General features: G+C 38.3%; 1 protein-coding gene across 1 annotated transcript; it reads right to left on the reverse strand.

Moving 5' to 3' along the window:
• Positions 1-28,001: 28,001 nt before the first annotated feature.
• KCNV1 (potassium voltage-gated channel modifier subfamily V member 1) lies at positions 28,002-35,175 on the reverse strand. The gene is made up of 3 exons (XM_084750986.1): positions 33,986-35,175; positions 32,655-33,184; positions 28,002-29,480 (listed from the first exon to the last, which is right to left on the reverse strand). Exons 1-3 carry the CDS (start codon positions 34,453-34,455, stop codon positions 28,969-28,971), a joined length of 1,512 nt encoding a protein of 503 aa, XP_084607112.1. The 5' UTR covers positions 34,456-35,175; the 3' UTR covers positions 28,002-28,968.
• Between the last annotated feature and the right edge of the window lie 36,914 nt (positions 35,176-72,089).

Here is a 72,089-nt window from a genome sequence, read left to right on the forward strand (position 1 = left end):
AGATTATATAAAGAAGTAGATTGAAAAACTGAGAAAGCAAAGTGATATATAAGTGCACTAATTTTGAAAAAATATCCAATTTTATAAAAACATGTATGTTTAATGGGCAATGAAAATAATAAAACATCTCTTATTTTTAATTTTTTTCTACAGATTATGAGCAGATTTATTCTGTAGAATCTCAAAAACCAAAATTTCAGGTTTCCTCCAGGTTATAAGGCAGTCTTAAGAATAAAAAATTTCTCATCTAGAGTCCCAATAGGATGTCCTCCCCTCTGTCCCACTTTCCTGGTAAGTAAAGACTTTCATGGGACATGCCCCTTGTGCTAGTATCCAGATATAAGTGAGTATATACCATTTGACTCTTTCTGCTTCTGGGTTAACTCACTTATTATCATCATTTCTAATTCAATCCATTTGTCCATGGACAGGACATTCTTCACAGTTGAGTGGAGAGCGGAGTCTGACTTTCATACGAACTCTGGTGCCCCATATTTGACCACGTCCCCTGGATGGGGAGGCCTGGTGGCACTCAGAGGAAGGACAGCAGGCTACCAAGAAGAGACTCGATACCCTATGGACATTTACAGGGGCAAGAGGTCCCCCTCAGTCACAGCCATAGGGGAGGGGAGTAAGGGGAAAATGGGAGGGAGGGAAGAATGGGAGGAAAAAAGGGGTGGGATAACAATTGAAATGTAATACGAATAAATTAATAAAATATATTTTAAAAATTTGGGGCTGGAGAGATAGCTCAGCGGTTAAGAGCACTGACTGCTCTTCCAGAGGTCCTGAGTTCAATCCCCAGCAATCCCATGGTGGCTCACGACCATTTATAATGTGATCTGATACATACTGTATACATAATAAATAAATATTTTTTTTAAATTTAAGCATTTCTCTTATATACCATTTTTTTTAAAAAGACAAACACTTAGGCTACACAGAAAATGTAAAAGAGACCTCCGTCTGCATCAGTCCCATAAGGGAGCTCTGAAAACAAGGCAACATAAAGGGAACAGGTTGGGTATGGAGGGAATATCCATCACTGAGGACTTCAGCTTTACTGAGCCATGGGACTGCTAACTCATGCTTACCAGGAAGCTCACTTTCCCCCAGCAGCTCCTTCTGCATGGTGTCTGCCAATCCCTGTACTTAGACTTTAACTTCATGACCTTACAAGGCTATGTGTTTGTTGCCACATAACTTAGCATAACAACAAACTTAAATGATCTTTTAGCCTTTGAAAAAAAAATGTCACGTTGTAAAAACTCATTTATTATCCTTGTGACATTTCACATGATTAACACTTTGTGTCGTAATACATTATTGTAAAAATAGCTATACGTAATAATACAGGTTATGACCCCCCCCAATTGTCTTCTTTAAATACTAAATAATTATTTTGGATTTGAGAGCATCGGAACAAAAAATAATCACTTAAAATATAATATTCATGTGTAATTATTTCATGTATAAGTCTTTGGATATGATTTTTGTTTTTTTGGAATACATATTTTTTCTATTGTATTTCTCTACTGACCCACCACATCTAGATACCTATCACTCAAATGATAATAATCAATTATCAAAATTTAATTATGTATTTTTGTACAGAGCTATGTGGCTAATATTACAAACTGTTAAAAACAACTGTACCTGCTCTCTGCTTTTAATTTGTTCTCAAGAAATAAATCACCACATCAGATAATGAGAATAGTTTCATGACTGGGCCGACAGACAAATACCAAACCGACCTGTACTCTTTAACAAAGGGAAAGGAGAGAAATAGCAATGATTGATTTTTTTCTTCCATTTTCCTGTTTCTCTCTCAAGTCTATGGTAGGGTAGGAGCTTTCTGTCTGAAACACACCTGTGGTCTTAGAAAACTAAAGAACTCCAAGCAACACAGAGGAGAAGGAAGCATGAGATCAAGATTGGCTTGCCGTAGACTTCAGTAGGAAAAAAAAAAAAGGCAATGAATTATACGTGGTTCTGAAGATATATCTTTCACTTCAATCTACCAAGAGAAGAAATACAACAGAATTTGGGAAGGATCACTAGTAAAATGAGATGTTGTTTTTACAAGACAAGACTTGGGAAGGCCTTTAGGAATACCTCAAAATTGAATTAGTTACCAACTTTCAATAACCATATTTCAAGGAAAATTCCCTGAAGAAACGAGTCGTCTGTCTACTCTGGATAATGAGCTCAATAAAAAGTAGCTGAGGTGCTGAAAATCTCCCTGCTTCATTTCGCCATCCCTTTTTCCAATCACAGGCCCTAGTTGGCCCATGTCATCCAACCCCTTTATATTAGATGGGTTCTTGTAAACATTGAAGTGTAGTTTCTATGCTATAGATTTTGATTATATTACCAAACCATGCCACTGTGCATCGGCAATAGTAGTTGACCTCCTCCCTCACTATATGGTCATAGGCTATCAAGTCTCATCTTGGTAGCCTGCTTATCCTTTCTTTGAGTGCCACCAGGCCTCCCCACCAAGGGGAGGAGGTCAAATATGGGGCACCAGAGCCCAGAGTGGTCTGCTCAAACTATTGCACTAACCAAGGACAATACAAGTAGTAAACATCAAACCCCTACTCTGATCTACCCAATGGACAGGACATTCTCCTCCGTTATGTGGAGAGCGGGGACTGACTCTTGACAATTTCTCATTTTCATCACGACTTGACTCTTAATTTGCCATGACATAAAGTTACAAGTTAGGATAAGGTTACAAGAAAGGCAAAGTGATTATATTAATTCTAATATTAATTCTCAGACTACAAGATATTTTATAATATCCCTTCTCATAATTTTTGTTTTCCAATAGAATTTTGTTTCTCTCACCTATTATCTCTCCTAAACTTTAACATATTAAGCAAAAGAATGAGAGAGCTCTGTTAAAAATTCAAATCAAAAGCAGGTGACATAAAACTATTTTAATTGAGGCCATGTTCAGTACACAAAGTTATAGAGATATGATTATTTTCTTTTTTAAAAGATTTATTTATTTGGTATGTATACAATGCTCTGCTGGCATGTACGCCTGCAAGCCAGATCACACTGTAGCCAGTTGTGAGCCACCATGTGGTTGCTGGCAATTGAACTCAGGACCTCTGGAAGAGCAGCCAGTGCTCTTAACATCTGAGCCATCTCTCCAGCCTGATTATTTTCTTCTTTATCTGACCATAATGTCTTTAAAGGTGTGCCTAATATCCTGAGGTCACTTGCCTACCAGCAGCTGAGTTACAGTACAGATCTTCGCTACCAAGAGCAAGTTAGTCACAAAGGGAATTTGTGCCAAACCAGAGAATAATGTGAATATTCTTATGGCAACAATTCTTCGGCTACTTGTTCTATACTCTTTACAAGAATGAATGCTTTCATTCATCGTTTATATATACCATGACATGAATCAAATGTAATGCTAATCACTGGATGATATATTTTCTTTGAGGCTGGGGTAATGATTCGGTGGGTAAAAACTGCTATGCTACTTTAAGCCCTTGCGTTTTTATCCATAAGGCCACATAAGAATACTTTTGTGGCTATGTACATGCCATGCAACTATGGCACCATGAAAAACAGGGACAGGAGGATTTCTGGGCTTGCTGGTTTTCATCCTAGCTCCACTATCAGTGAGAGATCCTGCCTCAAGAGGAAATGAACGGAGAGCTCTGAAGTGGGGGACACGACTTCTTCCTCTGATATCCAAGCACATCTGTAGTGGGCAGGGCTGTATGCCCATATGCACATGTGCCTGCCCACTTACTTTTCTTCTCTTTGGAAGGCATTACCTTTTCAGAACATGCAATGAATATGGATAGTGGTTTAAAATAAAAGTTATGAGAATGAACCAACAAATGTGAAAGGGATAATTGAAATCTCACATTCCCTGCAGGGAAAAGTGTGTTTTCCAAGAAAAGGATTTCGTTTAATCTAAGCACTGTGGCAATCAAATCTCTTTATTCTTAGTTTGTGTAGCTATTCATGGCTCTAAAGTTTATAGAGATTGTTGCTGGAACTTGGTGCAATTATAGCTTTTTCAAGAACTCATAGGTGGACTGTGGCTTACGTGGAATAAAGAACACAGTAGTATCTGACCCCAAAGCTAAACAAATACACTCCTTTATAAGTTTCTTGTTTTAGTCTAGAAAACAAAGCAGCTTGACTTTATGAATCAGAGATTTAATGCTAAATAGTGTCCCAAATATTTAGCTAAAAATACTAAAGCTTTAAGTATTAGTTTCATGTACTAATTATTCAAAATAGAATCTGTAACAGAAATTGTTGGGGAAGTAAAAATGACTGTATGACAATGGAATAAACAAACAAACAAATGTAACATAATAAAAAGAAATAAAACATTTATTGAAGAACAAAATGTAAATTTATATATTATGTTTGTATGTCACTTTGAAAAATTATTTTATTTATATGGTTATGTGCAAAGTTACTGTTCACCTTAAGATGATCTTTTTCACTCAATAGTTTAGTGAATAAACATTTTAAAGATCTCACAGAGATATGAAAAGGTAAATTTCTTAATTATCTTTATTTTAAAATGTCCAATAAGCAGCATTATTTTGAATGGATTGTTAATATATAATAGTCAAATAAACATTTATTTGGGTGAATGAATACATAAATAAACATATGTATATGAATATATTAACACATGTATATACATTTTAAACCTCACACTAAAAATGGTATGTGAGCATAATATTGGAGAATCACAATGGTCAATGAAATGCTTCATGTATTTTGTAACTTACTTATTTTCTCTGTGTATTTGTATATGTGTGTTTTGTGTGTGTCTCTGTGTGTGTTTGTGTAAGTGTATGTTCATGTCTGTGTCTTTGTGTGTACAACGATGCATATTACCACAGTGTAGATGGAGGTCAGTAGACACTTATGAGAGCAGATGCTCTCTGTTGTGTTGCTTCCTGGCATTGAACTCAGGTCACAGGGCTCGGAGGCAAGTGCTTGTACGCACTGAGCCATCTGTGCAGAACCTCCTGTAATTCTCCAATATGTGTGCATGTTTTAAAAGTGCAGTCTGACTTTCACACGAACTCTGATGCGCCATATTTGACCATGTCCCCTGGATGGAGGAAGCCTGATGGCCCTCAGAGGAAGGATAGCATGCTACCAAGAAGAGACTTGATACCCTATGAGCACATACAGGGGAAGGAGGTCACCCTTAGTCACAGTCATAGGGGAGGAGAGTAAGGGAAAAATGGGAGGGAGGGAGGAATGGGAGGATACAAGGGATGGGATAACCACTGAGATGTAATATGAATAAATTAATAAAATATATTTGAAAAAGAATATTATGGGATCCACTGTGTATTGCAATCTAATCTGTGGCTTGCTTTTTATTATTCCTCCTTATAACAAACATAAGCCATTGCATTTTTACCTAAACAATAGGAAACACATCAATGTTGCAAAATTGTGGTTAGAATACAGATTCATTTTGACTCCCCCAACTGGATTTTTTTAGTGTATAGAGTTGCATTTCACTGAAATATTTTTTACTTTGAATAATAGCTGACAACTATCTTGCTCAGCAGAGGTCATCAGGTCGCTTCTACTGGAATAAAATTAAACATGAATTTGAAAAAGATTTAATATTTATATACCTTTGCTAATTCAAAGGAAGATAATTTTATATACTAAATTCGGAGGTAGATTGCATATAAATTAGCAGTAACAAAGGGCAAACAGAAATATTAAAGGCAGCCTACATCGTGTTCTTTGTGACTAACACAATATTATTTTAAGCCTTGGTTGCTGTGGTGATGGTCTCATATGTCCATCTTCATCCAGAAACCCAGCAGAATTTCTCCTAACTGTGAAAAATAAATTCCGAATTAAAAGTTCTATTACAAGAAATCATTTAATACTCATGCATAAAGAATACGTTCAGTTACAAGAAATTCTGTTATATTATCTCACTCAAGTAGTAGGAAGTATTACTAAAAGATATATTAAAAATATGTTTTCAATAGCAGTAAAATTACTCCTAATGACATACTCCCTGTTGAGCAGTGCATCTTTTAACCCTCATCAGAGAAGCTTCTTCTTGCAGTAGATAATAATTAACATAGAGATCTACTACTGGGCAACATGCAGAGTGAAAGACTTTGAAGCACTCAGTTCTAAAAGGGATGCCTTTATCAAACTCATCCCCTAAAGGAGGCTCAAAGATCTATGCAGAAGAGGTGGCAGAAAGATTGTAAGGTCCATAGTAAATGGATGACTTAAAGGAAATAGCATCTTCCGGACACAGCAGGGATAATACGTAAGAACTCACAGAAACTGTGATAGCGTATACAAGGCCAGCACAAGTTCAGTAAGACAAAATCCTAGCACTGAAAAGGGGAGGTGGATAGAAAGTCGCGCCTCTAACCAAGAAGCAACGTGTAATTGATCTTCGAGAAGCCAAGAGAAGCTGGACATCACAAAACTGACTCCATGGTGGTGGTGGTGTATGTGTATGTGTGTGTGTGTGTGTGTGTGTGTGTGCGCGCGCACGCACATGCTTTTTTTAGTTTGGGTTTTGTTTTTTGTTTTGTTTTTGATTGAGTCTCTTTAATAAATAGCTCTGACTGTCCTGAAACACTTTATACAGATAACAGTGGCAGCCAACTTAGAGGAGTCCAGTTGCCTCTGCCTCCCAGGTTCCGAGTTTAAAGGTATGTGCCACCATGACCAGCTCTTTTATGTTTTATTGACTTTCCACTTCCTTCCTTCTTTCCTTTTTCTTTCTTTGTATTTTTTGCTTTTTGTTGTTTTTATTTCTGAGAGAGAGAGAGAGAGAGAGAGAGAGAGAGAGAGAGAGAGAAGAGAAAGAGAGAGAGAGGGAGAGAGAGAATAAAGTTGGATGGGTAGGTAGTTGGGGAGAACTTGTATGAAGTTGGGTGGGCAGATATAATATGATCAAGAATATTGTATGAAAATATTAATAAATATTTTAATAATTCTACTCTAAACTTGTCATTTCCTCTAAAATATAGAATAAAATAAAATCAACATTCAGAGATCAGATTTGGGAGAAAGGGTTATTTTTTCCTGATTAACAATTTGCCTTGCATATGCTGAAATGAGCTAGCTTTACTCATTTAAAGAAGACTTGAAGCTTTCAAACCCAGGGACACAGTTGTAGCCAGCACCTTCTCTTGAACCTTTTCAGTAAAAGTTTGTAATATAATAAAAAAAATAATAAAAATTTTGGGAAGAAATTCAGTCAATAGATACAAAAAGAGAAAATAATTAAATGAACTGTGGATAAAATATTATCCTTCTCACTGTCTGAAAAGTGCAGCCATTTGGAGCAAGAGTGTTTTTTTTATTTTTTATTTTTTTATGTCTTTAGGCTTGATTTTCTGAGGCCTTGCTTCCTGTTATCTTCCACTTTTTGATATTTTAAAAAAATTATAATTTAAAAAATGTATTCCCTTTATATCCTGATTGCAGGTCTGCTCCTTGTCTCTTCCCATCCCCACCCTCCTTCCCTTTCCCCCTAGTCCGTAAAAGGGAAGGGCCCTCTTCCCTTGCTATCTGAGGCGAGCCTATCAAGTCTCATCAGGACTACACACATCCTTTTTCTCTATAGCTGGGCAAGGCTGCCCTGCCAGGGGAAAGTGATCAATGAACAGACAACGTAATGTGAAAAGTACTTATGAGAAATGAACCTTTACATACTTTAAAGTCCATGGATATTATCAATTAAATAACTTTTTTCTTTGCATTAAAACACTCTTTTATTTTCCATTTACTCTATTTGCCTTGGGATATAGATCACTTAATTGTGCCATCAAACTCAAAGTGAAGGATTAGCTTACCATTTTTTAAAATGTTTCTGTTTAATTGGAGTAATTAGTTTATTTTGAAAAAGGTAATTACTTTTGCTGTGTTTTCTTTTCCTTATCAATTATTTGGTTGCCTTTAACTTGTCAGAATGCAAATGTCTTTTGAAATTTCTGTTTTCTATTTCTTATCAATTATTTAGTTGTCTTTACCATGTCAGAATGTAAATGTGTTTTGAAATTTCTGTATCTGGAAATTTTAATTGTTTAAGATACACACACACACACACACACACACACACACACACACACAAACAAACATGCTCACATTCATAGTCCAGCACCTGGTTGTCTGGGAATATGTTCTAAATGTCCAGGATGAATGACTTACTTATAGAGATTTTGAACACAGCTTTTTTTTCATGTTGTTTCATTAGGTATATTGTTATAGTGGTAGTCAATTTAATGTTATATTAAACGGTATTCATGAAATAACAGCATCTGTACCTGACTTTTAAAATAATATATACAAAATAAAAAATCTTTTGAAAATTTGAATTTTCATATTCTACGTAAAATGAAGTTAGTTTACAACACTGGCAGCTGGACATCCCAACTGTGCATCCTGGATTCTGGGGAGGCAGAGAACTCAGAAACTGCTCTGCTCAAGCTGGAAACCTTAACACAAGGAGAAATAATGATACAATTTGGGTAAGAGACTAAAGACTTGGAAGCTCCCTGAAGAGTCAATGGGATGAGTCTGCCTTGAAGGCTGAAGAATCAGGACCCTAACATCCTCAGCAGTGAAATCAGTTTCAAATATTCTTATTGTAGGTAATATCAGAATGAAATACTCTCTATGCCCCTAAACATCTAAGGTTAATTGTAAGACTAAATTATTTGGTCTTCAACCCTCTTCAACTCCATCAGAGACTTGAGAAGGGAATGAAACTCAGTTAATTGAGTGAACAGGAAGTACAAGTTAGGAACTTCCAAAACGAGAAAAAGAATTGACAGAGACAGTTTGCTGCCTGAATAGTTACTCAGAACTCTCTATGATGTTGGAGCATCTTCTCCAGCCTTCTGGCTCAGCATATCAGGCATACATATTTGTGAGGTAGGAGCTATTGAGAATTTGCTTACCCTGTCTTACCAGAGTTTGGCCATCAACTCTGCCTGCAACCGAGCTTGCCCAGTTTTAGGCACAGTTCTGTCTGTGGCACTAAGGAGGATGTTTTGCCCAGTGGCTGGTTTTTTAGGTCTAGATAGATGTCTTAAGTGGACAGAGATGAGATATGATAGATATTGATTCTCATTCAGAATTTTAGAATCACCAAGATAGGAAAGATGTTTTCTACAAGGATGCCAAATACAATTAGCCAAAACACCATGAATGTAGCATTCATATAATCCCTGATTGTTTTGTGGTTCTTCATGCTGTATGTAATTTTTATTTACATGTAATAATATAAATGTATATGCCAAAAATACAATGAAACCTTTAGAAAAAATAAATACCATCTATATATATATATTGTGATTTATTATTATTATTATTTGAGTAGTTATATGAAACACAGCAAATTGCATATTGGTTGGAGGACCTAAGCAATCTCAGTTAGGATGTATTTTGTGTATGCAGTATTGAATGCAGCCTAAATGGATAAACAAGAATGTTCCCTGTGGGTGGTATCCTAAGTAAAAGGCTTCTTCAGTCTGGTAGATTGCACATCATAAGTAGAAGTGCTTATTTAAATAAAACCTGAAAACACAGTAATGATATAATACTCATGTGCTTCTTCAAACTGATTTTTGGCAAACTGACATGGAGAGAAGTGGCTCAGAGCTGACAGATTCTGAATGAAAATCTTTTTCTATCAGCAAGAGGGAAAGCAGTGAAGTCTCACTATTATGCAAAGGCAGGGAGATCACAAAGCCAAAATCTTACCCTGGCGTTAGATGAAAAAACTTGTTGGTATTAATCAGAGGTTGTGATGGAGCTGAGTGGACCACATAATAGGGGTTTGCTTCTGGAATCAAAGGCCATATGAGTTGATCTGCAATTATCCACAGGACTCTTCTTTTTTGAACATTTTTATTGAAGGTAAATTGCTTCTAACACAAGCAAAAATAGCTAGTGTTATTTGTGATTATGCTGAAATAATGATAGACTGATTCATCCTGAAGAATAATTATCCATCAAGAATCAAACAATTAAATGTAATGTGAATATTAAGTTGATTAAAATTTAAGTGACTGTTTAATTTTTAATAACCAAAATAAAAACTAAAGAAAAAATGATGATTCTATTCTTTCTCTGAACTCTTATCTTCCCTCTTTTCCATAGAAGTCCCGGTACTAAACTGTGCAGTCATATCTTGGTCACCTTAATGTCAAGTAATTTCTTCAGAGCAGTGATCTGAAATTTGGTGACTCATTAATGTCAAGTCTTTTTGTGGCTTAATTCATCATCTCCTTGGAACAGAACATTTAATGTACTTTATCAACGCTAATTGTTAGATTAATACATTTCTACTCATGCAAATTATTAAGTAGAACATCTTTTTTTGGGGGGGGCTTTTTATTTAGGGAAAGCTCAAGAAGATAGTACTAAAGGTCTCTAAATTCCGTTAACAATTGACTCTTACTGGTATGTTGTCTAAGAGGAGTTAATTATAACTAAATAAGATTAATTGGCATAATATTACTAACCTAAGGTTGTACCATTGACTCTTCAGGGAGCTTCCATGTCTTCAGCCTCTTACCCAAATTGTATCATTGGTTTTCCTTGTGCTGAGGTTTCCAGCTTAAGCAGAGCAGTTCCTGGGTTCTCTGCCTCCCCAGTACCCAGGATGCAAGCTGGGGATGTCCAGCTTCCAGTGTTGTAAACTAACTTCATTTTATGTTCACCTTCCACTTAGCGTCCACCATCCACTCTGGCTCTTCCGTGCTTTCTGCCTTCTCTCCTACAGGGATCCCTAAACCACACAGGGACAGATTTGATAGAGGCATCTCATTTGGAGCTGAGTGTTGTAAGGTCTCTCACTCTATGCATAAAGGTCTGGTTGTGAGTCTCTGTATTTTTCCCTACTGCTGCAGGAAGAAGCTTTTCTGATGACGGCTGAGCAAAGCAACGACCCATGAGTATTACGGAATGTCATTGGTCGTCATTTTATTGCCACGTTGTTGTTTTGGCTTGTTTTTACAACAGCAGTGTTTGATTTTAGCCTGTGTACCTGGGTCATCTAGTTTCATGTTCTTGGTCACCCAGGCACTTTTGGGTGTGTGATATGGATTCCATTTCATGGAGTGGGCCTTCAGGCAAGCCGTTTTATTTGTTGGCTACTCCCACAGACTTTATGCCACCTTTGCACTATCATATCTTACAGGCAGGGGCGTCACTGTTCATCCTAGGGTTTGCCGCTGGGTTGGTGTTTATGTTTCTCATTTGGTAACCTTCCTGTGCCAAAGATACTGGCACTTAGGGGTGAACAATCTATATAGGCACCAGCTTGACTCCTTCATGTTGGATGAGCTGTGTAGGTGTTGTCTTCAGCAATGAGGGCTCACCATAAGTTTGTAGCCTACAGTCTTGGCAAACAGTGTGGATTGCTTGGGGGGATTCCCATGGAACCACTTTGGCCAACAACTCGGTTAGATGTAGCTCAGTCCCAATACTGGAAGAATCACTTGTGACAAGAAATGGCCGATCGGGGCTCTTTCTATTCCATTATTTGGTGATTTTTATTTAGATTTCATTCACGTGTGTGTATGCATTTTAGGAAGCATCCACTGTATTAGATTTCCATATTTTCTTTCAAATGAGCCTTAGTTTAACTCTGTCTCCTTGTGGTCCATTTCTCATCCTTTTCCCCTCCTCTCCCTTTTCGATACTCCCGTTCCAGCAACCCCATCCTTCTGTAACTATAGGAGATCATGGAGCATTTAGTCATCCTATCTGGTTGGTCTTAGCTGGGATGTGACTTTCTCATAGTTTGTGTGTTGTAAAAGTTTTGGGTTGTACAGATCAAGCTTTTAAAAAAGATTTGTTTGTTCAGTGTAGACACTATCTATGTGGTTTTGTGATTATAGATGTGACCTTTTGCTTTGATCAGTGCTTGGCAAAGTCTTTGTCAGGCTTCTGCATTGTGAACTTTCTGCTTTTCCAATATCTATGCTAATGTCTTTCTGAGAAAGTCCTGGCATGGCAAACACTCAAGGAGTGGCAGGCTCTCCTCGCCATTCCCTTAAGATGGAGCATCTACATGCATTATTTATCTCTTTTTTTTTCTTGTATGGCAGAGTTGTCTCTTTTACATCTTTAATTAATTTGTTCAATAATTAATATCAGGATGGAATCATTAATATTTAAGTTATAGTTAGGGTTGAAATGCAATACTCTGATTCATTCTGTTGCTTGGAATGCATCACCTTTAGTCACTGGGATGATTTACATTAGTCAAATTCATTGATCCACTGATTCAGGTCCTCAATGTGTGTAATGTTTTTATTTTGGGGGGCTTATAATTTATTTTTGACCATTACTTTCTTCTTGTAGTTTCCTAGAACTACAAAATATTATGGACTTATCTTGTATATATTCTGATCAAGTTTTTAATTAACTATTTTTCAAAAGCCCTAGTTATTTTCTTTAGAAAAATAATATGAGAAACAAATATTGGTCGCTAGGTATACCCGGTTACTGAGTTGGTGTCTCTGTTATGTACTTTTACTTAACAGGACAGTGAAATAGATCAGGCCATACACTTCTTACAGTACATGTGAATAGCGTATATTATCATCTTCACAGCATTGTATTAAACATGACTTTATTTTGCATGTTCAGCTCTAATCACATAGTTCATTCTATATTCCTTGTCTTGCTTCCTTCTGTCAGTGAAGAACTTGGGTCAAACTAGACACTATCCACTTATTTAATAATTAAATTACAACATAGATGTATATTAAACATATCTTTGGAAGCCACCATTCACTATTGATTAGTCTCCCAGCAAACAGCTTTATCCATTAAAGTCCAACCATCATATCTGTTTCTTATTTTGTTTTCTCACATGCAGATTCTCTCGTAATTGTCTGGATTCCTACCAGGGATCATCAGATATTCTACATAACTATATATTTAATTATTTATACTTAGATTTTTTTGTGCAGTGTAACTTTATATTGAGGAAGAATAAATGTTTCATGCATTTACTATTATTGTATCATACAAAATAAGTTCACTGTCTGAAAAACCACTGTCATGAATCCCTTTGTCCCCTCCTCCTTTTTTTTTTTTTTTTTTTTTTTTTTTTAGACAGTGTTTCTTTGTGTAACATTCCTGGTTGTCCTGGAACTTTCTTTGTAGACCAGGTTGGCCTTGAACTCACAGAGATCTGTCTACCTTTACCTTCCAAGTACTGAGATTAAAGATCTGTGCTACCACACACACCAGCTACTCCTTCATATTGAAGTTAAGGCAACTACTGATGTCTTTGTTGCCACTACAGCTTCTCATTTTCCAGGATTTTAATTTAACTGCTGTCTGTCAATTAGCCATTTTGATCTCGATTTAAATTCACATTCTTCAACATAGTCTTCTGTTTATAGCTGCTCCTTTTTAAGGTCAAATGAGGTTCCATTTTATAGATAGACCACAGCTTATTTACACAGTAGCCTATTACCGAATATCCTGTACGTTTCTATTTTTTAGTGATTATGAAAACAGTGGATACAAGTGTTTGCATTCAGATTTTATGTATCATACACTTTAAATAAGTTTGGATAAACATTTAGGTATGTGGTTGTTGGATCATACGCTAAAGCTACATTGTTATCTTTTTTGCGAAGGTCACTGCCTCTTGGCAGAGAGGCCCTGTGAGAACACAAAGGACGGGATGCAGGCTATCCAGATGAGACCTGATAGGGTGTGGTTGGATGGTGGGAAAGGAGGACCCCACCTGTCAGAGGCCTAGGGGAGGGAAGTAGGACAGAAGAGGGAGGGAGGGAGGGAACGGGAAGATAAGATTAGATAAGATGAAGGGGATTACAATAGGGGTGTAATGTGAATAAATTATAATAAAAAACTGGAAAATAAAAAAAGACTCAGAAGAGCAGTCTACAATGTCTACTTGGAAGACAGTATGAGGGGAAGGGATTTGGAACTGATTAAAACTAGTGGGTATTATTTTTTCAACGTGCCCACCAATAAATAAATAAATAAATAAATAAATAAACCGTCACTTTGTTTTTGCATGTGGCTGCTTTCATTCCCACTAGCATGAACACAGGGGCTTATTAACTTCACATTTTTAGCATTTGCTATGTTATCCTTGAAGTGTGAGGCAGTATCTCATTAGTGCTTTAAATTTGGATTGCCGCATGATAAGTGATATTGAATATTTTTTCTATGCATAAATATGTTAATTGATTTTTATGTCAACTAGATGGACTCCTTTAGGTTACGTACATTGTCAGATGTTTAGTCAAATACTTAAGACTCGTTAGTAATTTTTATTCGGCAGCTTAAAAAAATGCATGTCTCATGTATGCTAAAATGATTTACATTGTCCTCAATTACTGGATTAAAGATCATGCGACCTTTGACAAATGAAATTGAACTTGGTTTTAAAATGATAATTAAGAGAAATAACTATTATAAATGTAAAAATAACAAGCTTATTTTTTTTACAAAACTTAATTGAATCTAACTTGAATATATGTTACTTTTTTATTTTATAAAATATTCTTTGGTTTATATTTTTTCCATCTCTAAAATTGGAAGAAAGGCAGAAAAAAATCTATTATTATACCATCCTTGCTAGTTCTGATATGGGTTGCACAATTGATGCCACAATTCTTTTTTTTTATGCTATATGTTAACGTGCTCATATAGTGCCGGTTAAGGAGCTTATCTTTGCTTCTAGAGATTCCATGTAAAAGTGTCATGCACAATTAAATGATTGCATCTTGCTGTGTTTTACAAGATGGTTCCAGAAAATGTGTCATCCCTATGCAAAAGAGGATTTTGCTAATTAGATTTTCATACATAGCTGTAGAAAATTCTCAGAGGATATATTTATAATACAGTACGATGGATGCTGGGTGGAAGAGAGAATGTTGTATGGGTCCTAAAAATTTTGGCTTAAAGAATTTGGTTTCTTTAAATTTGTGGACTTAAAAAAATGATATCAATTATTATTGTTGTTCAGAAGCAGTGCCTTGAAATCATATCACATGCAGCCAACTCTTTGAACTCATTTCCCTGCCTCAGCCTTCTGAGCGCTGGGATGACGACAATGAGCCTGGCTCGTGTGTACAGACATTTTTGCTTTTTACTTGTGTGTTGCTGGAGATTGAATTGAGGACATTGCTGATGCTAAGCAAGTGCTGTACTCCTGACACATGTATATGCTTAGTTCATTTTTATTGCAAGTACACGTGACATCAGTGTTCAGTGTTCAAAGTGGAGCAGTTAATATTTCCGTGTCTTCAAATGTTAAGAGAAGTTTTGACTAGTATATATTATACATATTTATGGGTGTAGAGTATATTTCTTTTTCTGTTATTTTTTTTTTTAAATTTGAGATTACAATATAATTACATAATCTCTCTCTTCCCTTTCCCTCCTATAAACCCTCCCACAAACCCCTCCTTGTTCTCTTTTGAATGCATATGCATGACTTCTTTTTCATTGTTGTTTATATATATGATATATTATATATTTAATTATATATTCCTATATATAACCTGATCAATCTGTATAATGTTACTCATATGTATGCTACTGTTCAGGCTTAACCATTTGGTAGTGGATAACAAATTGGTGTGGTTTTCCCAAGGGAAGACAGTTTGTCCAACTCTGAGCATCCTTTGGTTGATTATAGTTCTTTGTGTAGGGTTGAGGCCTACTGGTCACTCCTTGTTCTCTTCAGCATGTGCATTTTTGTCCTTGTTCAGCCCATATTTAGGCAGTCATGTTAGTGAGACGTTATAGATGTAGTTTCTGAAGTTAGGAGACAAACTCTTACCACAAGCTCTCTGATCCTCTAGCTCTTCCAATCTTTCTGCCCCCTCTTCCAAAAGAAAAGTTCCCAGAGCCTAACATGTAGGAGTTGTTTTTGTTTGATTGTTTTTGTTACCCCCTGGCTCTTTTCTTCCCATTCCCATTGTCCCTCTTCCTCCTTATTCCCCTCCCCTTGACATCTGATGGTGGTGGTGGGGCTCTTCCCCTACCTTCTGACCTCAGCCTGCATCCCCTTCCTCAGTGTGTTCACATGGCCTCAAGGCCAAGGGGCAGTGATCTAATCATGGGCACCACAGTTTGTGTCCGAGGCTGTTCCCACTCTCCTCCCCCTGCCAACATGGAGAATGAGCTGTCCTTTGGCTACATCCGAACAGGGGGGGTCTAGGCTTTCTGCTTGCAATGTCCTTTGTTGGTATATCAGCTTGTACAGCGCCCCCTGGGCCCAGATCCCTTAGGCTTGACGGTCTCCTTGTGGAGCTCTTGACCCCTCCATTTCCTTCCATCCCCCAACTCTTCCATGAAGCTCTCAGTGCTTCGCCCAGAGTCTGGCTGTGAGTCTCAGTATATGTCCCAATAACCTGGTAAAGTATATTTCAGTACATGAATCTACTCAATGCTGATCAAATCACGGTAGTTAACATTCCATTATCTTGCCCTTACTCTGTATATAGACACTTTCATTTCTTCCCTTTTTGTTATAAACAACCTAGATAATAAATTCATGGGAACAATAATTGTTTCAATATACTATAGAACCGTAGAATTTATACCTTCTGTGCTTTGGAACCTGTTACTCACCCTCCTACCGATCCAGTCTATCCTTTTCCTCATGGTCTACTGTCTACCTTTCTACACTCTCATCAACTTTCTGTAACATCTACATTTGAAGCAGTACATTTGGCTTTTTATCTTTCTCTGTGTGATTACTCAATTGAAAATGGATTACATACATAAACAGAGAAACTCAAATGGTTGAGAAATACTTAAATAAATATTGAACATCCTTAGTCATTTTGGAAATGCAGATCAAAACTACTTCACTATTTTGTCTTACGCTAATCAGAATGGCTAAGATCAATGAAAAAAAAAAAAACGTTTGTACTGGCCAGGATGTGGACTAAGGGGAACACTTATCTGTTGATTGAGGGAGTACAAACTTACACAGAGACTATGGTAGTCATTGTGACGTTTAATCAGAAAGACTGGAATAGATCTGTATCAAGGTTCAGCTATAGCACTCTTGGGCAGACACCCAAAGGGCACTTCGTCATACAACAGACATTTGCTCAACCATCCTTATTGCTGTTCTATTCATATAGGCAGATCTCTCTAAGTTCTAGGCCAGCCTAGTCTACAAAGAGAGTTCCAGGACAGTCAGGTCTATTACACAGAGAAACCCTGTCTCAAAAAAAAATCATAAAACAAAACACAAAGTCATGAAGTTTGCAGGTAAATGGATGGAGCTAGAAAATTCATCTTGTGTGAGGTAACTCAGACCAGGGAGGGCAGATATGATATGTACTTTCTTAGATGTGCATGTTAAGTCAATGATAACTAATCTACAATCCATGCAACCACAGAGGTTAGGTAAAGACTAAGAGAATTGGGGGAAGATTGAGCTTCCTAGGAAGGAGAAATAGACTAGATAGTTATGCATTGGTGAGTATTGGGTGGGTGGAATGGGAGGGTCAAACAGGGAGAAAGAAGGAAAAGGGGAACACTCAGAATAGGGGAAGGGACAGCTAAAACTAAGGGCCATTTGAGGAGCTGAGTGGAAACCTAATATGGCATAAACTTCCTAATATACATCTATATTTTTATATGTAGTATGTTTCTTATATATTAAATATTATGTATTCATATTTATATATGAAGATGATCTAAATAAAATTGTGAAAGAAAGGTAGATAAAGCCTCAACTGAACATTCTCTCACAACCAAATGAAGCTTCTAGTACTGGTAAGGTGTTACTTCTAATCAAGCTTTTCCTCAAAGGCATCCCACAGGAACTCACAAATAATTCAGAGTGTAGCCAGTGCTATTGGTAGCTCTCCCCAAAGAGTAAGGCTCTATTGCTGAAGACCACACCTGTATCTGCAGAATAAATTCAACATGGAGAAGTCAAGCTGGTACCTACCTAGAGCATTCACCACTCTGGAGTACTATTCATGGTTCTGGAAGGTACTCTGCAGGCTACCAAAGGAGAGAGTTAAAGGCAAACCCAGCTGAAAAGTCTTTGATCTAAAGACTGACCTGCTAGGAGCTATGCTCTTTCAATAGTGGCACAATGATCGTGAGAGGAACAAATCGATTTCCTTTTTGAGTTAAGCCTCACTCCATAAGATGGAGCCCATACATAGTGCTACTTGCATGGCTAAGAACCCAAGACCAGATAGCCCAGGTACTTATGTTTGTTGTTGTTGTTTTCTGTCTTACGTGTGTGTGTGTGTGTGTGTGTGTGTGTGTGTGTGTGTGTGTGTGTGTTGTGGGTATTATAATTTCTGGTTTAGAATTTTTCTGGGATTCCTGAGTATGCATGTGAGCATGTACATCTCTGCATTTATGCGTGTTTCTTGGTCTTTTTCTTTTGGGCTCTTTATCTTGTCTGGCTGTTTTATCATATTTTGATTAATTTGTTTCTTATTAATCTAATTTTATTATTTTCTTATTATTCCTTACATGCCTATTTGTTTTCTAAGGAGAGACAAAAAGGGTACGTGCAACAGGAGAGGAGAAGTGGGGAGGAATTGAAATGAGTAAGTGGAGAAGAGACCATAACCAGAATATAATGCATGAAAAACTACATTCAATAAAAGAAAATGAAAGAATTTTTAAACATTCTTTGATAGAACATTTATACAATTATTATAAAATTAGCTACTTCATAAATAAAAATTTAAAAAAGGATTTTTTTTTGAGACAGGGTTACTTTGTGTGACAACCCTGACTGTCCTGGAACTTGCTCTGTAGACCAGGATGGCCTCAAGCTCACAGAGATCTGCCTGCTTCTGTCTTCTGAGTGCTGAGATTAAAGGTCTGACCATTTCACATTGTGTACATGCTTACCTCGCCTCTAATCAAGATATACAATTACTGTGTATCAATTGTGATCTTAAGTAGTAAAAAAAATAAGTTACATTGTTATGCATTGGGAGTTTTTTGGAAAGAGTTTTTATTGGTTGTCATTTGAAGAACAAAATAAATAACAAATTATAAATAATAAATCTCATGTCAAGGAAGAAGCTGTGAGTTCAGTTTAAAGTGTAAGCAAGGTTTTTGCTTTTACATTTGTGTCCTTTCTTTTTGTTGGCTTGTGGTCAAGGTAGTACTATTGTCTGTAAAACTCTTCTTCATTTTTTTTTAACTTTAGAAGTAATGCCTGTTGAAATAAATTTCTACACAGTTTCCATAGCAACTATAACTGTCTTTTATTTTCACATGCACCATTTAGAATGAGTTGACAATGATAATTATAGACCACAAAGAAAACACTTGCTGTTCAGCAAAGACAGGAGTAACGATGGGGTTTCAGAAATATTGCCCTAGTTTAGTGAAACTAAAATTACTTTTCTGATTTGTTTTTCCTAGGCTGATAGCTGAAATTCAAGCTAAGCATCCTATTTGAATACGGAGCTGCTTAGTGATGGCCGTCAAAAAGCTTTGAATTTCAAAATCATATTTGTTAGCCATCAGTTTTCATTTATTATTTAGTTTTTTATTTATATACATTCCTTTACCAAACTGTCAAAACTTCTTTAATACAATTATGACTTCTTTTAATATAATATTTTTGTAATAGAATAATAAATATTGGATATTCTCATTATCTTCTTTTGCCTGTTAAATCTCTTAGATCTTAAGCCTTTTCAAAAAAGACAAATAAAATTTCACATAATTGGAAGGATCCAATGAACTGTGGAAGATGAGAAAGTAATTGCAAAGTTAATTATGGCCTCTATTATTTCAGATTTAGCTGCATTGTATTATTCAAAGTTAAATGTATTTATCTGACTTAATGACCTTATAAGAGTTGATAGGCAAAACCCAAAAGAAGTTTTGAGACATTAGGTTACTAAAAATGCCCATTAATATAGCATCGTGCCAAGTGTAGTGTTAACAGTTCAAAAAAGAAGAAAATACCATTTAGATATTTTGAAAATTCTTCTGCTGTATCATTTTTATTCATTCTCTTTCTTTAATAACAAATGGAAAGGGTAATACTGTGTGCCATAACTAAACACGGTGTGCTTCAGCACACAATAATGACTTTAAAAAAGCGTTTTCTTGCGGGGGGTGGGTGGTGTGGAAATAGGAACTGTCTGAGTCTACCAGAAGATGATGAGAACTTTCTTTATCATTCCTTTAGGATGGCAGGTATGGAGAGGGAAATAATGTTCTGTGACTGGGCGCTATAAAGAAAGGGGAAAGGGAGAGGTTGATGGAAAGTTGGTAAGGGGCCAATAGCATTGAGGGGTTTCAGTTCATTTCATCGTGTGTGTGTGTGTGTGTGTGTGTGTGTGTGTGTGTGTGTGTGTGCGCGCGTGCGTGTCCTGAACTTCTCAGAGAGGCTCATCGGCTTCATGAAGAAGCTGAGGTTGAACCTGCCTTCAGCACAGCTGGTGAGCCACATCAATCGACTGACTATGGTACAATGAAAAGGCACTGCTTGGACCGCCTTGCATGGGTGGAATATTATGATTGCTAGCCTAAGCGAGCTGTGAACTTTCTCCAGGCACAAAGCAGTCCGTTTCCAAAAGTCAGTGGCTTCCATTTCAAAGGCCTCTCCATTTACCTGACTGCAATATCTTAGAACTTCAGTCATAACAATCTTTTCCTCCTTTCTCTTATCTTCACCACAGTTGTCAGATCTTCTCTATGATCTGAAGACTGTCCTGAACTTTGTGCCGTCTTGTTGTCCACATGTCTACTTTCACAATAAATACCTTCAACAGAGCCAATATACTAACAATTATTTGTCTTGATCACTTTCTCAGAAGGTTTTAACGCAAAAGTTTTGGAGGAAATGTCAGCAATTTTACATTTGGCAATGCTAATTGTGAGGTATCTATTAAATATCTGCTGAACAGATACAGTCAGTGACCAGAAGAATTTAGTATCAGCATAGAAATTTAAGAGATGACTAAATATCAGTGCTTTTTTTGAGGCACAGAATCGGATGATTTTATCAAGTGAAAAAGTGTAAACAAAAAGGATTTGACTCTCATGGACCATCTCAGCAAGAAGAGATGGTGAGTTAAATGAAGGAAATGTTTCAAACAAGTGTCTACGATTAACACTGTAAGTGCTGTTGATGCACCAATATGAATCCTGAACACTGATGATTGAAGTTAGTAGTGATGGGACCATTGCTCATCATAAAGATACTGATTTTATAGGCGATGTATCCACAGGAGACTAATGAGTGGATTTTCAAGAAAGAGGAAAACACTATAAAAATGGAAAGGCTGGGTGAAGAAACTGGCTGACAAGGAGTTTTTCATGAAAGGGAATAGAATATTAGGTGCATTTTAGATTAATGAAATATCTAGAGAGGTTATTTTCATATATATTCATATATTTCAGATATAGGAATATATGCTGTTTTAAAAATGTGAACGTTAAAACACTTTTTTTATGGTGATAGGGATTTCCGTAGGGGGAAGGGAAAAGTGATGATCTAGTGGGGAACAGAGGGAAGAGTTCCTGAGGCAATCCCTAGACCTGGAGGGCCAAGTGAGACGGGCAGGCTGCCTCTTGTAATAGAAAGGGAGAAATAAGAAGAACAGATGGAAGTGGGTGAGTAAGTGTGGGTGCTGGTTCTTGTAGAATGTCTCTTTGATGATTCAACTCTGTGATTGAAAGAAGAATCTAAGGGAGATGTTAGTGGGTTCCATTTATTTTGAGAGTGAGTGGCCTCAGAAGCTGCAGTTTGGTTGCCCCCCTCCCCCCCCCAAACCTAAGAACCCAATTGACATGGCCGGCATGAATGTAGAGAGGAGAGGCAGCAGCATTGCTGCCCTCTATAATTATGACCTCCCCCAGGAAAAGAGAAAAACTAGGCTTTGGATTGGGTTTCGTTGGAATGGGGCAGCCCCGATTGAGTTCCCGAAGGCAGGTCAGTAGAGGCAACGGAGAGAATAAGGAGCTGATTATAGTATGTGCGAAGCTAGGGCAGGAAACTGTCAGTGTCCATCCTATTCTATTACTATTAAAGTATTCCATTAAAAATTGCAGATGAGGCTTATTGATAACGTTCTCCTCACAGCTTTGCTTACACATATCAGAGTGGCTTACAGAGAGGGTTGGAGGTGTTCTGTAAAGGGCTGTCATTAAGGGAGTCATTGAAACAGAGCATTTTTCAACCAATTCTTAACCTAAAATTGAAGGACTGATAAGATGAAAATTGAAGTCTGAGTTTTTTCAGAGGAACAGGATTTTCGTGTTAATAAAATGAACTTATCCGAAGATAATGTTTTCCTCAGATAGCTTGGGTTAGCATACATATTTGCTGTAAGAGCTAGTCAAATGATTGTAGTAAAAATAACACTTTTTCAGAACAAGATTTTGACCTTATTGAACTCCTTAGTGCACTCTACATTCTACATAGTACCATTATACCTTAAATCAATAAACAGACAATTTCTTGAATATTTATATGTTCATGCATGGGAGAAATGCCAAAACAGGGATATGATGTGATACATTTGTTTTTTATATTCAAACATTGTACTACATGCATTCATTTTTCTGTTACATTTTAGTGTGTGTGTGTGTGTGTGTGTGTGTGTGTGTGTCATGGCCATGGCACAGGAGTATAGATAGATGTAAGAACACAACCTTTGGGAGTCAGTTCTTTCTTTTTCTCACCACGGTTGCAGGGTGTCCAACGCGGGTCACTCACTGGTCTTGGCAGCAGATATCTTTATCTGCTGAGCCATGCTACTAGTTCTTGACATGTTGTTAATTTGTGTACTCTGGATATCTTAGAGCAAGACTTTAATTTATTTTACATACCTAAATAAATTCATTATTGCTTTACAGCTATAACTCATAAGTGTTTGAAGAATGCCCAATGTTTCCACAATGATTACTATAAACAGAGGTCTCACTTGGTTTATTTTATTTTTATTTATTATTTATTTTTTATTTTTTTCCTTTTTTTATTAATTTATTCTTGTTACATCTCAATGGTTATCCCATCCCTTGTATCTTCCCATTCTTCCCTCCCTCCCATCTTCCCCTTATTCCCCTCCCCTATGACTGTTCCTGAGGGGGATTACCTCCCCCTGTATATGCTCATAGGGTATCAAGTCTCTTCTTGGTAACCTGTTGTCCTTCCTCTGAGTGCCACCAGGTCTCTCCCTCCGGGGTTATTTTTAAAGTTAAATTGGGTTTGCTTATACGTATAGCCATTGAACAAATACATTGGTTTTCTATCAAAGGGGGATATGGAGGCTGAACAGGCCATTTCCTGTAACTGGGGAAGACTTCCAATGGAAGGATTGGGACACCAACCCAGCCACAAAACCATAGATGCACAATGTGTCCTGCTTACAAGATGGGCAAGGGTAAAAGATGGAGCAGAATTTGAGGGAAGAGCCAACCAATGACTGGCCCATCTTGAGAACCATGCAATGAGAGGGACCCACCCTGACACTATTAATAATATTTTGCTATACTTGCAGACAGGAGCCTAACATAAATGTTATCAGAGAGACTTCACCCAAACAACGGATGGAAACTGATGCAGAGACCTACAGCGAAACACTAAGTGGGTACTATAGAAGAGGAGAGGAAGGATTGAAGGAGCGAGAGAGCTCGAGGACACCACAAAAAAACCCAACAGAATCAACTATGGGCCCATAGGGGCTCATAGAGACTAAACTGCCAGCCAGAAAAGATGATTGGGAAGGTCCCAGGCCCACTGCACATATGTAACAGTTGTGCAGCCAGGTCTTCAGGTGGGAGCAGGAGCAGGGGCTCCCTCTGACTACACTGCCTACCTTTGGGATCCCTATCCATGAAGTGGGCTATCTTGTCTAGCCTCAACGGAAGAACATGCACAAGATTAGCCTAATCTTGCTACAACTCGATATGCCAAGGCTGGCTGATATCCATGGAAGGCCTCCCCTTTCCCGAAGAGAAGGGGAGGAGGGATGGCTGCTGGGGATAAGCGAGATGAAGGGAGGCACCATGAGGAAGGAAGGGATGCTGTGATTGGGATGTAAAATAAACCAATAACTTAATAAAAAAAAATCCCAGCAAGTTCACCTAAACAATTGCATTTTCAAGACTTGCAGGCATTTAAATATTTTTAGAAATGCCTGTATCTTGACAAAATTTATGTAGTTAAGCTATATTTACAGAAAATATTTTAGGATGCTCTGTTTTCATGGAAGTGCATGTATGTATACACATAAACATATACTTTTTATAATAAAATTTCAACTTGATTATCTTAAAGACAATTTATGTTTGTGCGGTAAAGGGTAAAAATTCTTTCACAACTGTTCTCGGAAATACAATTCCACATCTGTGAATGCTTCTCTCAACGCACAGTGAATGTATGGGGGAAAACCCTCCAATGTGACTTTATGGTACTATTTTTCAGGGTCAGGTAAATCAACATTTCCCTGACTTTGCCATCTAATGGCTATTGAGACTTAGGAGAGTTTTGGTCTATTGTCTCATTTTCATTATCTGTCTTCTCCACAAGTCATTGGATAGGATATTAAATAAATAGACAATGGTAAACAGCACTTGACTGTGAATACCAGGTGCTCTCTAGTGCCCAGTGCTCATAGAATTACAAGTAATTATTTGTTGAATTGATAATTTGGCATAAAGTAAGGGACTAGAGGACAGGAATGGATCTTTTAAGAAGGAGAAATAGAATAGATAGTTATGGATAGATTGTGTGGAGGTGGGAATGGGAAGATAAAATAAGAAGAGGGAAGGAGCTCCAATTTGAAGACTCTCATCAACAAGTGAAACCATGAATGAATTACGTCTAATCTAGTTGTTGGCCAAAGGGGTTCCATGGGAACCTTCAATAACCCACAAGGTTTTTGCTGTGTTCCACAGACAGCAACGCCCTATAGCTGAAGTTTACACCTACACACAATTTATAGAACACAGAGAAGTCAAGCTGGTACCTACTTTGACTTTACCAGTATGGACTAGTGTGTAAAGTCCAGGAATACAGGAAGGTACTGTGTGCACTACCAAAGGAGAAGTACAAATACTAACCCAGCTACAAAATCTTTAATCTACGATGATGACCTGCCTGCAAGATGTGCTAGTGTAATCTTGGCACAAAGCTTGTGAAAGTAACCAATTGTCTTAGTTAGGGTTTCTATTGCTGTGCAGACAAAACGTGACCATGGCAAGTATTATAAAGGAAAACATTTAACTGGGCTGGCTTACGATTCTGAGACTTAGTCCAATATCATCATAGAGGGAAGCATAGTGTCGTGTAGGCAGACACAGCGCTGGAGAGGTAGCTGAGGGTTCTCTTGATTTGTAAGCAGCAGAAAAAGACAGGGAGCCACTAGGCTTGGCTTGAGCTTTTGAGACCTCAAAGTGTACCTACTCCCAGTGACACACTTCCTATGACAAGGCCACACTCACTTCAACAAGGCCACACCTCCTAATAATGGAACTAAAAGTGTCACTTTTATTCAGATCACCATACCAAATATATCTGATTTTTCTTAAGGTCCACTCCATGTGATGGAACCCATCCCAACACTAATTCTGTGGCCAAGAACCAGAGACCCAGTAGCTCAGAGATTTAAGGGGAACACCAAATACTACTGTTCTGCTTAAGGAATATGGAAAAAGTATAATCCTAATGGCATTATACTATGTTCGTAGTCAGGTGCCTTGTTCAGTCATCAGAGAAGCTTCCTCTTGCTGTAGATTAGAACAAACACAGAGGCCAACAGCCAGACAATGTTGAGTGCAGGAGCCTTTGGAACGCTCAGTCCTAAATGGGATATTTTCATCAAATCCCTCCCTTTTAGGCTTAGAGAATCCTGTGGAAAAAGAGGCAGAAAGATTGTAAGAACCAGAGGAGATGGAAAACCAAGGCCTTCTAAGCACAGCATTACCAATGCACATATGAACTTACAGATACTGTGGCAGCAGACATAGAGCTTGTCTGGTTCCGAATCAGATGGGGTTCCAGAGCCAAGAGGAGAATTTAGCATAAATCCCATCTCTAACCCAGAAGCTATCTCCAATTTATAGTCACTCACAAATGAAAAATCAGTTATCCCCATTGTAGTCTCACTAGGGGTATGAACCCAACGCCCAACAGTAGATGGCCAAGGCAAAACAATCCAGTGACCTTTTCTGAGGGTCTCTGTCTCATAATGTCTTGTCAAGGTGGTTTTTTTTTTGTTTGTTTGTTTAATTTTTTTGTAACCTCATAAGTACTTTGTGCGTATATTATGGCTTCCATTTTTGTGGCTTTTTAAAAATAGGATTCCTGTGTGTGTGTGGATGTGTGCACATCTGCTTCTATATGTATTTCCTGTGCTTTTATCTATTTATTTATTTTTGGCTCTTTTCTTCTGTTTTTGTTTGCTTGTTTTTTTAAATATTGTTTTATTTTATTATTATTTGTTATACACCTGTTTGTTTTCTAAGGAGGAGACAGAATGGGTGTGGATTTGGGTGAGAGGGAAGGTGGGTAGGTATCTCAGAGGAGTTGAGAGAGGAGAAACCTTAATCAAAGTATGTTATATTAAAAATCTACCGTCAATAAAAGAAAAGTAGAAAAATATACTTTGAGAAGAATACAAAAATAGTAATTGCATACTAGGGATATTTGAGAGTGACTACAAATTATACTCCAGTAACAATTCTCACTGGACAAATGTCTAGAACAGCAAGAGTACATTTGTTTTCTGTGTCTGACCTCAGACTATGAGTAGGTTTGTGTTACGGTTAGTGGTCCCCAGACTTGCTCTACGGCCCAGGTCTTTTTGTAAGATAAATATTGGAGAATGAAGTGGTCCACAAGATTTATCCCAGCATCTGGGAAGCAGGGGCAGGCAGATCTGTATGGGTGTGAGGATTGCCTGGGTTACATTGTGAGTTCTAGGCTACCAGGGCTACATAGTAAGAACCTATATTTAAAACACTACATTTATTTTAACATTATTCATTTTTGTAATGTTCTTATAAAGTTTAAGAGAAGTGCAAAGAAGTCAGGTAAGTTAAAGGAACTTAGGATATAATTTAATGCTCAAGCCATGATAATCTGTTCAGAATTTAATCATGCACGCCAGAGAACAGGAAGTATTCCCTTGGTCCTGTGTTAAGTATTAAAAATTTTAATATCTAAATTAGAAAGGTTCTTAGAAACCATGACATCTTAGAAATAATTGGCACCTGTCTTGATTGCTTGGTAGTAGGAAACCTTAATACAGTTGGTGAAATGTTTAGCCACATATCAAACGGTACGTCACAAATTATCAAGTCACGTATTAAGATAAAGTATTATCTCTTTCTTTTCGGAGACAAGGCATTACCTTTCCCTGGGCTTGTTCTGTAGTCGATGCGTCCTTGATATTTTGCATAAGCTGACCTTGAATGTGCTATGCAGTCTAAGATGGCCTCGTGTTTACATTTCTTCTGGTTCAGCTTTCCACGTGCTGCGACTTGGGGCTTGCATTACCACCCCAGGATTTAGATCAACATGTTCTTCAATATTTATTACTATTTGTTTCAGCCAAGATATGTTCTAAGTGTGTTTTTCCTAATTCTGTTTCCCATGAAGTTTTCATATTGTAGTTATTCTGTATGTATGCAAATGCATTTTATGTATATTTGTTTTATAAATAGGAAGAGTAAGATTTCTATCCCCAAACCAATTTTATTGCCTTTAAGAACTTTATTGCATAAATCAAGAAGGCAGGCAATATGGGAATCTTTTGTTGTGCTTTTGGAAATATTACTTATTATAATATTTAGAACTAGGGTTGCTTCTTAGCTTTAAAACTTTTCACTTTAATTATGTGCCACAATGTCTAGGCATTGTATGATTATCATAAATACAACCCCCAAAAAATACCGCCTGCAAAGTCTGAACATTTGTTATTAACTTAAACAGTCAGAAAGCTGCCTAGAGAAAATTTTTTAACAAATAAAAAGATCTCCAAGTTCGACTAATGATGTCATTCAATATATTTTCACTTATGAAAAGACCATCTAATCTTTTTGATGAGTAAATTTAGGATCTTTACTATTTCACTTTTACATATTCATGACTTTAAAGGCAGAACTTAAATAATTCATCTATAATGAGATAGATGTTTTACAAATCATTTAATTTTCACAGAGAGCTATGGCACTTTCTTGGTCACACATCACACTCAGCTGGGATAATGAAGCTCTCTAGGCACTTGAAGCCTCACTTACTGAATTGGCTGTCTGAGGTTTCTTCCTGCAACTGGACAGATGAGGGGCAGAGCTATGTCCATTTACACCCAGTGATTTGCACCTGATGGAAAATGAGGCATCCTCTATGGCCACTAAGTTTGAACATTTGCTTGCAAAGCTTATCATTGTGATCAACAGCTTTAACACGCAGAAAAAGAAATAATTTATTAGAAGAAAATATTTAAATAGAAAAAAGATGTTCATTGTGTTTTTAAATGTTCACTAATTCCCGCTCTCCAACCTGGGCTTTGCAGTTCAAATTCCATAAACACACACACACACACACACACACACACACATACACACACACACACACACACACACACACACACACACACACACACACACTGTTGAAAACCTAAAAATAATGACACATGAATCTTTAAACTTTGGTATATGAAATTATATTAATTCGTATTCGAAAACTGAGTTATGTTTCTTTTCCTAATTGATTTTGTTTGTATTAACTGGCTATGTTGAAGAAGACATGTGTGTCAAAATAATCAGGAGTTGCTATATAGGAGATGTTAAATATTCTTGGTAATCGATACAGCAGAAAGAAGATGAGAAGTGTTAAGGAAACTCATCGTCAATATACAGATATCCACAGTAGCAAGGCTTCATCAATCCAGTCAAATGTACATAGGTTTTGTAAATAAGCTGAAGGTAAACTTAAAACCAGAAATCGTCTCCACCACTGCTTCTAGTACTTGCTCTCTCCCTGCCTTTTAAGCGAAGCATCTCCATGATGCTCCGGGCATAGACATCTCTCAAGTTAACACTAATATATGAGTCAGTGGCTATATTCTTGGTAAGCTTCTTGAGAGCTTCACGCTGTCTCACAGCCGCTTCCTTGAGTTTCAAGGTAAAGTAGCAAGCAGAGAAGCGGTCATTAATAATGGCAATAGGCAAGGCTAGGACAAGGATTCCTGATAGGATACACATGAAGGCCACAATTTTGCCTGTGGTGGTGTCTGGTCTAATGTCCCCATATCCTACTGTCGTCATGGATGTTGTGGCCCACCACCATGCACAAGGAACACTTGTGAAGGTTGTGTCGGGAATGCTTTGCTCCGCAAAGTATTCTATTGTTGAAAAGATAGAAATCCCCACAGACAGAAACAGGAGCAGTAGGCCAACTTCTTCGTAGCACTGGGTGATTGTCATCCCAAGCGAGCGCAGTCCTGCAAGAGAAGAGGTGCTGTTAGGCATAAGCATCCTTCTCCCACGGTGATTCTCTCCCTCCCCTCTCCCTCTTCGCAATCTTCCCACGTGCATGTTCCGCATAACTAATATGCTGAGCAGTGCTCTGGGGGGTAATATGAAGACTGAATTACGACCTCTTTTCCAAGAAAGCTTACAGCCTTGTTGATGGGACCAAGTTTAGAAAGATCAAGAGAACGCTAACATTCATTTACTTGTATAGTCATCAAGTTCATGCTATTTCTGTCCTTTTTTTTTTTAACGTGAAAAATGAGACTGAAAGACAGGCAGAGGCTGTCTTAGGTTAATGTGATGTCTTACGTGATGAAGGTCCTTCTCAGGGATGTTTGTGGAAGGCTCACTTGATCAAGCCTGGCTTTCAATGTATTGTTTCCGCACTTCTGTTTAACACCATTTTCATGTTGCTCTCATATATTGTGTCTTCCTTCCTTTTCTTATTTGCTTTTTTTTTTTTTTTTTTTTTTGAGACAGGGTTTCTTTGTGTAGTCCTGGCTGTCCTGGAACTCACTCTTTAGACCAGGCTCACCTTGAACTTGGAGAACTGCCTGCATCTGGGTCTTATCTTCTTACTCACACTAAAGCTTAATACAATCAGATGCTTCATTGCCTGAAAGCCATGGCAATGATGTCAGGAGTGAGTTAGGCATCAGTGGCAAAACTGACATGAAATGTGTACCCAGGACCTGTTCTTGCCAGGGGAAAATAAGGTTCTGGAATTCCCAGAATAACCATTGAAATTCTAATGCTTATCTCCCTTGGTCCAATAATATTTCTGATTTACTGAAAGAAGATAAAGTTGAGCAACGTATTCTTTCATTGCATTACAAAAGGTATAGAAATGGAGTGATGTGAAAAATTTAGCAACTCTGAGAAACACATAAGATCCCAGTATCACCTGTAGAAAGCCTACATGTTAAGGAGAGTAATAAAACCTAGTTTGAACTTGCCAGGGAGATACATTCTCCAGGATTTTAGAAATGTTTCCAAGAGTTTGGGTTTTGAAGTTACTCCAATATGACAGTACAAAGAAGTTGCCTTGAAAGCCCAAATTAATACTTTTTAAGAATGATTTTTATTGCTATTCACCCTCAGAGATGAATTCAAATGCATTATAATACTACCTTTAGTCTACTTGTTTTGAAATTTGCTCTTCAAAATTGAGTTAGTTTAGCCTTATTATCATCTTTTAAAAAATACAATGCATATTGATTTTGTAGTTTAAAGTCAAATGAATGTCTTCCAGAATAACTTTGTACTACTTCATTAGAAAATTGTCTTTGATGTGTCTATATGGAATGACAGCTCAGAAATAAATGGACGCTATGTGATAAGAAATATACGATTTAGATCAACTGATTCCATTTAAAGATAAAGTGCTCTCAGTATATATAAACTTAGACACTCCTCAAAAATAGTATGTGACAGATATTGTCATTGTGTGTTATTTTACAGATGAGGAGTTCAACACTTGCAGGGCTAGTGTATCCAGTAGAAAACCACAGAAGGCAGGATGTATACTGTTGGGGATCCTAAACATTATTATATAATATCTCTCAACAAAAGTTATAAGTATATGGAGATTTATGATATATGTGGCTATTTATGCATTTGACATACATTTTAAAAGAATTGAAACTTTGTTGACACATTGCACTTGCTTTAGAACTGGGGAAAAACTTGAAGAAGTCGACCCTGTGGAAATTCCTATTATTTCTCTTTTCCTTTCTTTTTGGAAAAAAAAATGTAGCTCCCAGCGTTTTATAAATTGAATCCTGTGAAGAGTTTATAAATACTCAAAGAAAGCATCCCATTATCTGTGTCAGGAAACAAAGCGTGTTACTTGTAAAAGTTCTTGGAAACCCCATTATCAGGTACTTGGCATATCACACTAAAGAGAAAAATACATGACTAGAATTTTGTAGGACAAATTTTAATTACAGAGATGTAGAAAAAGAAATTTCAGGTTAGTTTCTCCCTAAGTTGGGGTGAGTCTTGCAGTGCTCACTCAGGTATTTCTTTGTGGACATTCATAAAAGTAGTACTCTGTAAACACATTTGCATGTGTGCATATGTGTTTGTGTTGTATTATTATGCATGATGCACCAGTGTTTCTCAAAACATATATGGCTCCCAAATGACCTAGCTGAAAAATATTTACATACCTATTCAAGTGCATTGTCCAGAAACTAATCCATATATTAAAATCTGACCTTCTGACATCTGGGGTTGAGAATGTGTATTTTACCCAATTTGTGGGAATATTCACCCTTTCTACCTTTGATAAGCCTAGACTATTCAATAGTCACCAAATCAACTACTGAGCACCATTACTTTCAGAGTATAACAATTCTTTTTAAATGCTCTACTCAGTCTCCATTAGCATTGGCAATAGTTTTCAAGGGCAAATTTGTGTGTGTGTGTGTGTGTGTGTGTGTGTGTGTGTGTGTGTGTTGTGTATTAATTTTCTAGAGAATGTTCATTTGAGTTTTCAAATTCTTCAAAATTTAAGAAAATTCTCAAATACTAAATAAGATACTCAATTACAGCCATCTATTTCTTCCAGAGCAAAATTATTCTATTTATTCATAAAAAATTATTGGAAAACCATCAACACCTGACCCTCTCTCTTCTGCCATGACTAAGAAAGGCTCTTCTCTCTTGTCAAGAATAAAGTACATATATACATATGTATATATGTATATTTTTTATAGGCCACACATCTCAAATAGTTCTTGGAAATGGAAAATAAAGTAGCTTATGGCCCTATTATAGTTTATAATTTACATGCCATTTATGTATGTTTTACATGTGACCTTTGAGAAGAATGTGATATATATGTATATATGTATATATTATATATGGGAAGAATGTGTGTGTTGTGTATTAATGGTGTAAAATATATATGGCACTGAGTGCTAATAAGCTGAATTTAAAAGATCACCCAAATTGTTCAAGTCTAGTGGACAGAAAGTGCATGACAGAGAGCTCTATGCTGGTGATAACATCTTGAAGATTTTTCTTTCTAGTACTTTCTAAGAGCTGAGGATGGGTAAACCTGGAATGTGGTCCTTTCCTCATCTATCTAAAGCTTATAAACAAAGGGAAACCGAAAGGCACCAATAAAATACAAATACCTGTAGAATGCCTTCCCAGCTTTAGCATGCGCAGAGCCCTGAGGAGCCTTAAGACCTGGACCAGGCGCCCCACGTTTTCCAGCTCCTGTGTGGTGTGGCTGCCACTCAGGCTTTCCACCAGAAGAGTTATGTAGAAGGGTAAGATGGCAAGGAGGTCTATGATGTTTGGCACCTTCCTCAGGAAGCCACACCTGTCCTTCACGCAAAGGAAGCGCAGAATGAACTCCCCGGTGAACCAGCTGATGCACACATACTCCAAGATCTCCAGCAGCTGTAGGTTGAGCCAGCTTAACTCAGCTGACATCAAGGCCATGTTGACAATGGACACTGCCACAAAAATGATGGAGATCACTCCGAAGATCCGGGCTGCTGTGGAAGACCCAGGTTTCTCCAGGATGTCCCAGAGCTTTTGACGGACGGTGGGACAAGGTCCCTGTGAGAAGTCCTGTTCACTCTCATGTTGACTTTCCTGGTCGTCTGTGTCCTTCTTAAAGTCAAGTGTTTCACTCAGCTCCTTTCTTCTGAAGTATCTTTCAGGGAAGACAACTTTGTGATTAATTTTTTAAAAAAACACACAGAAGGACAAAATAATTAAAATTGACAGAGAGATCCCACTTATATATGGATAAAATATAGAACTATATATTCAGACTTTGCCCAGAGTGGTCCCTGCCAAATCTCCCACTTGTGGCTTAGTAGAAATTTATGCAGATAGGATTTATACATAAGCAAGCAACTTTGGATCAATGAATTTTTACGACTTATTTTCTGGTGACAAAAACATGTGTTTGCTACCTGAACTAGTTGTGCGTATAAAAGAAAAATATTCATGAAGAAATGGTAGTAATGACAGGGCAAGAGTAAGTCATTCTTCCTATAGTAATCACTCACGGAATCAACTCTTTTTCAGGACCTGATGAGGTCCTTCAAGCAAGTTTTTCACAGCTAAAGCCCTGATTTGACGAATGATACTAAACCAAAACCTCTCATTCATATGTATCTTTGGGGACATAGTTAATCTGATTCAGCTGTTTAACCAGATGTTTATTGTAAATCTGACCTGCCTAGACTTTCACAAGAAATCTTGAGTGTTAGTTTCTGGGAGAAACGAATCAAGAAGTTTTTGTTGTGGTTGTTTTAAAGTTCGATGCACAAGTTGACTTTAGGATTGATTTCTAGCCTCATGCAAACGCCTTACCTTCCAGCCAAGAGGTAGACACACCTATTTGCAGGGCTGGAGGAGGCAAGCTCACACAAAGCCTGAAGCCATTGCCCTGCCTTCTCACCACCCCCTTCTGCCTTCCCGCCCAACTGCCGCTCCCTGTGGGTACCTGTCCCTGCAGCAGGAGTCGATACTGAGTTCATCGATGCCCCAGTACTGGATCTCCTGAAGAAAAGAGAGAGCACATAGCTGCTCCATGACGTGCAGACGGCCAGTGCGGTAGTAGTGCAGAACATAGCGGAATGCCTGTGAGCTGCGATCGAAGAAGTACTCGTTGTCCACCGGGTTAGCATCATCACAAAGCTCCAGGGGGCTGGGGGCGGCAGCCAGGGCACCCAGGCGGCGATAAGAGGCCACCACCACAGCCAGCTTGCCCAGGCGCGTGTGCGGGAAGCAGGACAGAGCCTGCTGCGAAAGCACGAAGCGGCTGCCGCCCACGTTGACCGTGAAGCAGTCCCCCAGAGCCAAGGGTTCCCCTTCGCCCTCGCTGCAGAAGACGCTTGAGTCTAGCGAGGTCAGGGATCCGCTGTCCAGCGACGAGGAGTCCAGCAGTGGCCGGTTGCGAGGTGACAGATCCATTCCTACCGCCTTGGTCTGAGGGCACCAAGAAGTTGGGAAGGCGCTGGATCGAAGCTCGGGTCCCCGCGAGGGCGGTGGCACGGCCCCTGCTGGCGGCAGGGATCTCCCAGGCTCCCGAGGGAGAAGCCTCCCACTCTCGCACCCCTACTCTCTCCACCCCCTAGCTTGATGGCTGGTGTCGCTAGGGAGCTGCGAGTGCGCTGTAGAGCGCGGAGGCTGGGAGCACAGGAGTGGTCGCGCCAGGGAGGAGAGAACCAGTCGTGCAGTCATGCATCCTCCATGCAGGGGACAGCCCTGAGACACACACCCTGTCGCTCTGGTCCTTCCTAGATATAGACATAGTCTTCTCTCAACTTTGTAATTCAGAAACATCCCCCTCCGGCTCCCCCTCCCCCGCCACCCCTACAGGGTGTGTGGATTGAATATCTGGCGGTTCTGGGTGGTGGAGTTGGGCAAGGGAGGGAGTAGGAGAGGGTGGATCTGGAAGGCAGACAAAGAGAGAGCAGGACTCTGTTAGGTACAAGGAAGAGGGGTGGTGACCCTCGCTACTGCCCAGCTGCAGACTAAAAGTTCTGAAAAAGGCAAGATTTGAGTCCTAACTTGAGAATTTATAGCCTTGCCTCGTCTACTGTAAGGTATTCAGTCTGTGGTGTTCTCTGGGGCTGTGAACACCTGGGGGATCATGTCTGGGGTACCTGACTCAAGATTTCTTCCCTCTTCATCTCTGGTTCCCATCTGTCATTCATGCTAGCTCCCCCCCCCCCCCGCCCGCCGCCGTCGCCCCGCCCCAACACCCGCCTTAGGTTTCCAGCTCCTCGTTGAAAAACAATCCTTTTAGGTGAAGTTCCAGTGAATCAGTAAGAACTAGGGGACTGCAGCCCACCTGGTGCCCATGGGGACACTGCACACTTCCTAAGTTTCCTCAGAAGAGACATCCTGGGTGCGTTCTCCAGCACAAAAAGGAGCTCCCACTTTAGGAAAAAGAGGAAGGCACAAAGACAGGGAATAGAACAAGCGTGGGCTGAGGCAAGAGTTTAAGTAACAGCGACCCCACGGTTAAAGGAGAAGATAAATTCAGGAGATCAGGTGAGATTAGCGGAGTATACCTAAGGGCCTCTTAGAGCTGTGTCCCCAGCCAACCTGTTGGACACAGGGCTGGGGGGTGGGGTGGGGTGCGGGAGGAGCGACAGTGACTCACCTGCAACTTCAGGCACACCTGGGAGTTGCTCAGCTCATGAAGCTTCTGGTCTACACGTGAGGATTTTGACTTCACCAGTCAGGAAGGAAGACTGCTCACAGCACAGGTCTTAGCCAGCTTTTTCTTCCGTGCTCTGCCTCTATGCATCTTGACTCCTGTCCTCGGGATTCTGTGGAAAGTTACACCCCATCCCTAACCTTTGGTTAGAGCTCCTCTGGAACCAGCGCCCCGCAGTGGCCAGCTACTTAGAGGGTAGAAGGTTAGGAAAGGGAGGCTAGAGGCAGGGAGGAAAGGAGTGATTAGTGACAATAGTACAACCGTCCATCGGAAGATGCTTCAGGAATTGTTGCATTTGGTTTTTATTCCCCACCATCTGTGTCCACAAAAATGTTCCAGCATTTCTAAACTGGTAAAAATGCTGTGAAGCAGGGGTAGAACAGTTATAGTTTACTTACCAGACCTGGATAAGGATGTATCATTATGTCTAGCAACAGTTTATGCCCAGTATTTCCTAGCGTTTGCCAGGGAAAATGAAGCCGGTTCCCCTTTGTTATTGCTTAGTAAGTAGTTTTAGAATGTATCCAGTTTATTGTGGTGAGGAGGGCTTTTCCATTGGTTGACCACTTGGCTGTTAGGTCTGACTTTACCACCTGACTGTAGGACTTCCCATTGTTACTTTTTTTTTTTTTAACGGAGGAGGATCTGGGTGCCTCTGAAAGATATCCAGTGTTAATAAAGATGAGCAAACAGTTCTTGGCTGCTAACTTTATACCAAGAAGCTTTGTAGACTGTCTACGGTTGCAATGTCTTCTTAAGTCCTAACAACACCAGGAGATATCCACGTGCCCATTTAATGGAAAAAGTAGCAGAGGCAGATAAGTTGGGTGAATTAGGCTCATTCAACACGTATTCAAGTGTAGAACTAAATGTCTGAGGATACCCCCTGTGGGTTACATGTAGAGATGGTAATTCTTGTTGATTTTCAAATAAATCAAAGTAGGATGATCTTTGTCTTATGTGTCTAATGAAGGGCCAGGGTTAGCGATGTGCTGTACATTACGAAGAAAACAGGCTAGAATCTCTTCTTGTGGAGCTTTTTGATAGGCAGTGAAAACTGCCGAGATATCTCAATAAGTTATTTTAGCTCTGGAGTTTCTAGGTTATGGTTCTATTAGTAGTTATCCATTTGATTAAACTTCTACTTCCCTAAAGAACGCTTTCAAGCAGACAATACGCAGACTGAATTATCCCAGTAAGCAGTGCATCATTGTGTTTTTTGATACTACGTTGTTTTTAAACCCATAGAGTGCCCTATTGTACTGAGGATGAGATTTAATTATTGAAAGGGTTCTGTTAGGTTTTACGATTATTAATAAAGGCCCACACTAGCCTTACTGATCATAGCAGAGAGACAGGTAAAATTTTACAGAATGATTTTAGGTGAAGAAGGTTCTTGGGGCTTGTGGACCACACTGCCAGGTCTCTGGCCTTTGGTTGTGCTGGTGTCCTAAGGAAGTAATTATAGTAATAACCACCATCTCTGGGGGTGTGAGGATATGGCTCAGTGGGTGGGAGCACTTGCCGTGCAAGCATGCGGACCTGAGTTCACATTCCTAGAGCCCATATATAAACCTAGCTGTGGTGGTCGGCCTGTCATTCCGTTGCTGTATAGGGGACAAGAAAGAGCGATTCCTTGGGCTCATTTGACATCAGTGTAAGTCTGGGTTCGGGGAGACCCCGTCTCAAGGGAATAAGCTGGAGGGTGTCAGAGCAGAACACCCTTTTGGAAAGTCCTTTCCTAGTCTGTTTGTTTACACAGGCACATGCTAACCACACACATGCACATAGGTCACGTGCATGCCACACATACACACATACAAATTATGACTTTTTAAGCACAAAGCCCTTTGCTAAGCACGTGAATTCTCACAGTGCTCCGATAGGCTAGCATTGTCATCGTGACATACCTCAAATTGTTTCACTCTGTTGGTGACAGTTGTGAAAGTAAATGTTAAAAGTCATTCGAAACACATTGGAAATTCTATTATAAAATCGTTTTCTTTGGTTTTTGAACATAATATTATTCATCTTTAATTTATATTAATGTTATAGCCGAGGTCAATCTGGGTGACATACTATAACATTTCTGTGAAATTGCTCTTGATATTAGTGTTTCAAAATGATGATAACACACAGATATGATCTTAAATCATGGATGTTTTACTTAAGAAAATATAAATTCACTATTAAATTATATCCAAAGTATATTAACTTCACAGTTTTTATAATTGTACAAAGAGATATGATGAGAAAGTAATTTGAGTAATAAGCTTTTAAAAAGTCGGCTTCTGAACGTTCCACTCCTTTCATATTTTAACTCCATCAATCTAGGCTCATATGTTTACATGAAATCCTCTTAAGTTTTATTATTCATTAACAAGAGAGATAGCACTTCATGTAGTGCATGCATCACTTTGCCTTGTGTTTGCTTTCTCAGAGGTTGACATCTAGATAGATTAATTATGTGGCTATTTAAAAATGTTTCTGTGGACATATAAAATGATTTTGCTCCCCTTTTCCTCACAGTATTGGGATATGTTCAAAGAAAAGAAAAGATGACTTCTATGTATTCATCTTTCATGTGCCTTCTAGGTGCTTGGAATAAATCCTCCCAACTGTATGACAGCCCACTCTAATGCAGAATTTAGCTTAATGTGGGCTTGTTCTGGATTTCTTCCAAGGGGAGGCAATTATCTTTGGAAGTACCAACAGCTCGTTTTTATAGCCTAGTCTGCTACAGAGATAGCAGCATGCATTGACGATAGTGATGATGACAATAATATCACAATACTACCTTTATATGTTTAATTCATGTTCTGTTTTCTGGCAGATGTATAACCTTAACAAGTTGCCTCATTTTCCTCATCTGCTAAACAAGGGAAATGATTGTTCTTTATACTATTGTTTTAAAATTACATGAGATGTAAAACGTTTCTTGAAATGCCATTCTTCTATTTTTTTAAAATGATACTTAAAAAATACATTTTGAAGTCTTGCAATTATAATATGATTACATCATTTCCTCTTCCTTTTCTTGCCTGTAAACCCTCTGGTGTACCCACATATTTAACATTTTGAGATTTTTTTTTCTGATATCCATTCCCCCACACTTCACTAAATATTTACTACGTGATGGGCACCACACAAAGAATTTAACATTATTTTACATCATTTATATAAGCACAGAACCTTTCAAAACACATATTATTATTATATTACAGGTATGAAAAAAAGTGAACATCATTAAAACAATTTCCCATGCATTACATAGATTGAAGATATAGATTTGATTCTGTGTGTTCAGTTTAAAGCATGAATTATATGAAAAGGGATGCAATAAAAATAGCACTGTAACATACAGGAATCAGTGGAAATCTTCTCTTTACATATAATTTTAAATATAATTTTTTATTTTCTACTTTAAATAATTAAGACATTGGCCATGAGATATAGACAATGGCCAAGATAATGCCTGTTAATTTCCCAGTTTAATAATTGAATTTTTTTTCTCTAAAGAGGCTAGAAGAAATGTTTGACTGGTCATTTTATGATTTTCATTATGTCACCCTGATCTTCAAAAGTCATATCAAAATTTTTTCTGGATTATCCAGAACATGTTGAGTAGACACTCATTTTTTTTCATTGACTAACTCTGTAATTACCCTTGATTTCAACTTTTATAAACAAGATTTAGAAATAGTGGTACAGAAGCAGGGCAAGTGCTGTGCCCCTCATACTCATGAACCGTTAGCTGAACCCAGCGTGGAGCTTGAATGTCCCTATTAAAATCTCCTTCTTCAGCTTTATTGAAATTCTTTATGTTGAAAGACCAAGAGCCATTTAAATACAGCACTTCTCATCCATGGTATGCAGCATATTAATCTTTTTTCTTTTTATGTATGATTCTCTTATACAACACATCTTGACCTCAGCTTCCCCTCCTTCCACTCCTCCTGGTTCCCCCTCCACATACCTTCCCTCTCTCCCAGGTCCACTGCACCTGTTTCCCTTCAGAAAAAAGCAGGCCCCCCCCCAGGGATATCACCCCACCACAGCATAAAAAATGCTGCAAGACTAGGAACAGACTCTCATATTAATCCTGGAATATTAACAGTAAAATGTCATGTGCATTATCCCTTGTTCTATGTAGCGTTTTATACCATTATCAAGAAACTTATCAAAGTTAAATTTCACCCAGGAATTATAAGAAAAGTCTTTGCACCCTCTTACGTTATAAAGCTTTTCTTATACTACATTTCTTTGGTTTCCCTGCAATCTACTCAAAGTTGAACAGTTTAATCAATTGAAAATTATTTTATAAAATCCATAATCTGAGGCTATGGTTGTTAGTAACATAGGGGTGTATATTTGTGTGTATCATATATTTTTATGCTTCACACATAATATGCTGTATATAGCACTATAAACACATGTGAAAGAAACATGAGACCTCAATAATGCAGTGATGTTTACAGTGAGTACTGGATCGATCACATTATCATTATTATATGTAAGAGAATAGTGCAAAATCAAAAGCCTTGTGGGAACCAAAAGCAGAGCTACAAGGAGACGCATAAGGAGAAACGAAATTCCTTTTTAACAAAATTGGTATCTGTTGTGGTAAAGAAGCTTTCTTAGATAACATCTTCACAGAATTAGAACATGATATTGTTAAATAAAATTATCTATCTATCTATCTATCTATCTATCTATCTATCTATCTATCTATCTATCTACCTATCTATCTATCTCCTGGTCATTCTTATTATGTTATTGTATGTATTTTTTTTTCAGGATTGACTCTGTGGTATTAGCTAAGCAACTGGTGTTCCCTTCCTTGAGAAAGACTGTTTTTTTCTGTGTGTAGCATTCCTTTGTTGCCTGTAGTTCTTTGTGTAAGTTTGAGGCCCCATGATCTTTCTCCTGTTCACTTTGGCATGTCTATTGCTTTCCTAGTTCATCTCATGTTCAGGCAGTTGTGTTGGTGAGACTTCATGAGTGTAGCCTTGAAATTACTAGGAAACACAGTCTCACAACAAACTCCCTGATGTACTAGTTTTTACAATCCTTCTATCCCTTTTCCAAAACGTTCCTAGAGCCTTAGGTGCCATTTAGTGACAAGACATCACACTGTAGACCAGACTAATTTCCAACTCAGTAATCCTCCTGCTTCAGCCTGTCAAATGCTAGACTGTTAGGCTTAAGCTCATAAAATAATAGATGAATTCATTTGCTACAGTTTATATTTTCTCTACACAGTAGAGAAAATTGTAATGGTAGCAACTGAGTGTTCAATTTGTCATTTTTCCAACATGGGAAATACAGTGAGCCATATGGCTTCCCTCACCATTGCATCTGATTGACATCTCTGCTTTAGATATGGCCTCACAGTTCTCCCACAAACAGATTTCCCGGAAATCTAAAAATGCAGGAATCCATGGGGAAGTCAAAGCATTACAAAATTTTCATATCTGTCCTCATTTTTGTTTGATCAAATGTATCTGCTTTCATAAGCAACTGATGTTTTATTTATATAATGGCAGACAGATTTATTATTACTTATAATTTAAAAAACTATGGAAATGAAGGCGACAAGGCCCCTCTCCTCAAATACACGAGTGGCAAATAGCTCAGCAGTGAGGCACAAGGCCTCCTGAACCCTTTTCCTGTGTGTGCCTGTCTCTTGACAACCCATTTTGTGCAGACCTAGTGCAGGCATACAAAGCTGTTACTTCATAATTACATAGCTCTCTTACCCAGAAAATGACTCCCTTGGATGTTTCCAATCCAAAGGGTTGTCTATGACAAAACAAGTAAATGTTTCATGAAACAAAACCCAAGGTTATTAATCTGGGAAAGCCTCTGGTGGAGGGTTGTATATTCATCAGTGTGTGTATGTGAGTGTGTGTAGGCTTAGATTTCTCAAAACCTACTTTATTTAAGGTTCTTAAACACTTCAACCTCAAACCCACCAACAAGAGGAAAGGGTGAAAGAATGTTAATAGGAAAAAGGGTTTGTGGGCCTGTTCAGATGTACTTCTTTAGGCCAATTCCACCTTCCCTTTTCAGGATACCAGAACTCCAGTCCAAAAGCCAACACCAATTAGCACAGGAATCTGTACAGGTGTCGAGAAGTTCCCTGGAATGTTTCTCTCTGTGAAATAAAGGCCAACGAAGACCAGCTAAGTCTAGCAAGGACCAGCGAAGTGTTGCATGGTGTAGAAATGCCAAAAAGCCTTTTCTGTCCATGGTTCTTTTTATACTCCTTCCTGCCACCATGGACTCTCTCACGTGTCTGCTTCCAGCAAAACAGCACCTGCCCTCTCTTCCAGAAAAACATCGCGTGACCTCTCACAAGACAGCTTTCAGAAAAACACCATGTGACACAACTGAATCTTCTTTTTTTTTAAATACATTTTTATTAATTTATACATATTACATCTCAGTTGTTAGCCCATCCCATGTATCCTCCCATTCCTCCCTTCCTCCCACTTCCCCCCTACTCCCCTCCCCTCCCCTAAGTCTGTGTCTGAGGGGGACCTCCTCCCCCTGAATATGCTCATACGGTATCAAGTCTCTCCTTGGTGACCTCTTATCTTTCCTCTGAGTACCACCAGGCATCTCCGTCCAAGGGACATGTTCAAATATGGGGCACCAGAGTTTGTGTGAAAGTTAGATCAAAGAAACAAGAAATGTCTACTTCAGATGTGTGTGTGTGTGTGTGTGTGTCTGTGTGTCTGTGTGTGTGTGTGTGTCTGTGTGTCTATGTGTATTATGGTTAAAAGGGAGGTCAAGAGAGTAATTTCATAAATGTCATTTTTCAGCCTTTTCTCAAATATTGTGAAACTGCCAAAGAACAAACAATAAAATGTGATTATCAAATTATTTGTGAAAGAATACAAACAAAACAAATAGTAATTTTAAAATGAATTTAGGAAATTGCTAATTTTATAAGATGGTCAATATTTAAAATGCATCAAAACAGCCATATCAGTAGCATATAGGCATGGGGAAAAATGGTTTCTAGGATTAATTAAGTTGGCGCTTGGGGCTCCCCTTTTTTGAGAAGAAGGGGAGAGAGGTACAGGGGAAAAGTGTGGGAGGGAGGGACCTACAGTCAAAATGTGAAGTGAGTAAATAAATAAACTTAAAAATAACCTTTTAAATATCAAGCATTTCTCAAAGTATCTCAGCCAAGGCTGTCAATAACGGGGCACACTTAGAGAAGTGTGCGCTCAGGGGTACATGTAGTTTTGCATCTTAAACAATAAGGTCCTCTGTTTACATTGGGACTTTTCAATGTTTTTGGTAAGATTTCAGTCACACTTTTTTTGCACTGCCTGTACCTTACATAGAGGCATACCCAGAGACGTGTAAACCTGTGGATGTGTACACATTTTAAACATGCAGGAGGATGTAATTAACACATCCCTTCTTCACCAGCTGTTTTTTAAAAATTCCTTTATAATAACAAACTCTTTTTTAAAATTGGGGAATGAGAGAGAGAGAGAGAGAGAGAGAGAGAGAGAGAGAGAGAGAGAGAGAGAGAGAGAGAGTGTGTGTGTGTGTGTGTGTGTGTAGAGATGGCTTAGAGGTTGAGAGCACTTATTACTCTTGCAGAGGACCTATATTTGGTTCCTAGCACCCACATGGCAACTAAAAACTTTTTTTTAACTCCAGTTACAGGGAATCTAATTCTCTCTTCTTGCCTCTTCTGACCGTGTACTCACACAGTGCACAGTCTTTACCTGTAAGCAAGACACTCCTACACACAAAATGAAATCAAATTAGAAAATTAGTTATTGTGCAATCGGGGGTTGGACCTAGGATTTGAAAATACTGGGTAAGTAAAGTACCACTGTGAGACAAATCCAGTCTTCTTTTCAACTTTTATTTTGAGACAAGGCATCACTAACTTTCCCAGACTGTTCTTGATCTCACTGAGGTGTTTTGGTTAGAAATGTCCCCCAATAGACTCAGGTATTTGAACACTTGTCCCCTGTCTGGTGGCACTGTTTGAGTGACATTTAGGAGGTGCTGCCTTATTAGAAGTCACTGAGGGTAGGCTTTGAGGGTTAAAAAGCCATGTCTGCTTCCACTTTGCCCTCTATGCTCATGCTTATAGCACAGGATGTGACCTCTCAGGCCACTGTACCATCCACATGTCTTTAGTTACTGCTAAACCTCCCCATTGTGATGCACTTTTACTCTTTGGGAACTACAAGGTCAGATAAAACTCTACTGTATAAGTGGCCTTGATCATGACATTTTATTCTAACAGTAGAAGAGTAATTAACACACTCACTGTGGCCCAGAGAGGCCTCGATCTTGTGATCCTCCTGGTTCCTGAGTAAACTGGGGTTATAGGTTTGTACCACTGGACTTTGGTAAACTTTTCTTTTAGGACAACCAAGAAAACAAAAGGTAACATAGTGAGTTAAATCTTCTCTTTGTGTAAGGCATAGTAATTTTGGAAGCAAATGCCCACTTTGGCAGGTTTTGATCTTTCTACGAATTCTCAGGTTACAAGGGAAGCAAGATTTGCTTGTCTGGTTTAAGAGGTGTGAATGTGTGTGTGTGTGTGTGTGTGTGTGTGTGTGTGTGTGTGTATCGACACATACACACATATGCATATATATATTCACTACTTAGTAGTAAGGCCTCTTGGACTAATGACTACAACTACCCTACCATGGTAAAGGCTGTTTGGTTGGGCCATGCCCCTTCCATTAGCTCAGGCTGTAATTGCTTTACCACGTTTCCCCAGCTTCTCATCTCTGTATCTCCTCGTCAGGATAAAGGGATGCTTCTAATTTACCTATCTCAGATCTACCTGTAGTCTACCACTGTACTGTAGCAAACCAACCATAGCTCCATGTTGGCCATGGCAGGACATGGAGCCCCTGTTCCAGGTTGTGGGCTTTTCACTAATATGAATGGGACTATGAACTCCTACATTAGTGTCCTTCCTGTAGCATGCAGCACCTACCCTTCCTGGATTGTCAGGGGTCCTACTCAATATGCTCAAATATTTATAAAAAGTACAAAGATCCTGTAGCTGATCAACTTTTTAAAAAAAAGCTCTCCTGTGCTCCCTGGTGTTTTTCTATAGCTATTTATATGTTTACCTTCCTACTTTTAAGTTCTGGATTCCAAGATTCTTCTAGGTCAGTACTCCTCAAGACGATCTGATGAGGAATGGGGAAATGCACTTCACATGTGAACATTACCTTAATATTTAAATGGCCCAAACTCTCATGAAGAACGCCTCATACCTTAGCTGTGGTCTCTATAACCAAGACACCACGAATTATCCACAGCCTTCTCACAGCAAATATAAGTGAATAATTTGAGCTGACTGAAGACAAAAGTCACAGAACAACAAAAAAAAATATGTCGATTGTTTTGAAATACGTTAATGCATTAGACTTATAAATTTGTCATCTGTTAAAATTTTCCTTTTAATACAGGTGACACATTAGGCACAAAAATGTGGAGTTGTTTGTACATTTAAAATGCATAGATAAGTGACAGCGACTTATTGTGGTACTTTTTTTTTTGAGATAATAGATCTGATGTTCTTAAAGCGGGGTCATCATGGAGGGTATATTGGACACATCATAAAGAAAGCCTTTAATGTATGTGCCAAGTGGCACTCTCAAGGTTTCTAAAAGACTCATGAGCCACTGAAATAGGTTTTTTAATTGCTTTTGGCCAGCTTTATCCAATAGAGTGTACCCCAAACACTTTTTCCTTATACCCCTATGTACAAAAGTCCATGGGAGAATTTTTCCTTTCAGCCTTCACTCTGCTTGTCAGGATCGTTCATGAGACTTCCTCAGCTTACCTCTTTTATTAACCAAATGTCTTCAACTTATGCCCTCATGTGTGATAAAATAGTTTTCATGTAAAAGTAAACAGACTAGGGGCTGGAGAGATAGCTCAGCAGTTAAGAGCACTGACTGCTCCTCCAGAGGTCCTGAGTTCAATTCCCAGCAACCACATGGTGGCTCACAGCCATCTATAATGAGATCTGATAAGCACTATATACATAATAAATAAATAAAGCTTTAAAAAAGTAAACAGACTATGAATTGTTAATTAAATGTCCTGTAATTATTTCTGGAAATGATTTATTTAGAATATCTCAATCTTTACTCCTGATCTAATAAATATTACGTATCTTATAACCAGACACATTTCTTAAAGCTTTATATGAATCTTAGAATTGGAGTTCTCAGTAATTTCTATATACTTGAGTCTTAAAAAATACAGTATTCAAAGAATCCAGAGCACGTATTATCCCTTCCGGGTAACTATTCAAATGTTTACTTTTGTCACACAATGCCCACACATGTATTCATTAATAGAAATACTTAAGTCAGATGAGACGTTCTTAAATTATGTTTTCTGTAAAGTAAATTAAAGAAGTTTCATGATAAATGTTCACTGAGTCATGAACCAATGGGGATTCAGAATTAGCTTTAGATACATTTTTATTTCAGAAGCTAATAATGGTGTGATATTTTTAATAATGCTTTCTTGGCTCAAATATTAATAATGATATGGAGTTGCTGACTTCTTATGTTCTGAAGTTTTCACCTCTAGGAAGAAATATTCATTTGCAATACAGAAACTGGAGACCATACATTTTGTCACCTGCCATTTGCAGTAAAAGGCAGATAAGACAGCTGAGAAAGCCAGAAAACCCTTTAAAAACTGATCAGAAAAACCAGGACACTGGCAATAGTTTTTGTGTGCACACTGGAAAAGAGCAATCAAGCTAAATGTGCAGCTGAAATGCTGGAAAGATGGTATTAAATGGGGTGGTATGGATGGGTTGCTAAGAAACAACATTCTCAGAGTTCAACTATGTCTTCATGTATGTATTCAGTGATATGGCTGTGTTTCCCTTGAGCAAAAGAAGAGAAAAGGGCACAGTGCTGAAGCCTGGACACTGGAGTATTTATTACTTTTATTATGATGCGAAAGGTTTGATATATTTATGAGCCTTGTGGGGAGATAATATGTAGGATTTTTTTTTTAAGTTTCAAAGTTTTCTTATTATTTTCATTTCCTGGGCCCAAAAGACAAAATGTAACTACTATTTAACAACTTTCATTTGTGTGTTTGATAAAAATGAAGCTCTCTTTAAATTCCCTGTCACCATCTGTCTCTGGAGCACATTAGAGACACAAAAAGCAATCATTCTCTTCGTGATTTCACTCCCAATCACAGTCGGCCTCTCACTACAATTGATGTGTAGACTTAGAAAGAGCCATTTGGTCTCTGATTGCTGCACACCTGGCTTGCTCAGCCTCCGCTCCTTCTAAACATCCAGAGCATTTTGTTTATTGCTTGAGACTGTGCTGGAGCACACCCTGGAGCACCTGTGCTCTCTCATGCTGGCATTGCTGCTCAGCTGCAGTTTGCCATTGATCTCAGTGTCTGGATAACTTACCTCACCAGTCTACTTTGGTTTTGTTTTCCTTTTATTGAAAATGGATTTTTTTCTCATATAATGCATCCTGTGTAGTTTTCTCCTCCTCAATTCCTCCCAATTCCTCCCAACATGCATGCATTCCTATCTAGATCTGACCCTTTTCTGTCTCTTATTAAAAAACAAACTGGCTTCCAGTAGCTAATAATAAAATATGATAAAGTAAAAAAAAAACATCGAAAGATGGCAAAACAAACAGAAAAAAGAGAGCACAAGAAAAAGACATAGATGATGAGATGCAACTTATCCACACACTCAAAATACTATAAAAACACAAAACTAGAAGCCATTAATATGCATTCAAAGTACCTGTAGGGTAAAAAATGAGATCTGTAAAGTAAAAACATATATTAATAAAAAATATGTGAATAAAATGAAATAAAAATAAATAGCAAAAATGTTTCAAAAAGGGTGAGTTGCCCTGCCACGAACTCAAAAACACCAACACTAGCCCTCCTGGGAGCTAATGATGCACAGTTCCAGGCCCCGATGTATGGCCTCCGTATCCAAGGGACACAGGACCAGGCTCCAGTCACCACGTACCTTCCACCTACTCGAACATGACTCCAGAGTTCCAGGCATGTATGTAGGACTCTATTTAGCCTCTGGAAACTAGACTTCTCCCATCTCCCGGAGGACAGCTCCTAGATACCAGGGATGCAGGCCTAGCCTCTGGTCCTCTGCTCTACCTTCCCCTATGGAGACCTGCTGGATGACAGGAGCACACAGGGTCTTGTTCCAATATGGCAGTGCTCTGCACACATAGTGTGTCAGTACCAGGAGTCAGTGACTGTGGAATGAGCAAGAGGCCACACTGCTGACTTGGAAAAGCAAGGGTCTGTTCATTTTTCCCCAGAGAGAGGATGACATCCGGACTGGCAGACGTGCAGGGTTCTAACCCCCGACCTCTGAACTATTTCTGCCATATAGATGATGACTCTACAATCTAGAGTTGCACAGATTCAGCCTACAGTTCATGGCTTTACTAGCCATCGTGAGGGGACCTGCGAGACCTCAGGATCACACAGGTTAGACACCCATACTCTAATCCTCTGCCTATATGTCCAACTAGGACACAAGCAACTGCAAAGACCTGCTGGCTATTCACAAATATCCAGCCCACAGCCCATGAGCCAGGGATCCCCTGCATGCCCCAGAAGCCCAGCAAGCTACAGGAACAACTAGCCAATGCCAAGGATAACCAGATGGCTAAAGGCCAAGGATGTTCTTATGTTGTAAGAACATAATCAACAAAAACCAAGGCACCAACAGAATCTAACCATCCTAATACTACAAGCTCTGGATATCCTAACACAGCTGAAACACAAGAAAATGACCTTAAATCTATGCTTATGAAGATGATAGAGGATTTTAAAGAGGAAATGAAAAATATCTTAAAGAACCACAGAAAAATACAACCAAATAAATAGAGACCTTTAAAGAGGAAACAAATAAATCACTTAAGGAAATATAAGAAAATACAAACAAGTAAAGGAAATGAATAAAATGGTTCAAGACCTGAAAATGAAAATAGAATCAATAAAGAAAACACAAACTGAGGAAATTCAGGAGATTTTCTAAGGTTTTCCAAGCAAACAGATCTAAGAAGCAACCTGGAGCAGTCATTGTAATAACATAAAATATACTTACAACAAAAATTATTCAAAAGAAATGAGGAAGGACACTTCATTCTCATCAAAGGACAAATCCAACCAAGAGGACATCTCAATTTGAAACATCTATGCTTCAAATACTAGGGCACCCATATTTGTAATAAAAACATATTAAAACTTAAATCACAAATTGATTTCTCATACATTAATAGTGGGAGATTTCAACTCCCCACTCTCACTAATGCACAGATATTCAAGACAGAAACTAAACAGAAAAATAATGAAACTAACAGATGCCATGAGTCAAATGACCTTAATATACAGAAATATTCACCCTAACACAAAAGAATATAACTTCAGCACCACATGGAACCTTCTCCAAAATTGACCATATAATAGGCCACAGAGCAAGTCTCAATTGATACAAGGAAATTGAATTAGCTCATTTTATTTTATCAGGTCACCATGGATTAAAGCGGGACTTCAACAACAATAGAAATAAAAAAGCTTACACACTAATGGGAACCCCAAAACTCCCTACTTAATGACCACTAAAATTCAATTGAAATTAAGGCACAACATATCCAAACTTATGGGACACAATGACAGCTGTACTAAGAGGAAAGTTCTTAGTACTAAATGGCTTTATAAAGAAATGGGAGAGATTAAGGATGAAATCAGTAAATTAGAAACAAAGATAACAATACAAAAAATCAGCAAAACCAAGCACTGGTTCTTTGAGAAAATCAACAAGATAGACAAACACTTAGCCAAATTAATTGAAAGGTAGAGAGACAGGATTTCTGGCTTTCTCAGAAAACTGGTAATAGCTATACCATTCCTGGGCATATACCCAAAAGATGCTCCAGCATACTATAAGGACATTTGCTCAACTATGTTCATAACAGCTTTATTTGTAATAGCCAGAAACTGGGAAATGACCCAGATATCCCTCAACTGATGAATGGATAAAGAATCTGTGGTACATTTACACAATGGAATACTATTCAGCTATTACAAACAAGGAAATCATGAAATTTGCAGGCAAATGGATGGAACTAGAAATGATCATCTTGAGTGAGGTTACCCAGACTCAGAAAGACACAGATGGTATGTACTCACTTATAAGCAGATTTCAGTCATATAATACAGGATAACCATACAACAATTCACAGACCCAAAGCAGATAAGTAACAAGGAGGACCGAAGGGAGGATGCTTAAATCTCACTCAGAAGGCAAAATAACATAGGCAGTGGAAGCAGCTGAAGAGAAGGAACAGGGTAGGAGAGGGAATGCAGACCTGGGGAGAGTGGGAATGAGAGTACGGAGGGCTTATAGAGAGAAGAGGAACCTTGAGCAAGACTTTCTGTGGCAAGGTGAATATCTAGGACATGGTAGGCTTCTGGCAGAATATGAGAGTGACTCTATCTGAGACTCCTAGTAGCAGGAGTCAAGAAGACTGCAGAAGCCACCCTCTAACCAGACAGGGCTTCTTGTGGATGGAGGGGAACATCCACCCACCCACAAAATTTCGACCCCAAATTTACCCTGCCTACAAGATGTGCTGGGATGAAAATAGAGCAGAGATTGAAGGGGATGTCCAACCAATGCCTGGCCCAACCTGAGACTCACCCCATGGGATGGGAGAGAGCTGACACTATTAGTGTTACTCTGCTATGCTTGCAGATGGGAGTCTAGCACAACTATTCTCTGAGAGGCTCCAGCCAGCAGAGGTTAGAAACAGATCGATAAGCTCTTTATTGTCTCAATTGTTTCTCCCCTTGACCCCCCTCTCTCTGACCTTCTCCCTGCCCCAACCCAAGATTTTTAACTTTTTGGTTGTTATTTTTGTTCATAGACCCCAGTATGTAACTCAGGCTATTCCTGAGCTTGTCATCTTCCCCATTCTCGTATCCTAGGGTTTCAGACATGTGAATAATATCCAATTCAGTTCCTCATTTCAGAATTAAGTCATTTATATCATTTTATCATAGACAGAGCCTGTTCTTAGGATGGCTGGTCTTTCATGCTTGCTTTTGGTGCTTAGGGCATGCAGAAGATACAGTATGAAGGAGCTCTTCTCATCAGCATTGTTCTAAACTCCAGAACTTTCCTAGTCTATAAAGAAGTGTCTTTCAAAAGGTTATTTTAAATTAAATGTGTTTTTTTTTTAATTAATGAGCTTTATTTTCCATCAAAACCTTTTAAGATGTATTTCCTCTTCCTTTTCTTCAGTGTTATTCAACACAAGCTCCATGTTTCTACTTTTGAATTTTCTAGGCTTTGTCATGACATTTAAGCAATTTACATCATGTAACACTCATTTCTACTTAAAAGTCTTCAATCCCTCTTTAACTGCATACAGAATAAAATTTAAATGTCTTTGCCTGGCCGTCAGGGCTCCTGCCCTTCCTACTTCCTTCTCCCACTTCTCATTTGTGAGTACACAGGCATCCCAAGCTGCTGTTGCTTGTCTTCTATGTCTTATTTAACATCAGTTGTGGGGGCGAGGAGTGTGGGTTTGCAGCTCTTTATACTCATCTGTCTTCAGCCATGTGCAGCCTGAAGGACAGTAGTCTTTTTCCTTTCTTTCTTTCTTTCTTTCTTTCTTTCTTTCTTTCTTTCTTTCTTTCTTTCTGTTTTTGTATACCACTTTATTCAAAGGTAGTAATTCAGAACTTAATACATAATTGATATCCAATAAATGCTTACTAATTGTGTAAAATATATTATCTTACCATGAAAATGTAAAATGTGGAAATCTTCAAACTCATTTAGAAATACGTCCATACATAAATACAATGTTTATGTTATTCAAGGTTCTGTAATATTTTTCATTCCAATTATTTTATTTAAAAGCAGCACGTGCAAGTAGTTATCTATCATCTGTCTACCTTTCTTTCTTTCTTTCTTTCTATTATCTATCTAAATTTATAATTTATTCACACATTACATTCTGATTGCTAACCTCTCACTCTTATCTTCCTGTTCCCAACATCCCTCTCTCTTCTGCTCTATTTCCCTCAGACTTGTTACAGGGGGGCCCTCCTACCCCACTGTGTGGCCACAGCCTATCAGGTCTCACCAGAATAGCCTGCATCTGCTTCCTTTGTGTGCCTGCACTCCTACCAAGGCACAGTGATCAAACCGAGGACACCAGAGTACACGTCAGAGGTTCAGCTGCATTCCCCTCCCCCCAACCCACACAATTTGGACAATCTGCTGTCCATTTGTTACATCTGAACAGGGAGTCTAGGTTCTTGGTTAGCGCATCAATTTGTTCAGTGCCCTCTGTGTCCAGATCAGCTGGCCTTGATGGTTGCCTTGTGGTGCTCATGACTCCTCCCGGTACTTCCATCCTCCTCATTCTTCCCTAAACTCTCAGCGCACTGCCTTGAGTGCCAGTATCTGTCCTGATCCCCCACTGAGTGGGCTTTCTTAGAAGACATCGATGTTGGGCTAACATCCACTTAGAAGTAAGAATGTATCATGAGGAGTGTTCTTCTGGGTCTTGGTTATTTCACTCATGATTGTTTCTAGTTCTACCCATTTGCCTGCAAGTTTCAAGATCTGCTTGTTTTTGATAGATGAATAGTATTATATTGGATAAATATGCCACAAATTCTTTATCCATTCTATATCCTAGATGTTGATGGACATCTAGGTTTTTCCCAGATTCTGGCTATTACAAATAATACTATGAACATAGGTGATATTCCTCTGTTGAGAATTCTGTTCAGTTCTCTATTTTTTTAATTGGATTATTTGGTTTGGTGGTGTTTAATTTCTTCAGTTCTTTTCTATTTTAATTTTATTAATTTATTCAGATTACCACTAAATTGTTATTCCTTCATTTGTATCCCCCCATTTATTCCTTTCTTGAGTTCTTTATAAACTTGGGAAATTAGCCCTTTGTCAGATGTAGCATGGGTGAAGATCTTTTCCCAGTCTGTAGGCTGTGGTTTTGTTCTGTTGACAGTGCCCTTTACCTTACAGAAGCTTTTCAATTTCATTAGGTCCCCATTTATTAATTGCTGACCTTAGAGCCTGGGCTATTGGTGTTGTGTTCAGGAAGTTGTTTCCTGTGCCAGCAAGTTTAAGGCTCTTTCCTAATTTATCTTCTAACAAATTTAGTGTGTCTAGTTTCATGTTGAGGTCTTAAACTACTTGGACTTGAGTTTTGTGCAGGGTGTTAAATATGGATCTATTTGCATTTTCTACATGTAGCTCTCCTGTTAGACCAGCACCATTTGTTGAAGATGCTATCTCTTTTCTATTGTATAGTTTTGGCTTCTTTGTAAAAAAAAAATCAAGTGTCCATAGGTGTATGGGTTTATTTTTGGGTCTTTTATTCAATTCCATTGACCAAGCAGCCTATTTCTAGGCCAGTACCATGCCATTTTTATTACTGTTGCCCTATAGTACAGCTAAAGATATGGAATGGAGATTTCTCTTGAAGATTTTTTATACTACAGGATTGTTTTATCTACTCTGGGATTTCTTTTCCATGTGAAGTTGAAAATTGATCTTTCAAGGTCTTTAAAAAAAATTAGGTCGATATTTTGATAGGGATTTCATTGAATCTGTAGACTGATTTTGGTAAGAAGGACTTTTTTATTATGTTGATTCTCCTGATCCAAGAGCATTGGAGATTTTCTATTTTCTGATAACTTCTTAAATTTCCCTTTTCAGAGACTTCAAGTTTTTTTTTCATGTAAGTCTTTTACTTGTTTGGTTATAGTTAAACTATTGTGAAGGGTGTAGTTTCCCCAACTTCTTTCTCAGCCTGTTTGTCATTTGTATACAGGATGGCAACTGACTTTTTTTGAGTTGATTGTTTATACAGCAGTTTTGCTGAAGCTTTAGGAGTTCCTTGATAGAATTCTTAGGGTCACTTATGTATACTATCATATTATCCACAAATAGTGATAATTTGACTTCTTCTTTTTCAATTTTTATACTCTTGATCTCCTTTAGCTGTCTTATTACTCTAGCTTGGACTTCAAGTACTATATTAAAGAGATCCAGATAGATCAGACAGCCTTGTCTTGTCCCGCATTTCAGTGGAATTATTTTTTAAAAATATTCTCATTAAATATTATTTTATTTTTACATATGCATTTACATATACAAACATATATGAATATATGTATACACGTATGTCAGCACCACACTGTCCAGCAGAAATAAGACACCAACAACCAGACTTCTTCTTGAGATCTTTACTCAGGGTTAAGCTCAGTGGGAATGGCCCTGAAGAAGGGAAGGGCCAAGCTTAAGTACAACTCAAGGGCCAATCAGCTCATGCCAGGTGCCACCTCCTCATAGGTCTGTGTCAGAGCAGGACTGCTCGTCATCAGATCACCAGTTACCCTTCCACAGCCTTTTGCCATATAAAGACTTGTTTATCTTAGAGAGTGCTCGCCATCGGGATGGCGGAAGGCGGAAGCCTACGCCATATTAAAGCGTGGCACCTCGCAGCTCTCCACACATGTATATGTGTACATACATACACACACACACACACACACACACACACACACACACACACACACACACACAACTACCTATAGTAAGAAGAACCATGACACAATCAGGAATTATATAAATGTTATCTCCATTTAGTTTGATGTTGGTTTTAGCCTTCCTATATTTCCTATATATTGCCTTTTCTGTGTTTAGGTATGTGCCATGCATCCCAGATCTCTCTAAGGCTTTTAAAATGAAAGGGTGTTGGAATTATTCAAATGCTTTTTTGGCATCTAAGGAGATGATCATGTGGCTTTTTCTTTCATTTTGTTTATCTGGTTGATTATGCTCATGGATTTCTATATATTGAACAACCCCTGCATGTCTGGGATTAAGCCTACTTGGTTATGGTGGATGAGATATTTTATGTATTCTTGGATTCGGTTTTCAATTATTTTATTGAGTACTTTTGCATCAATATTCATAAGGGAAATTGGACTGAAATTTGCTTTTGAGGAGAAGGTCTTTGTGTGGCTTAGGTGTTAAGATGATGGTGGTTTCATAGAATGAACTTGGTAGTGATCCTTCTGTTTCTATTTTGTGGAATAGTTTGAGGAGTATTGGTATTAGTTCTTCTTTGAAGGTCTGGTAGAATTCTACACTGAATCCATCTAGCCCTGGACTTTTTTTTGTTGTTGTTTCTTTTGATGATTGTTTCTATTTCCTTAAGGGATATAGGACTATTTAATTTTTCTCCTAGTCATGATTCAACTTTGGTAAGTGGAATTCATCAATAAAATTGTTCATTTCATTTAGATTTTCAAATTTTGTGGCATATAGGCTTTTGATTCTTTGGATTTCCTTAGTATCTGGAGTTATGTATCACTTTTCATTTCTGATTTCATTGATTTGGATACTCTCCTTTCGCCTTTTATTTAGTGTGGCGAAGGTTTGACTATCTTGTTGGTTTTCTTAAAGAACCAGCTCTTGGTTTTGTTGATTCTGTTAGTTGTTTTCTTTCTTTCCAACTTATTGATTTAAGCCCTAACTTTGATTATTTCCAACTATGTGCTCCTCTCGGGTGTATCTGCTTATGTTTCTCATAGGGCTTTCAGGTGTTCTATTATGCTGCTTGTATAAGATGTCTCCAATTTCATTATGAAGGCACTTAATTCTATGAACCTTTCCTCTGATTACTGCGTTCAATGTGTCCCATAGTTTTGGGTATGTTGTGCCTTCATTTCTTTTGAATTCTATGAAGTATTTAATTTCTTATTTCATCCATGGCCCACTTGTCATTGAGAACATTGTTCAGTTCCCCTCTCTCTCTCTCTCTCTCTCTCTCTCTCTCTCTCTGTGTGTGTGTGTGTGTGTGTAGGCTTTTTGTTATTTCTATTGTTGCTGAAGTTCAGCTTTAGTCCATGGTGGTCTGATAAGATACAGGGGATAATTTCAGTTTTCTTGTATCTATTGAGCCTTGCCTTGTGACTGATTATATGGCCAATTTTGGAGCAGGCTGTATGAGATGCTAAGAAGAAGATATATTCTTTTGTGTTTGGATGAAAAGTTCTGAGGATGTCTGTTAGGTCCATTTGGTTCATGAACACTGTTAGCTTCATTATTTCTCTATTTAGTTTCTGCCTTGATGATCTGTCCATTGGTGAGATTGTTTTGTTTTTGTTTTTGTTTTGTTTTTGTTTTTTGTTTTTTGTTTTTTGTTTTGGTCAGAGCTGAGGACTGAACCCAGGGCCTTGTACTTGCTAGGCAAGTACAAGTGTTTTACCACTGAGCTAAATCCCCAACCCCGAGACTGGATTTTTATGTCTCCCACTATTAATGTGTTGGTATCAAAGTATGTTTTAAGCTTTAAAAATGCTTCTTTTAAGAATGTGGGTGCCCTTGTATATGAGGTATAGATGTTTAGGAATGTGATGTCCTCTTGGTACATATTTCTTTTGATGAGAACAAAGTGTCCTTTCCCATCTTTCTTGATTGATTTTGATTAATTTTAGTTGAAAGTCTATTTTATTAGATATTAGAATGGTTACTCCAGCTTCCTCCTTGTGTCCACTTGCTTGGAAAACCTTTTTTTAGCCCTTTCCTCTCAGGTAATGTCTATCTTTGTTGCTGACATCTGTTTCTTGAATGCAGCAGAATGTTGGATTCTGTTTCCACATCCATTCTGTTAGTCTGTGCCTTTCTGTTGAAGAGTTGAGGCTACTGATGTTGTGAGACATTAGTGACCAATGATTGTTAGTTCCTTTCACTGTGGAGTTCATGGTGCTAGTGTGTGGCTGCGCTTGTTTTCTTTTGGTTTTGCTAGTGTGAAATTATCTGTATTCTGTGTTTTCTTTTATGTAGCTGACCTCATTGAGTTGGAGTTTTTCCTTCTAGTATCTTCTATAGGGATGGGTTGATGCATAGATATTGTTTAAATTTGGTTTTGTCATGAACCACCTTATTTTCTCCATCTGTGGTGATTGAAAGGTTTGCTAGATGTAATAGTCTGGGTTGGCATCTGTGTTCTTTTAGTGCCTGCATGGCATCAGCCCAGACCCTTCTGGCTTTCATAGTCTCTGTTGAGAAATCTGGTGTGATTTTGATTTGTCTGCCTTTAATTGTTATTTGGCCTTTTTCCCTTGCTGCTTTTAATATCCTTTTTGTTCCATAGATTTAGTGTTTTGATTATTATATAGCATGAAGACTTTCTTTTTCTGATCTAGTCTATTTGATGTTCTGTAAGCCTCATATATTTTAGGGCATCTCTTTTTTTTTAGGTTAGGAAAAATTTCTTCTATGGTTTTCTTGAAAATATTTTCTTTTCCTTGGGTCCTGGAATCATTTTTTCTCATCTATTCCTATTATTCTGAGATTTTTATGCCACAGATTCTTCTGTTTTAATATTTTTTTTGAGAGATGTATCAATTTATTCAGTTGTATCTTCAGTGCCTGAGATTCTCTATCTCTTGTATTCCATTGGAGATACTTATCCCTATGATTCCTGTTCTCTAAAATTTGCATTTCTGGGGCTTTCTCAATTTGTCTTTTATTAGTTGATTATAATTGTTTTTTTCATGTCTTGAACAGCTTTACTCATTTCCCTTGCCTGTTTGATTGTGGTTTCTCATTTGTCCCGGATGGCACATATTCAATTGTTTGGTTTTCCTGTAATTTTGGAACAATCTATTCATGTCATCTTATATTTCTCAAGTAACTGTGCAAGCATAGCTTTACCTTTTTCTGAGATTCATCTGCATTAGAGTATCCATTGGTTTTTGGGATTTCTGGTAGAGCCATGCTATCCTGGTTTTTGTTCGTTGTGGTCTTACCTCTCCCTTTAGCCATCTGCTGTATGGGTTCCAGTTTTCTAAGCTGGTGGTCAAGGGGGTGAGTCCCTTAGGTAGGCAACTGCTTGGTTTATAGGCCTAGCAGACACTGTTCTCCTGGGACTTAGACTTCCACTGAGGTCTGCCACCTAGGATCCAGGATTCAGCAGGGTTCCACTGACTACTTGGTCTCCTCAGAGGGATCACCAGCGGAGTAGAATATTGGCTTGGAGGCCAGAACACTGTACCTGGGATCCAAATGCTGTTCTTGAGGGTCCCCTATGTGGAGAGTGCAGGGCACTCACAGTTCATGGCTACTGGGCCTAGGGATGGCTAAAAACTCCCAGTTTGTCTCCTTTTGCCTGAGAAACACCAGATCGGGTGTTTTTTGAATCAGTAGCTTGTTCACTCACCTGTTTTGCTGCACTGATCCTCTGTTTCCCTGGGGGCCTGTGCTGAGCTCCAGAATTCAGAAGAGTACAGGGTGCGCAGAGCTTGTGACTCCCAAACCTAGGCTAGTCTCTTGCTCCTGCTGCCATGTGCTGTCCTGTTGTGTTCCCCCTGAAACCGTGAGCCAAAATAAATATTTTCTTTCCCAACTTGATTTTTTGGTTAGGTATTTTATCATACCAACAAAAAGTAACTAATCTAGCCTATGTGTTTTTATTTATTTATTTATTTATTTATTTTAATCACTTAACTGAAAATGAAGAAACTGGAAAAGAAAGGTTAATCAATTGTGGGTTCCACAAGCAGAAAATTTTGGAATCAACTTCTGAGCATAGCTTAACATCAGTAGATAACTTAGGTTTCTGCTAACATGTGCTTGTGTCCAAATTTTCTTTTTCTTTTTTTTTTTTTTTGTTTTTTTTCCTTTTTTTATTAATTTATTCTTGTTACGTCTCAATGGTTATCTCATTCCTTGTATCCTCCCATTCTTCCCTCCCTCCCATTTTCCCCTTATTCCCCTCCCTTATGACTGTTCCTGAGGGGGATTTACCTCCCCCTGTATATGCTCTTATTTTTCTTATTTGTTATATTTTTAACATATTTAAGGAGTTTTATGTGATTTGGGAAAAACTCATGAAGAACAATGAAATGAAAAGGAAGATATAAATATGTTTTTATTAATGATTTGTCAGTCAAAAATCTGTGTAGATTAGAAGCCAAGCAGCAAGTATTAGAAATATGTCTGTGCCATAGTAAAAGTTTCAACAACCTTGACTTTCTTTTAAACAATGACTTATTTTAGTTTTAATCGTTTATCTGTGTTATGAGGTTATATGTACACCAATACAAGGGAACATAGAGGCCAGAGGCCTTTGATCTTCTTAAGGCTGGATTTATAAGTGGCCATGAACTGTCTGATGTGGGTGCTGGAAACAAGACCCAGGTTTTCTGCAAGAACAATACACCTTTTATCCATCGAGCCCCCTCTCTAGTCATTTGATCTATTTTAAATGCATGGACTGTTTAAAAAACAAACTTTTATTTCTCTTGGATCATTTTCTCAAATTTTATCCATAACCAAACTAACTTGTTACATTAATGTTGATTAAATGATACCTTATAGTCTTTATGTTCAGTAAATTATGATACATGGTAGGCTATTTTATAGAATTTATTTAAATTAGCAATAAGTAGCAAGGTATTCTAAAATACACAACTAACTTTTTCAATTTATATCAATAATTAAGCTCTATGTCCAATATCCCCTTGTTGGGGAGGCCTGGTGGCACTCAAGGAAAGAATAAGCAGGCTACCAAGATAAGACTTGATAGCCTATGACCATATAGTGGCGGAGGAGGTCCCCCTCGGTCATAGACCTAGGGGAGGGGAATAAGGTGAAAGCGGGAGGGAGGGAGGAACGGGAGGATGCAAGTGATGGGATAACAATTGAGTTGTAATCTGAATAAATTAATAAAATTAAAATTTTAAAAATGAAAAAAATTTTTCTTGTTTTTACAAGCATCTAATTTATACATTTTAATGATATACATCACATATATGATTTGGTTCTAAGACAGTTTGGAATATGAAAGTAATACATAAAACACACAAATAATTATGGCTCAAATCCCTAAAGCACTACTAGAAAGCTTCTCTAAATTACCAATAAGGCAGCTACTGTTTAAAGTTTTAGAAGTTTTATATACACAAAATTCCAACACAATTCTTACTAGCTATAATATATTTAAAAACTTTTTATATTATTTTAGTAAAAAAAAACAAATGTTGATTCATAGAGTGATAATATCCAACTAAATCATCCATGAAAATAACAGTATAAAATTAAGAAAGGAAGAGTAGCTTTCTCTTCATCCACTACCCATTGTCAGCCATCTTTGTTAAAGTTCAGCTACATCTTGTGTATATTACTGTGAATCTCCTAATAATTTTCTTACCCCAAATCTCAGTTTCCACATTCTTTAGCAGTGTGAGTGATCTTTTTCAATAGCTCATTTGCCCGTGACATTCAAAGTCTATTGCTCAGTCCTTTCTAAAGTCATTCCTACCCTTACCCATCTCTGCTTGCTCCCAAGAATGAGGAACCTTTCCCTTGTATTCCCATGTCTTCACACTCGATCATGTAGAACATCTTTCCCTTTTATTTCAGTTATTCATACTCTTCCATGTCTTTTGGGATATTGTTTCTGCTTGGGTATTATCTGTGTTGAGTTAAACTTTTATTTTATCCTTGTGTTGTCCCATGGCTCCTCAGTTTGTTTCTATAGCTTTCCTATTTGCCCAGCCATTGTTACCTTAAAAAGTGCAGTCCTCATTCATGAGAAATAACATTTGTAGCTCATCATTTTGATCTCTGTCCAAACCTTAACAGTCTGCATGTAATAGACACTCAGCAAGCCTTCAGTGTTTTTTAAAATGAAGTGTTTTCAGATACTATAAACATATTCCTTTTATATTATTTTATAACTTTTTGTTCTTAATATACCAGATTCTTAAAATACTTCACAGTTGTTCTACATGTAGTTAACTTCTAGTTTAATTCCCTATTTAGTAGTTGGGTGTCTTTGGACAAATTCACTAAAGCTATAATTTTCCCATTTTAAAATTTAAAAACTTATGGTGCCTTTATCATAGGGTGGCAATGAATAGTTCTTGAGATTAATGCACAAAACACTTTGTATGGTGCTTGGCGCAAACAGAGGACTTATTCTTGTGCATTTTTATTGTGTCAGCTTTTTGTAAAACCAAAACTCAATGGATATTTAAACTGAAATATTATACCGAGACCTCACAGATGCTGCCATTATACAAAAGGACTGGGTCCTGTGACAAGTTTTTATAACTTCCAGCTGGAGAAAGAGGGGACAGCTACCAACCATGTTAGAACATTAAAAAAAAAATGTTGTGAAAGAAAGTTTTAAAGCAATCTCAAGATACCACTAATCTTCTATGGCAGAACTGTCCACAAAGACTGGTCTGTTGCCATTTGGAGTGGTTGTACTGAAATGACTTCAAAATTTAAAGACTGACTTGGTGCCAGTGGCACATACCTGTAATCGAAGCACTAGGAGAGGCAGAGGCAGGCAGATCTCTTTTCAGTCTGAGGTCAGTCTGAGCTATAAAAGAGAGGTCTAGGACAGCCCAGGCCGCACAGAGAAACCATGTCTAAAAAAAAAAAAAAAAAAAAAGGCTGCCAGCACTATGATGGAGTTTAAGCCAAGGTTTCAACACGAACTGTCTTTTTTCCTTTTTCTTTTTTCTTTTTTTTTTACTTTGCCTTCAGCTATCATTCATTTTCTTTACCTCTGTCTTCCACTCTCAAGTCTTTTTAATTAAATTTGAAACATCTAAGGATTTATGTGAAGTTCATCATAGTGGACATAATTTAGCAAAGGGCTTTAGAACTCTAGATTTGGAGACACATATAAAGTTAAATGCTCACATGGCCTCCTGCGATGTGTGACTTTGCTCTTTGAGAGTTATTTTTTTCTCTCTTTTATACATTTTTAATTTATTCCTTCATATATTATATCCTGACTTTCTCTTCTTATCCTAGTCCCTCTCCCAGGCCCCCCTCTTCCCCTAATCTACTCCTCCTCTATTTCCCTTCAGAAAGGGTTGGGCATCCCAAGGAGATCATGCCAACATGCTATATCACCTGGGCTCATCGGGGCTCTCAGGGACTAAACCTACAGCCAGGGAGTCTGCATGGGTCTGACATACATATTCTGAATGTTATGGTTGTGCTGTCTCTGACTCTTTTGCATGCCTTTGGGACCCTTTTCTTCCAAATAGGTTGCCCTGTTTAGCCTTAATATGAGGGGAACTTCTTAGTTTTTTTTCTTTTTAAAAAGGAAATGATGATGTTGATGACAGTGATGATGATGATGATGATGATGATGATGATGATGCCATGAGAGGTTGCTCTGAGGCTTCAAAAGATAGTGTAAAATAAAACCTTAACATTTTGCCTTATATGCAGTGGGGCTTTAGTAAATGCTAAGGCTATTCAGGCTAAGCCTGAGGTCTGTCTGTGTGGGAACCTGCTGTAAGATCCAAGTCAGGCATTTCCAGATAGCTTCTGAGCTTGGTATAAGATGATGGATTCCCTTTCTCAGTGGGCTCCCTTCTCTGCCTCATCTGAGGAACCCCAGGACCTGTAAGGACTGTCACATAGCCCTCAGGGTTATTGCAAGCCCAACCCCTCTTCCCCCAGGAAACCTGTTCAGCAAGCACCTGGGGATTCCTGGAAACACTCACCCTATGCTAATAAGATGTTTTGCTGTCTTGGCTTTCAACCAATGACCTTTAACTGTACCTGGATTTATTCCCCCACCCATAGGCTATTTAAGTACTTCTCTTCCCCTCTTAGGATAGAACTGTTTTACTGGGTGTAAATCAAACATCCCTGGCACCTCTAGCCCTAGCAAATTAAACACATTCACCCTCAGAACCCTGGTTAATAATTTCCCTGACGCTTGTGACTCTCTTACTCTCTTCCTCCACCATGACTGCCTGAGACTCGCCTTTTATTCTCGGGAGGGAAAGACTCCCTGAAGAATTGCCACTGAATGCCTCAAGCTTGACTGCCAATTAGGCAGCTACCACCCAGCCACAGCGTGGTGTTTCTGCTCTTCACCTGCCTGTGGAATTGCCTCGGCAACCGTTGACCAGGGTTTCCCAAACTGCATCTCACTGGGACCTGTCTTCCGGTCACTTTCGGGGCTTTCACCTGCACCTCTGCCGTTAATACAGTGGCTTAATCAAAGGGCTGTAACACTGCTGTATCATCACAGGCTTTGGGACCACCCGAATTTCCACTGCCATCTGATGCCAACAACTGTGAGTTCGAGGCCAGCCTGGTCTGGTCTACAAATTGAGTCTAGGACAGCCAAGGCTACACAGAGAGACCCTGTTTCAAAAAACTAAAAAACAAAAACAAAAACAAAAAACAAACAAACAAACAAAAACCAGTCTCATCTTAAAAGAGTTAATTGTAACATCTAGTAGAAAACTCATTTCTACCCACGGCCCCTCCCCCGGGGAGACCAGGAACCTTGCCCAGGGCATGGACCTCTCTCCCTGACCGTTCCAGTCATTCCTGAGAGAAAAGGAACCTGTGACCTCTAGGTTCCTCTTTTCCCTTCTAGAAGCAAACAGCCCCTGGACTGGCTGTGTCACACCTGGCCAGAAATGCAGTATGACAGCTACGCCCTGAGACAGCCCAGGCTACTGCCAGACACGCGGTGACAAGTCTGGGCCTGCCCTAAGTTACTCTATGCTGTTTGAAACATTGGGTTTGCAGCCATGTCCTGAGAGACCACACATTTAGACTGGGATATGATTTTGCTCCTGGGACACATGAACAGCACCACCTTTGTGGCAATGACACACATAATACAGACTGATAAAAGATTGATTCCAGGTAATAGGAATTCATGATATAAATTTATGGGGGTAAATTAAGATACATGTAAAGATACATGGATATAATGAAACCATATCAGCAAAATCAGCCTGAGAACTTATGAGTCACACCAGAGCAGGGAAAAGGCACCAATCCCTGATTTGGATGCCATCAGGTGGACACCTGACACTGAAATGACAGTGATGAGAGCACTCCACTGATCTGTCGTCTGACTACCCAGGATGTACATCAGAGGATGCACAAGAAGAATACTGTGGATGGTCACTGATCCTTCCCCTTGGCTCAGTGCCCACTGCTGCTACTGCCTGCTTAAACTGCTTTCTGTTCGTCCTGTTCAGCCACCTGGAACTGTTCACTTCCCTGGACCTGGTCCTACGCGTTGGCTGCATCTGACTCCTGAAGCTAATGTCTGACCCAAGCCTGACTTCCAAAGAACAGTCAAGGCTTCTCCAGCAAGACACCAACTGTGTTTTTACTTTATCAGTACAGAATCTATTTTCAACCAGCTTTCCAGTTTCTATGGACTTTGGAAACCTCTTAAATACTTTTTTATGGCCTTTAAAGACTTTAGAGCTATTTTGTAACATCCCCAACCCCCACCATAGATACACATACCTGTACCATGTAGTGTATACTATATGATCTGTGAATTAATATTAGTAATTAAGAGTGTAATAAAAGAATCGGTGTCTACCTTGTCCAGGGCTACTAAGGAAAGTCAGAATATCTGACAAAATACTTTTGTTGATGTTGCCATGTCTTGTGTAGTCACTGTTACTCAATTAATTCTGACACTCTTAAAAGAAATGTACCTATTCGTTTCTGTTTCTGACAGTTTCCTGGAATCGTCGGTGTAGTTTAAATTGTCACTCATCTTTAAATTCTAATCATCAGAATTTTCTGTTGGGGTCTTATATATTATAATTACATGCTTTAAAATGCTCCAAGAAGCCTCCACGTTTATTGTGACCGGACATCAACAATTTGAAACATGACGCCAGTGTCTTAGAGACAGAGGTGGGTGAATTATAAGGGTTTAATTTTGGAATGTGTGGACATTTCAAGTGAAGAAAAACCTACCTGATGATGCTTCTGAAAGTATAGTTAAGAGCTGAGCAGGAGATGCACTAAAGCTAATCAGTAGAGTCACAAGGGTAAATTTAACCTAGTTTTTAATTGTAGTCATGGTTGACCTTGGGCTTAGTTGTAGTGCTAATAAAAGAAAACAGAAAGCAAAAGAAAAGAAAACAAAACCCCAAAACATTAATTATTTAAGTAAGCTAACTTTATTTCAATTCCCAAGAAAAAGATAGTTTGGTAAATGGGCCAGTATCTTTCATTTTATTTATTTATTTATTTATTTTTTCTAGGATTTGAGGTCTATCTGAATAGACCAGAAGCCCAGGGGAATATCCATTAATTAGTGAGCTTCTAGTGTTAAATTGCTGCTAATTTGGGTCTTGTAATTGAAAGGAACTAGCAGACAGAATGGTGCTGACAGCGCTCTGGGAGAGGAGGAAATTTAAAACAGCTTTTCTGTAACTCATCTTCCTGTGATAAGAGACAGTCTATTTCACTTGACTGAACTAATTCTGGGACTTGAACCTTCTGTCTCCCCTTAAAAATGACAATTTTGTATGAGATGAAAGGGAACAAGAGTCCTTTACAAAGCTCCATTTTAGATGCACCTTACATGCAAGTGGTTTGTAAGAACCCGAAAAACATTTTCAAATATTACGGAAAGGTAAAAAACTGATGCCTTTGTTTATTGAAAGTTACCTGATTCCAAAACTGAAATATTTTTTGAAGTTAATGCTGAAAGTTCTTGCCAGAATCTAACCAATAGCCAGTAGTTTAGAAGTCAAGTGCAGGACCGTAAGTCTGACCCCTTCCTTGGCTGATGGTTGGTACGTCTGGTCTGTGTGAGTCAAGAGCAAGTAAATTCAGCTGATGTGAGTTAATGATTATAAATATTTTTATCTGTCCGTAGATTGAAATTCTGTAGACTTTACCCAGCTTTCTAGCTCGTAATAACACCATTCCTCCTCTTTCATGAGGTTCCCTGAGCCATATAGAAAATGGTATAAGTTACTTGTTAGAGCTTATTTTCTGCATCTTCAGCCGCCATGAGTCTCTGCATATGTAAGAAAAGGTTTCTCTGATTAGGACTGGAAGTTGTTTTTGTCTATGGGTATAAGAATAGTTATTTAGAAAAAAAAAAAGAATAGTTATTTAGAAGCAGTGTGTGGCTATGTTACTTTAATTAACCATCATAAATACACTACACAAATGGGTCTACTATACCCTCAAACCAGATTTATATCAGCAAGATTACAGTACCAGCCACTACTAGTCCCAAAACCTCATGGAACTGGCTTTGAATCCACTCAGATGAGAACTGGCTACCCACACTCTACACCAACAGCTTAGCCACCATTACAGAGGGGGATTCATCTTGTTTCCCACGTCGTTTCTTTATTTCCTCTTTATCCTGGTTAATATTCACCCACCTCACACCATTACCTTCCTACTTCTGCCACTTCCGTAAACATTTCCAGCAAGAGTGTTCTCTCTGTCTACTCCTTTTAAAATCCTCTCTTCTTCTGTCTCCCTTTCCCTAAAGTGACATCCTCCTACCTCTTCCTGTCTTTTCCTTGTTTCCCGGATTCTACAAATACCCTGTGTTTGACAACGTACCGGAAAGTCCAAGGTTTGATCTTCATATGGGAAAGAGCATTCCCGGTTTGTCCTTTCAGGTTTGAATCACTTCGCTCAGAATTCTTCCTTGACGCCCCGCCCCCCCCCCAATTCTATCATTTTCCTGACATCGTATAGTTTCGTTTTTCAATGAAGTTGAGCAGAATTTCACTGTGAATATGTACCACATATACTTTATCTATTCATCAGTTGATGTGCATTGTGGCTTCCCTCATTTCCAAGCTACTCTGAATAAGAAGCTATATACATGGATATGCAGCCATATTTGTGATAGGGTACAGAGTCGTTTGTGTGTAAATCCAAGAGTGGTACGGGTACATTACACAGAAATTTTGCTTTTTTTGTGTGAAGCATATAGACTCATTTCTAGGCGGCTGTACTAGTTTCTTTCTCATTAACAGTGCATAGGGAGTCCCTTTGCCCACATGTTTTGCTGCCACTTGTTATTGGTATTTTTTTTATGATGGCCATTCTGACAAGGAAGAGATAGTATCTTAAAGAGACTTTAATCTGAATCTCTTCAAAGACTAAGAATAGTGACTACTTTTCAAAAGTGCTTCCTAACTATGTGTACTTCTCTTTTCCCTGTAGTTCTGTAGCCCATTTTTTTCCTTAAAAATCTTGAAGAATTTTTTCTTTTTAAATTTAAATTTATTTAAAATGTTTTCACTTTATTTCCCAATTGTAGCCCCCCTCATCTCCTCCCTGTCCACCGTCCCTCCCTCTTCTCCCTTATGCTCCTCCTTTAGTCCTCAGAGGTGGGAGCCCTTTCCCCCCATTAATTGACCCCAGCCTACCAAGTCTACCTACATCCTCTTCCTCGGTGGCCTGGAAAGACAACTAGTCAGGGGGAAGTGGCCAAAGAGCAGGCAACAGAATCCATAGCAAGACAGCCCCTGCTCACTTTATTAGGAGACCCCTAGGAGATTGACCTGCTTATTGGCTACATCTGAGCAGAATGCCTAGGTTCTCTCCTCCTTATTTGGTGCATCTGTCTCTGCAGGCTCTCCTGGTCCTCTTGTAGGTTTCTAGGAGCCTCTGGATCCTTCAGTTCCCCAGTCTCCCTTACCTCTCTCACCTGGAGTCCCAATAGGAAGTTCCTGCATCTATCCCAATCTCCTGCTAAGTGAAGACTTTCAGGGGACATCTCTGTTGGGCTAGTGTCCAATTATAAGTAAATATATACCATGTGTATCTTTCTGGGTCTGGGTTAACTCACCCAGTATGATCATTTCTAGTTCCATCCATTTGCCTGCAAATTTCAGGATTTCCTTGTTTTTAATAGCTGAGTAGTATTCCATAGTGTAAATGTACCACAGTTTCTTTATCCATTCTTGGACTTAGGGACATCTGGGTTGTTTCCATGTTCTGGATGTTATGAATAAGGCTGCTATGAACATGGTTGAGCATATGTCCTTGTTGTGTGCTGGAGCATCTTTTGGGTATATTCCAAGGAGTGGAATACCTGGGTCTTGGGGTAGCCCTCTTGCCAGTTTTCTGAAAAAGTGCCAGATTGATTTCCAAAGTGGTTGTACAAGTTTTCACTCCTACCAGCACTGATGGAGTGTTCCCCTTTCCCCACATCCTTGCCAGCATATGCTGCCACTTGAGTTTTTGATCTTAGCCATTCTGATGGGTGTAAGAGGGAATCTCAGAGTCATTTTGATTTGCATTTCTCTGATGATGAAAGACGTTGAGCATTTCTTGAAGTGTTTCTCAGCCATTCTGTAGTCCTCTGTTGAGAATTCTCTGCTTGTTTTCTTAACACTTAGTTTTTATTTAAAATTCTTTGTATGGTTTCATTGATAGTCCTCTGTATGTTTTACAGCTATAAAATATCTTTTCCTTCCTGTGTGCTCCCTCTTCACTGTGTTGATAATTTTTTTTTCCTTTTTCTGTAATTTCATGCAATCTCACCTATCAATTGTTGGTTTTATTCCTGTGCTAGTGGAGTCATCTTGGAGAACCATTACATGTGCCTGTATGTTGAAATGTGTTCCTTACATTTTCCTCCAGAAGTTTCAGAGATTCAGGTTTTATGTTGAAGTCTTTGATGCATTTGGAGTTGAGTTTTATATAAAGTGAGAGATATAGATCTAGGTTTACTCTTCTATGCGCTGATATACAGAACTCCCAGCAGTGTTTGTTGAAATCTGTCTTTTGAACCACACACACACACACACACACACACACACACATACATACACACACACACACACATATATATATATATATATATATATATATATATATATATACACACACACATATATATATATTTCTGTGCCCTTTGCTTAAATCAGGTAACTGTATTTGTGTGGATTTATACCAGAGTGTTTTATTCTAGTCCACTGATTTATGTATCCATTTTTGTGCCTTACCATGTGTGGTATTTCCTGCCATATTCATTCAATTTAGGATTGTTTTGAACATCTTTAGTCTTATGTGCTTTCATGTAAAACTTATAATTTTTTTTTGTAATTTGAACAGGTTGTATTAGATCTGTATTATTTTTGGTAAGATGGCCATTTTTATAAAATTGATACTTCCAACACTTTCTGTCTTCTGATGTAATTTTTAAAAAAATTTCTTTCTTCGGTATCTTAAAGTTTCACTATGGTGATCTTTTGTTTCAGTGGTTAGGGGTGTGTGTGTGTGTGTGTGTGTGTGTGTGTGTGTGTGTGTGTGTGTCTTATTAATAGGATCAATTCCCTGATCTCTTTTTCAATATATTTCTCATTGGCATATATGAGGGGAATTAAATTTGTATTCTGCCACTTTACAGAAAGTGTTACTCAACCTTGAGAGTTGTTTAGTGCCATCTATTATATATAGAATTACATAATTTGAAAAATTGAAATAGTTTTACTTTTTTTTTTATCAGAGTCACCTTTAGTTCCTTCTTTTTCTCCCTGTAGCTAAGATTTAAGTACTATATGGGAATAGGAGTAGAAAGAATGACCATTCTTGTTCATCCTTGTTTTGTTTCTTATCTTAGCAGGAATGTTTGGATTTTTCTCTATTTAATATGATGCTGGATTAAGACAATATGTAATTATTATTTTTATATTATTATTATTATTATTATTATTATTATTATTATTATTTTGAGATCTATCCATTTTTATTGTATAGCTATAAATACTTTTATTTTACTTATAGTATTGTATTTTATGAGCATACCAGTTTTTCTTTTAAAAATATTTATTTATTCACTTTACATCTCTATTGCAGCCCTCTTCCTCCTTTCCTCCCGGTACCACCCTCTTCTCCCCTTCTCCTCAGAAAAGGGGAGCCCCTCCACCTACCTGCCCTGTCACATCAAGTCAAATCAGGATAAGTGCACACTCTTTCCCTGAGGCTGGACAACGCAGCCCAGCTAGGGGAAAGTGGTCCAAATGTAAGCCATAGAGTCCATGTCAGAGACATCCCCTGCACTAGTTGCTACAGGACCCTCATGAAGACTTAACTGGTCATCACTGACATATGTGTAGCTGCAATTTCATGTGAAACCTAGGTTTTGGTTGGTGATTCAGTCTCTGTGAGCCCCCAAGGTCCTTGGTTAGTTGATTCTGTTAGTCTACTTGTGGAGTTCTTGTCCCCTCCACTTCCCTCTTTCCTTCCCAAACTCTTCCTCAAGACTCCTGAGTTCTCTCTAATGTTTGGGTGTGGGTCGCAGCACCTATTTTGATATGCTGCTGGGTGTAGCCTCTCAGAGGACAGTTATGCTAGGCTTCTGTCTGCAAAACATAGCAGAGTACCATTAGTAGTGTCAGTGGTTGGCTCTCTCCTATGGGGTGGGTCTCAGGTTGGGCCAGTCCATTTTTTAAAAAATATTATTCTTCTCTCATATATTACAGCCTGACTACATTTCCCTTCCCTCTACTACTCCCAGTACCTCCCCTCACTTCTTTCTTTCCCAGATTCACTCACCATCCATTTCCCATCAGAAAAGAGCAGACCTTCCAGAGATATGAACACGGTAAAGCAAGTCACAGTATAACTAGGCACGCGCTCTTATATCAAGGCTGGGTGAGGCTCCAGGATAAGAGGAAGATTCTCCCAAAAGCAAACAGAAGAGTCAGAGACAAGCCCTACTCCCACTGTTAGGTGTCCCATTAAAAACTCTGAGCTACATAACACCACAACATATATACGAAAGACCTAGTTCTACAAGCTCTCTGATTGTTGCTTCAGTCTCTGTGAGCCCCTATGAGCTCTGTTTAATTGATTCTGCGGGCAGTGTTCTTGTAGTATCTTTAAGCTGTCTGGCTCATATAATTCTTTCTCTCTGCCTTCAGTGGGATGTCCTGAGGTCTGTGTAATGTTTAGCTGTGGGTCTCTGCATCTGCTCCTATTAGTTGCTGGGTGAAGCCTCTCTGATGACAATTATGCTAGGCTCCAGAATATGAGTATAGCAGAATATCATTAGGTGTATAGCAGTTTTATTTACTCATATTTTTCTCTTTAGATCTTTGTAGTTTTGAAGCCTTACCAATAAATCACCTACGGACAATGACACACCTACAAGTCTTTGTTTGAAATATGTGTTTTATTTCTCTTTCTGTTTCTTTCATTTTTGTGTAGATGGAGATCAAGCCTAGGTAGCTATATGTGCTAGACCAATGCTGTTTCCCTGAAGGATACACCCAGTCCCTTTCAAATTTATCTTGTTTTATGACATATTATCCATAGTTAGGCAATACAAATGCCTTTTGATTGTTTTATTGGTTTGTCTATATTGGTTAGAGCTTCTCACAAAATATTGAATAGAAATGAAGAATGCCAATGTTAAGTCTTTTTTTGAGAGAGAGAGCATCCAACATTTCACAACGTGATGCAATTGTAGGTTTTAATTGAGTGATATATTGTAGAAGATTGAGGATGCTACCCATTTTGTTGTTTGTTAGCAGTACGCCTTAGTTAGGGTTACTGTCACTGTGAAGAAATAGAACAAAACCACCCTGGGGAAGAAAATGTTTATTTTACTTATTCTTCTTTATTATAGTCTATCAAGGGAGACAGCAGCATTCCTTCCTATAAGACGACTTTAGATTGTGTTACTATGTCATGTACAGGCCACAACATTCTGTTTCTTGTTTGTAGTTTTCTGACAATATATATACATATATATATTGTTTTTTTGGTGTTTTTAATCTGAATTGAGATTTGAATATTTTTCAAGCTTGTGTCTGTCTAACTAAGTTGAAATCATGGGACACTTTAAGTTTAGTAACGATGTGGTGAATCGTGCTGACTGATTTTTGAAGAGTAAAGTGACCTCACATTACTGCGATGATGCTCAGTTTTTATGGTGCACTTTTCATTTATGCATTACAGGTTTTGATCTGATTTTCTCTTTCTGTGGCACGCTCTGCCTCACTCAGCACAAGCCAAGTTTCATTTGGGGTTTCTCTGCATGCATCACAGTCTGGAAAGACTTATGGTCATAAGCCATGCCTTCTTTGTTTTCATATTGCATGGATCACATATAAGAAAGATACACAACTTATGAAGAATAGAAATGTTCCAAAATCTTATTGTGGTAGTGGTATTGAGAGATAAAATGTTTTTAAGTGGTTCATGTATCTTTAAGAGTGTTTAGTGAAAAACTGCCCTGTTTGGATGATGCCATGCTGAGTTATTTGATTATGGGAGGCTTGTGTTTTTCCATTTTCTTTGAACTTTATTTCAACTCTGAAAATTGCTAAAATCTAACAGTAAAACAAATCTAATTTATGGAAATGTATGTTTGTCAAGTGGAAAGCAATTGAGTATGTTTCTGTAGATATTTACCAATTTTGCATTGAGTAGCAAATTTATTCCTGGTGTGTGTGTGTGTGTGTGTGTGTG

This window comes from Acomys minous (genome assembly GCF_964271855.1).
Source record: "Acomys minous genome assembly, chromosome: 12".
Taxonomy (NCBI): Eukaryota; Metazoa; Chordata; class Mammalia; order Rodentia; family Muridae; genus Acomys; species Acomys minous.

What these genes read in the sequence shown, in the direction of transcription:
- KCNV1 (XM_084750986.1), bottom strand. Translation starts at nt 34,455, where the DNA reads ATGGATCTGTCACCTCGCAACCGGCCACTGCTGGACTCCTCGTCGCTG. An exon ending in GACTCCTGCTGCAGGGACAG is followed by an intron (nt 33,185 to 33,985) that starts GTACCCACAGGG and finishes CTTCCCTGAAAG; the next exon opens with ATACTTCAGAAGAAAGGAGC. An exon ending in GCTGGGAAGGCATTCTACAG is followed by an intron (nt 29,481 to 32,654) that starts GTATTTGTATTT and finishes CTTCTCTTGCAG; the next exon opens with GACTGCGCTCGCTTGGGATG.